General features: G+C 30.6%; 6 protein-coding genes across 10 annotated transcripts; 5 read left to right on the top strand and 1 right to left on the bottom strand.

Moving 5' to 3' along the window:
• The first annotated feature begins 5,918 nt into the window (after positions 1–5,918).
• Positions 5,919–13,708, top strand: LOC110626038. Of its 2 annotated transcripts, none has more exons than XM_021771769.2 (15): positions 5,919–6,457; positions 6,534–6,617; positions 6,747–6,817; positions 7,112–7,191; positions 7,362–7,497; positions 7,667–7,825; positions 7,905–8,339; positions 8,592–9,261; positions 9,343–9,423; positions 11,377–11,441; positions 11,522–11,571; positions 11,740–11,854; positions 11,986–12,144; positions 12,428–12,500; positions 13,034–13,708. In XM_021771769.2, exons 1-15 carry the CDS (start codon positions 6,040–6,042, stop codon positions 13,282–13,284), a joined length of 2,847 nt encoding a protein of 948 aa, XP_021627461.1. In that variant the 5' UTR covers positions 5,919–6,039; the 3' UTR covers positions 13,285–13,708. The 2 variants fall into 2 exon arrangements, with proteins under 2 accessions (XP_021627461.1, XP_021627463.1); XM_021771771.2 differs by having other exon boundaries at positions 5,920–6,457; positions 12,428–12,485.
• A 1,907-nt stretch (positions 13,709–15,615) lies between these two features.
• Positions 15,616–16,513, top strand: LOC122725134 (thioredoxin H-type-like). The gene is made up of 2 exons (XM_043961894.1): positions 15,616–15,680; positions 16,249–16,513. The coding sequence occupies exons 1-2, from the start codon at positions 15,616–15,618 to the stop codon at positions 16,511–16,513; spliced, it is 330 nt and encodes a 109-aa protein (XP_043817829.1).
• An 18,459-nt stretch (positions 16,514–34,972) lies between these two features.
• Positions 34,973–47,209, top strand: LOC110626690 (proline-rich receptor-like protein kinase PERK15). Of its 4 annotated transcripts, XM_043962188.1 has the most exons (15): positions 34,973–35,144; positions 35,271–35,615; positions 35,708–35,791; positions 35,921–35,991; positions 36,434–36,504; positions 36,757–36,889; positions 37,068–37,223; positions 37,358–37,430; positions 37,956–38,315; positions 38,403–38,486; positions 38,627–38,697; positions 45,960–46,039; positions 46,200–46,332; positions 46,516–46,674; positions 46,757–47,209. In XM_043962188.1, the coding sequence occupies exons 1-15, from the start codon at positions 35,093–35,095 to the stop codon at positions 47,138–47,140; spliced, it is 2,256 nt and encodes a 751-aa protein (XP_043818123.1). In that variant the 5' UTR covers positions 34,973–35,092; the 3' UTR covers positions 47,141–47,209. The 4 variants fall into 4 exon arrangements, with proteins under 4 accessions (XP_043818123.1, XP_043818125.1, XP_043818124.1 ...); XM_043962190.1 differs by lacking the exon at positions 46,516–46,674; XM_043962189.1 differs by lacking the exon at positions 36,757–36,889 and having other exon boundaries at positions 34,975–35,144; positions 36,427–36,504.
• A 5,631-nt stretch (positions 47,210–52,840) lies between these two features.
• On the bottom strand, positions 52,841–53,805 carry LOC110626691. The gene is made up of 3 exons (XM_021772737.1): positions 53,611–53,805; positions 53,382–53,508; positions 52,841–53,277 (listed from the first exon to the last, which is right to left on the bottom strand). The coding sequence occupies exons 1-3, from the start codon at positions 53,803–53,805 to the stop codon at positions 52,841–52,843; spliced, it is 759 nt and encodes a 252-aa protein (XP_021628429.1).
• Positions 53,806–57,410: 3,605 nt separating this feature from the next.
• On the top strand, positions 57,411–59,632 carry LOC122725135 (proline-rich receptor-like protein kinase PERK15). The gene is made up of 7 exons (XM_043961896.1): positions 57,411–57,801; positions 57,877–57,954; positions 58,089–58,159; positions 58,705–58,784; positions 58,947–59,085; positions 59,243–59,395; positions 59,504–59,632. Exons 1-7 carry the CDS (start codon positions 57,411–57,413, stop codon positions 59,630–59,632), a joined length of 1,041 nt encoding a protein of 346 aa, XP_043817831.1.
• Positions 59,633–61,360: 1,728 nt separating this feature from the next.
• Positions 61,361–62,146, top strand: LOC122725067 (thioredoxin H1-like). Its single transcript, XM_043961546.1, has 2 exons — positions 61,361–61,718; positions 61,827–62,146. Exons 1-2 carry the CDS (start codon positions 61,361–61,363, stop codon positions 62,012–62,014), a joined length of 546 nt encoding a protein of 181 aa, XP_043817481.1. The 3' UTR covers positions 62,015–62,146.
• Positions 62,147–72,089: the final 9,943 nt, after the last annotated feature.

Raw genomic sequence — 72,089 nt, forward strand, 5'->3', positions numbered from 1 at the left:
AGCAATATGCAGCTTAACGTGTGTGCACGCGCAATACAATTTCAGCTCGTGTAATGTATGTGTGGCCGAAATGCACTTAGACCTTTTTTATTTTGATATTTTAGTATTTTATTGGATTTATTTTAAGTTAAATAGACTTAATTTAGGTGGCTAAATTCGTGCAGCTCATAAGGAGAAAGAGTACTCCTAGTCCAACTAGGAAAATAATCCTTATTGTAATTCTTGTTGAGAAAGATTTGATTGTTTGACCAAGAATCATTTCTATATTAAAATTAATCCTTTTACCACAAGGATTATGGTCTTAGAAGACTATAAAAACCCTTCTAAGTAGTAGCCACGAATTTCAAGACTTATTTTGTGCATAATATTTTTTTTTGTTAATAAAATTCTAGTGAAAATTTTGTTTAGCTTTGTGTTGCATCAAGAATTGGTATTTTATCGAGATTAGTAATTTCGTGGTGATTCCATTATTATTTTTTTGTTCGATTACCTAGGCTCTTATTTATTCATTATTCAAAGGTGGAGTAGAACGCTTAGAAATTAACTTTACCGTGTGACTTGATATTATGGTGTATTGAGATTTTCAAGACTTGATATTTAGAGCATTTGATGTAACTTGAACCCTTATTATATTTTGAACTTATATATTAATTTTCTTTATTAATGCAAATGTTTATTATTATGCTTTTGAGTTCTATTGTATTGTTTAAATGATTTGATTTATAATTAGTACAGGAGGAAATATTGTGAATCGGGTTAAAATAATAAATATCTTGGGAGATTTTAGTTTTAATGGGACCAATATAGTTAAACCCCTTGAAATTTGAAATTAATTATAATTTATATTTAATGAATTAATTAAGATTTATGACACTATTGAAAAATAGTGTTTAGATTTAATTAGTATTTTTAATACAATTTAGAAAATAGTATTAAATAGATTAGAGTTATATTTTTTTACATTAATAATTAAATTAATTATTAAATAAAAGTGTTTTTGATATTGGGTTGAGTGAAATCAATGCTCTAAATATCTATTTTATTGAGTTCTTAATTCTTTTATACATAGATATTTTTTTATTTTATTTTTAGGTTTATTTTAGTTTATAAGATTTTGAATTAATTAAGTTAATTCTCACTCTTATTAATAAAATTAGTATAAGTCTTTAATATTTAATTTCAATTCCCATAGAGACAATAATCGCTCGTCACTTTATTACTTGAATCGTAATTAATGTTATCGACGTATAATTCGCATTGATAAAATAATTAAATTTAAATATTACATTTTAAATAATAAAAAAATAAAAAATAATCTCATTAATTTTATAAATTATATATTTTTAAATCTCGTAAACTAAAAAAATTAACTTTAAAATAAAAATTATAACTTTAATTTTAATTTTTCAGAAATTAAAAAAATTAAAATAATTTCTACATGTTACTTTAAATTTTTTAGAAATTTAACTAATTTTAATTTTATAAAAATTAAAAAATAAAATATATTTTGCACATCATTTTAAACTCTTTTTTAGACATATGACTATTTTTAAATTTTGCACAAATTAAAAAATTAAAAAAATCTCTTCATATTAATTTAATTTTTTTCAAGATTAATTTTAATTTTACAAAAATTAAAAAAATAATTTATGTATATTATTTTAACTTTATTTCAGAAATCTTACTAATTTTAATTTTTTAGAAATTTAAAAATTATTATATCTGAAATAATTGCAGAAAAATAAAATAACGTGTCTGCAAAATATACTATAAATGCAAAAATATGATTAATTTTAATTTTTTAAAAAATAAAAATAAAAATAATTGAATTGATATATTACATTCTTAATAATAATAAAAATATAAAAAATTTAATTAGTATTATATTCAAACCAAATACAAAAATTAAGAAAGAGAATATAAAATTAAAATTAGGATGTATAATGGAATATAAAATAATTATTTATTAATTAATCAACAAAAAATTATATAAAATATCTAAATCAATCCAAACCGATTATTAACCAATAAAAAAAATTATATAAAATATCAATTCAATATAATCATTTAACCAAACTTATTAATTTAGATTGGATTGGATTTTATGGATTCGACCTGAAGACCTATCCTTCTTAATGATGTTCTTGATTAATGATTTTAACCTTTATATGTAATGGAATAACAATTAGTTATACATTGAACAGTCATCTATTAGCTGTATTAATTAGACAAATAGCAACAAATAATTTTTAAATTAATTAATTAATTAATGAAAATCATCATTGATTCTGAAATTAAAGATTCAAATTAATTATTCATTGACACTCCGAGATTTAGTCCGGTGAAAAGTGCATCTTAGTAAACTTGAGAGGTTTAAGGTTTTACTCCCCCAATCCCTATTTTCAAAAAAAAAAAATAATTATCCATTGATAGAGTCATTATCATGAGTGTAGACATTCATATATTGTATGATTATGTATGAGAGATCGAGCTTATCTTCTCCATTGTCTTAAAAAATAATTTATTAAAAAACAGCAACTTGTTAATTTATATAACTTTTATTAATTAAAAAATATTCATCCTAAATAAATCAAGTGTAGTTAATAAATTCTCCTCTTTATGCTTATTCCTTTTTGGAGAACGTATTAGCTGGATTTTTCTTTTGACATTATTCAAATAAAATCATTAACTTAAAAAAAATTATTTCTTTATTAACTTTTTAATTATACTATATTAAATGCATTAACTTTTATTAAATATTAAAAAATATTTTAAATATTTACTTAAAAAAATAATATTTAATAAGAGATTATTTTAAAAATAAAATAAATTAAATAGAATTATAATAATAAATTTATATGTTATTATAGTTTAAAAAAGAAAAGTGAATAATAATTTTAAAATAATATAAAAAATAAATAAAAATTATAAGATGGAGAGAATATATTATTTTAAAAAAAAATTATTTTATAGTTTATATGATACAAAATTAATCTCTCATTTTTTTTAAAATACATTAAAATAATTTTAAAATTTTGAAAAATTTACTAATTAAATATTTCATTAATTTTAATGGTTAAATATTTTATTATTTAGTACATGTGATATAAAAAAATTTATTAATTAATTATATATTTTAAATATATTTTTTAAAATTAAAGTATTAATTAATGATTTTTTTTTCAATAAAAAAATTAAATAATAAGTTTTCTTTTTTAAACAGAGAATTCAGGTGTGAAACGCTAAAGTTTCCCTCTTCCTGCGATCTCTTCACACTATTATATTATTGCAAGGAACTCTGTCCGTGAGTCACCTACTTATAGTCCTAACTATAAAATAAATACTTATATTTTGATGTAGATCTAGCTTAATTTTGTATTATTTCATTGCTAGTTGGAAAATAATAATAAAAAAAAAAAGAAATCATCTTTGATGATCATGTGCGGTGAATATGCTGATTCTGTAGCTAATTAAACAACATGGAAACTGTAAATATAAGCTTAATTATTATTTATGCTTTTAATGGTGTCAGTCCCAATTTTGACTCTTCCGATAAAGTGGAGGCCATGAGGTTTAACGTTTTTGTTGGATTTTCTGAATTTATTAAAATTAATTTCTACAAAAACATTTTTGAAAAACACAATCTATTTAAAAAAAATTACCAATTTCCATAAAAATTAACTAAAAATAAAGTTTTACCTTTTAAGTTCTTAATTTATTCTATATATTAATAAATAAAGTAAAATATATAATTCAATTTACTGTTTATAAAATTAATATTTTTTAGTTACAGAATTTATAATTTCATTATTACCATATTATTTATTTACTTTTTTTAATTTGATATTATAATTTACATATTTATTTATAATTTGTCTAATAATTTTCCCTCTGTGGTCCCTGTGTGACTCGATGCTACTGCCTTTCCTCTTCCTTAGACCTAATTTCTTTTTTTCTTTTTCCCATAGAAGACGATATGCGTCAATTGACTATCGATGAAAAAGAAGACGTTATTGTCCCTATTAAGAATTCCAAAGATATTTCGATCGTCACTTATGATTTCTGTATGATAGGGATGTTTTTCACATACAATCCAATCGATTTTCAGAATATGCAGACCTCTTTTATAGATTTATGACATCCATTAGAGGGTATTTATTATGGAATTAGAGACAAAAAGATATCTGTTTCAGTTTTTTAATAATGTTGATTTTGAAAATATAGTGAATGGGGTCCTTGGTTGTACAATCGATTCCTACTTGGTTGTACAATCGATATAAGGTAATGAAAATCCTCTCCATATCCCTCTAACTCATTCTGATTTTTGGGTTCTGATTAAAGACCTCATTTCTGATTACTGATAAGCTTGATGAGGAGATTGCAGTCCGAATAAATGATGATACTAAAAAAGGCCAAGAAACACTAAACATAATGTTGTTACATATTTTTCTTCCTCTCAACAGGATGCCTCTAACAACACCCCTGCGAATGTTAATTTGACAGGCAACAGTGAAGCGGCTCATCCCGTCAAAGGTCGGGATAGCCGAAAGCAATGATTGTCCTGTGTTGGAACTGCCGAGGACTCGGCAATCCTCGAACAGTTAATGCATTGAAGGATTTGGTTATTAGTTACAAGCCGAACATTTTATTTTTGATGGAAACAAAAACTCTTAGTTATCGTATGAAATTTTTTCGTAATGTTTTACATTTTGATGGTTGCTTCTCAGTCAATAAACAAGGATTAGGAGGAGACATTTCGTTAATGTGGAAGAATCATGTGTTTGTTTTTGTGGTTGGCTCTTCTCCAAATTTTATTAATTTGCTTGTTTCAGAAAGTAATATTTAATGGAGGTTTACTGGTTATTATGGGTTTCCGAAATCGCAACGACGACGTCAGTTTTGAAATCTTATTCGAGTTTTATCTTGTAGAAACTCTCTTCCGTGGCTTTATTCGGGAGATTTTAATAATTTATGCTCGAGAGATAAGAAAAAAGGGGAGTATCTTTGTTAAATTATCTTATACAGGGGTTTGATTTTGAATAATTGTAAATTTTTGTTAGACTCTAAAACTGATATTTCTGTTAGATGGGTTCGTCGTAATACTACTCTAACTGCTCATACTTTGACTACAGAATCTATTAGATATAATAATATCTCTATTTAGAATAATATCCCTCTTTGTTTAATAAAATTTTATTAATACAATAAGTAGTTTTGTTTTAAAAAAAAAGTTTGACATTTATTAAGAATTATCATAACCTTTGTTATTAAAGGACAAGCATTTTATTATACCTTATTATATTATTGATTTATATAATTTAATATTTTTTTATATAATTATTTTTTCTAAAATAAACTGATAATATTGAGAAATTAATATGGTATAGAATGTGATTGGGCGTAATTGAATCAGAAATTTAATTAAAATCTTGCTTTCTTTTTTCTTTTAAGTCAAATAATATTGAGACATTAAGTTGATGGAGATATAAATATGGCTCATGCTTTAGAAATGTTTAATATTTCTTGTTAGGTAATGGATTTTTTCAATCTAATGTTTTCATATATCATGTTCTTTTTTTTTTTGAAGAATCATATATCATGTTCTTTATCGTGTATCCATTTTTGTGTGAAACTTACTTTTCCATATAATATATATTAATTACTCTTGATTTCTGACATTAATTTTAGATTAATGCAAGTTGCACTTTTTTTATAAAAGAAAGATAATTTGACCTTGGTCAATTGTTGAAAGTCTTCGTCTTATTTATATATAAAATTATTGGGATCTAGGTCTTTTTTTATGTTCCTTTATTTTATTGGTCTATATATTATAAATTGTTAATTCAATATTTTTTTTTTTTATTTGATGGGATGATCGTCACCTAACGATTCCAACTCCATAAAAAGGGCAATGATTTCAACACTCCAATGTCTTTCACACATGTAATTGACTCTCTCTCTCTATATATTATATCTTGAAGGAAACCTCTGTCCAAGATATCTTCAACTCCATAAGTCTCAGCGACTGTGCAACTTCTGATGGCTTCTCGCCGGGAAAGGAAAAGGAATGAAAGTAGAGGTACTAATAGTTTTACAGATCTGAGGGGATCTAGGTCGTCGCCCGAGTTGAATAGAAGTACAAGTATTGGGCCGAGACAATATTCATATCAACAACTAGCAAAGGCCACCAATCATTTCTCCAGTAACAATCTTCTTGGCGAGGGTGGCTTTGGACAAGTTTACATGGGATCAGTAGGTGGTCAATCCCTTGCTATTAAAAAACTCAAAAATCATCGAGATCTACAGTCTCAAGGAAAACTGCAGGATGAGATTATACTTGTTAGCACCGTCCGTCACAAAAATCTTGTTGAACTGGTTGGTTACTGCGTTGAAGGGGCCGATAAATTGCTTGTTTTAAAGTATTTTCCTAATAAGTCTTTGGGTTCTCAATTACATGGTGAGTCTCCTTCTTCCTCTTTGAATTTTCATAACTATTATGAATATTAATATAAATAAAAATTGGTTTTTTGTAGAAAGCGAAGAGAATTTAGACTGGGAGACGAGGATGGATATCGCTAAAGGCTCTGCAAGAGGACTGGAATATTTGCATGAACATTGTGAGTATATAATTAACTATATTCATAGCTAATAATTGCCAACCTCTTTAGCTCTTGAGGTTCTATCTATTGTTCTTTGTTCGGTTAATAATTTATTTTGTCTTAAATTTTTTTATTTTTTTATATTAGGTGATCCTCCTATTATACATTTGGATATTAAATCAGATAATATCCTTCTTGACCATGATTTTAAACCAAAGGTAAGATATTTTGATAATAATTTTTTATATTGAAGCCATCATAACCTCAAAAAATATTGTTGGATGTGAAAGTTTTATTTTTAAAAAATATTGAAATATTATGTGAAACTCCAATAATTTTGCTATTGTATTTAAATAATAATTGAACCTTAATAGGTTAATTAGTTCTTATGATTCAATAAACTTCACATATTAGCAAAACACCATCCATTTTTATTTCTTCTAACTTTATTTTTTTTATATACATATAGCATAATAAATTAATTAATCTACTTAAAACATTTCGTTAACTAGGTGGCTGACTTTGGACTTGCACGCATTTTTTCGGAGGCTGCTACTCACATATCCGAATCAGCAATTATGGGAACTAAAGCGTAAGATAATTTATACATGTCTGAGTTTTTTAATGTCATTATTATATTCTACTTCTAAAATAATTAAAATAAAATAAAATACATATGAAAACAGAAGGAAACTAGTGCTTCTTTAGATTTTAATTTCTTGAATCATGACATGAATTTTGATTGAGCTTACTAAATTGCAGCTATATAGATCCATATGCAATAAAAACTGGACAGTACTCTGTAAAATCAGATATTTACTCATTTGGCGTTATGCTTCTGGAATTAATTACCGGAAGAAGACCCATAGAAGAAGACGGCTTTGATGTTGTTGAATGGGTAAGCGTATGCAAATAGTGTACTTTAAAAATTTATGATATGTAATTGTATAACTAAAATATAGTAAAAGCTATTTAAGATCCAAAACTCACCATTCACATGCATTTGAAATTCCCAATTGATGTAAGTCCGACTTAATAAATAGACATAATTATATTTTTATTGATAGGCAAAATTTGAAATTAAAAGTGCTCTGCGGGATGAAGAATTTGAAGAATTTGTAGATTCTACATTGCAAATGTTTGACCATGGAGAAATGTATCGAATATTGTTCTGCATTGATGTTTGTATAAATAACCGTCCAAAGTTTCGTCCATCAATGAAGAAGGTAAAAAAAAAAATTGTTCATATATTATGTTAATAATTGATAATATATTCAATAATTTCATTCTTGCTATGCCATATAGATACTTCTAGCTCTTGAAGGAATTTTGCCTTTAGACGAATTATGCAAGGAGAAGGGTGATAACAAATTGCCACGGTACCCTACTTTATATAAAGATCCATCTCCTATGAAAGCCAATAATAGTACTAAAATGTGGAGATCTACCGATGAAGCTTCATCTAGCGAGAGATTTCAAGTTCGAAATCGGAGTACATCTAATAAAATGTGGAGATCTGCTGATGAAGCTTTAATGAGGAGATCTGCTGATGAAGCTTTAATGAGGAGATCTGCTGATGAAGCTTTAATGAGGAGATCTACTGAAGCAATTAATCGTTTAGCTGAAGGTGTTAAACGTCTTGATCTTTCTAATGATGATGAAGAAGAAGATGATGAAGAAGAGGTTTCAGATGAAGAGGAGGAAGAAGAACTTGAAGAGAATGAGGACGTTAATGACAATGTAAGTCACTCAATTCTTGTTAATTCAGTTGGATATTGCATTGGAAAACTAAATGTATCAATTATTTTATTAATAAGCACATCTTAGACTCTATTTGCTATTAGGGCATGGTCAATTTAGTAACTTTTGTGTTTTTAAATATCTGGTAGTGGAAATTAATTAAGGGAAATAGCTCAGTAACTTTTATATTCTTGTAAATCTACATATAGTGTTTTGACTATATTCTAAACATTACTTTAAAAATTTTTGTAGGACCTTAGTCATAAGTCAAAAATGGCTGATGGAGGAGAGGTGATTGCCTGCCACACCGTTCGGGCATGGACCGAGCAGATGGAAAAGGCACAGAAGGGAAAACAACTGACTGTGGTGGATTTCAGTGCTGCCTGGTGCCCGCCTTCTCGTTACATGAGTTCAGTTCTGGCAGAGATGGCCAAGAAGATGCCCAATGTCACATTCTTGGTGGTGGATGTTGATGAATTGACTTCTGTTTCTGAGGAATGGAAAATTGAGGCAATGCCAACTTTTTTGTTCTTCAAACAAGGAAAAGTAGTTGACAAGATTGTGGGTGCCAATACAGAGGAGCTGCAGTCGACCATTGCAAAGCATGCTGTCGACGACACTCCAACGATATTTACTTATCAACAAATTGAATGGGCAACTCGAGGTTTCTCCAAATTTCTCGGTGAGGGTAATCTGGGTTCAGTTTTTAAGGGATTCCTGGATGGCAAAGACTTTGCAGTGAGGAAACTTGAAGATCTTTCAGATGAAGAGGAGCAAGAAAAACTTGAGCAGAGTATTAAGACCATTGGCAGTGTGAGTCACCCAAATCTTGTTCAGCAGTTTGGGCACTGCATTCAAGGATCCAATATATATCTTGTTCTAGAGTTTTTTCCCAGCAACTCCTTGAAATCCCTTTTACATGGTGAGTCATTTTTCTTTATTTATGCATAAATTAATGCCCAACGTGATGTTAAGGTCTTGTGATTAAGAAATTTTATTACAGGAAAAACAACACTGGAATGGTCAAAAAGAATGAAAATCGCAATAGATTCTGCAAAAGCATTGGAATATCTCCATGATAATTGTGAGTGTATATAATGTCTATGATATTCATTTATATCTTGGTTTTATATAGGTCTTATTTATATGTTTTGAAAAGTATTGAATTCTTTTAATAGAAATGGATTCATTTTTATCCATAAAATCCTTGTTTGGAATCATTAATTTGAAAAAAATATAAAAAAATAATTTTTTTTGTTTAAATTTTTATATTTAGAAAAATCAATAATGTAAAAAAAATTATTTTGAACTAAAAGTAAAATGTTGCTAACATTGTTAAAATTTTACAAGAAATGATTTCATGTAAAGTTATTTACATCAAAATTACTTAATTAGCTCTTTAAATTTTTTTTTATCTTTTATTTGTTTGTTTGAATTTTAAATTTATTTCTTATTTTTTAATTAATAACTACTCTTTTAAAAAATTATTTTAATTTAATATTGACTATTAATATTTAATATATTTATAATTAATATTAAGAAATTTATTATATTATTTTATTAATTTAAAAATCTCATTATTTTTAATGGTAAAAATTATGTAAAATTCAGATTTTAAATGTTATAAAAATATTAATAATCACATGCGATAAAAATGATCGTTAAAAATGATAGTTATTTATAAAAATAAATATTTATATTTAGTTTAAAAATAATAAGAATGATAAAAATTAAATCAATTTAAATTTATTATTAATTTATCTAATATAAAAGACTTGAATTAAATTTTGTTATATTTAATTGATTCTAAATAAATGAATTTTTTTTGGAATATAAATGAATTGAGTTCTATTAATAAAATTCAATTCTTTTATTAGAAAAATGCATATTAAAAAGATAAAAAAATTATTTATTTAGAATCAATTTAAATATAATAAAATTCAATTGAATTCTTTTATATATAGTAAAGAAATAAATAATAAATTAGTTTTATTTATTTATCATTTTTAATATTTTTAAAAATATAAATGTTTATTCTTATAAATAATAATATTTTTATTATATTGATTGAAAATCATTATTAATATTTTTATAATATTTAAAATTTGAGTTTTACATATTTTTTACCATTAAAAATTACAAATTAAGATTTTTAATTAATAAAATAATATAATAAATTTCTTAATGTTAATTATAAATGCATCAAATATTAATAGTCAACATTAAATTAAATTAATTTTTTAAAAAGTAATTATTAATTAAAAATTAAAAATAAATTAGAAAATAAAAAATAAAATAACAATCATTTTTATCATATTTAAAATTTGAATTTTTACATATTTTTTAGCATTAAAATTATAAATTAAGATTTTTTAATTAATAAAATAATATAATAAATTTCTTAATGTTAATTATAAAAGCATCAAAGTCAACATTAAATTAAATTAATTTTTAAAAAGTAAATTAAAAATAAAAATAAATTAAAAAATAAAAAATAAAATAACAATCATTTTTATCATATTTAAAATTTGAATTTTACATATTTTTTTAGCATTAAAAATTATAAATTAATATTTTTTAATAAATAAAATAATATAATAAATTTATTAATGTTAATTATAAATGCATCGAATATTAATAGTCAATATTAAATTACATTAATTTTTTAAAAAATAATTATTAATTAAAAAACAAAAAATAAAAAAAAGAAAAAAAAATCTTAATGGTTAACTAAGTAATTTCAATATAAATAGCCTTAAGTGAAATCATTTCTTATAAAATTTTAACAATATTTTTTTAATATTTATTTTTAATTAGAAATTAATTCTCACAAAAATTCAATTCTCACAAAAATTTAAAGAATTGAATTTCTATATTATTAGTTTTACTAAACACAAAAATTTAGAAAAAAAAATTATATCTTTTAAATTTTTTTAAAATTAGCCATTTCAAATAATAGTATAAAGTTTTTATTTTCTTTAGATTTTATGCTATTAATTTATTTTCAAATAAAGTTTTTCATTTTTTATATATACAGGTGATATTATACATGGAAATATCATGACAAATAATATTCTTGTTGATAAGAATTTCCAGTCAAAGGTAAAATAGTTTTGTTTATACTAAAGCTAAATGTCAAAATTTATTAGGTACAACAATTAATCTACTAATTTTGGTTTCAGGTTGCAAATTTTGGACTTATCAAGCATTATAGATCTGAGAGAACTGATGTGTAAGAAAATTCTTTTTTCCCCTTTTCTTCCTAATATTTACAATGCAACCATGGTATATTTTTGAATTAGTTAAAAATAAACTAAAAGCAGAATCTAAACGTTGTTTATGAGGCTTCTCTATTGAAAATTTTTATTTTCTAATTTCTTATTTCAATTCTATATTATAGGTATGCAGATCCTGATGATAGAAAATGTAGCTTTGAAGAATCAGATGTTTATGCTTTTGGTGTTGTACTTTTGGAACTGATTACCGGCAAAAATACTAAAGATATTGTTGATTGGGTATGCAGTTATCATTAATTAAGTGATATATAATAGTTAATAGAGGATAAAGGCAATAATTTTTTTTATGTGAAATGTATGAATTTATTTAAAAGAATAACTGATACAATTTTTTTTTTATAAATATTCAGGCAAACACTCTAATGAAACCAGCTTTATATGGAGAATATACCGTTCTTGTTGATTCTAAATTGCAAGGTGATTATAATAAAAAAGAAGTACAACAGATGATTCATTGTGCTGCAGCTTGTTTATATAAATCTCTAAAGTCTTGCCCAAAAATGAAAAAGGTACCAATTCAATTCTAGCATTATGTTTTTAATTTATTAACGCATTTTAAGAAAAGTTATTAGGTACTAGTATTGTATATACAATAATTTTATTATAACCATTGATTATAGTGATTTTTAAATAGATTTATTATAGTCCATCTGTTAACATCTAACTGTTATATTATATAATAAAATTTTCACATCCTAAACTCTATTTGCTATTAAATTATGTGAAAGCATTCAAAGAATGAGAGCTTATATCATTGACGTCTAACCTTTTTATTCCTTTGCTATGTTATAGATAGTTGGAGTTCTTGAAGGAAGTATTCCTTTAAAAGATATATGGAATGTGAATGACGGTAAATTCTTATCCGGTACATTTCTTATTGATACTAAATTCATTTTATTTATGTAAAAAAAGAATGATTCCTGAATTTTAATCAAATACCATTTATTTCAATAGTATATATATAGTATTTTTATTAAGAATAAGCAAATTTATTAAATTTGGATAGATTTAATTTACACCAAAAAAATTAATTTAAGGAAGGTGGGTGTCTAAAATCCTTTATCGAATTTATATATTTAAAAAATGCGATGAAATAAAAAAAATATTTTTTTTTTCAATTTTATGTAATGCAATTACGTGAATTATAAAAAAAACTTTATTATTATGATTTTTTATAACTTTCCTCAAAATTTTCAAAATAAACATACTTCACGAATTTTTATATTTTGAAATGTTGCACCATTAATTGTTTTATAATTTTTATTATGAAATATATGTTTTTAATATATAATTTGGGATGTGATTCCATGGACGTACGTATGATATTTGCTCATGTTCTCCACTTTAATTTCTTACGATGAACTTATTGGTGATTTGCGCTTTTCTTTCATGATACAGAATTTATGACATACAATCACCTGCCTACAATGTCGAACTCTGCTATAATTCCAAATCCTGCAAATGTGATTATGCCCTATCCTCAAGTACTCACCTGGAAGTCTACAGTTCAGAACCCGCAAATGCTTCCTAATTATCCCATGATGGTAACCAATAATGGTTTTCCGGTTAACATTCCGGCAAATCCATCCACTAGCAATGGCATGCCCACCACCACTTTTACTTATCGGTACTATTATACTTATAAGTAATATTATTTAAGTATATTAATAAGTTGATGAACTACAGGAAATGATTAATTTTCCCTCGGAGATTTCAACATGAAATTACAGTATTGTGATTTAAGCGTTATTTTGATTGTTTTGTGCTTTCCCTTGTATTTAGAAGGGTGTTTTCATCAGCAGTTTGGTGTATGTCTTGCTTAATTTGGATACTTTATTGCTTGTTGAAAAAAAAAAAAAAAAAAAAAAAAAAAAAAAGAAAAAAAAAAAAAAGAAAATGATAGAAGATGTCACCTTTCGCCCCAAATTGTTTGGGTAGTCTGCCTCATACGGAATTCATATATGCCCTTCGCGAAGCTAATTCAACTGCTGATTCCTTAGCTAAGCAAGGTGTTTCTCGCGATGGTGATTTTGTAGATTTTCTTTTATTATGTTCTCTTCTTTTTTTTTTCTTGCTTTGTAAGGACGGTTTCGTGGCTCCTTGGTTTTGGGTGTACTGGGTTTGCCTTTAATTTGGCATGGGTTAGTTCTGAGCCCCTCTCCTTCCCTCTTTCCCTTTTCAGTAATAAATTTTTTGCTTATAAAAAAAAAAAAAAAAGAAAAGAAAAAGATGTCACCTTTCGCCATATGTTTAGGGAGATAAATTCATTTCTTATTCTAGCTAATTAGAAAAGGAGCCAGTAGGGAGGATATCCTGAGCCGCCGATGCCTACCTATTAACCATCAAAATCTTGTTATCTAATTTAGTTGGTTAATGGCATAAAACTTGATTTTAGAGTGCCAGACCACCTCTTCCCTTCGTATATATAATGCCTTTCTAATGAAAAAAAGATTTATATAAAATACTTTGTTATGAATTGTAATTTGTTATTAATTTGATAAAATAAAAAATAAAAAATTAGTAAAAATATAATCTGTTGATAAATTTGTTACTAGTTAATATATATATATATATATATATATATATTATTGATTTTGTTATTGTATTTTATATTTAATATTAATTTTAGTATTTTAAATTATATTAATTTTATGAAAAAAATTATAATAAAATTAAATGAGGAAATAAAAAAAAAGAGAAAAAAATGGAAGGGAATGAAAAAAAAAGAGAAAAAGAAGAGAAATTAAGGGAAAAAGAAAACGGAAGAAAATTATGATGGAAAAATGTAGTGAAAATGAGGAAAAAGGAAAAATCAAAGCTAATAAGAAAAATAAAGAGAAGGAAGAAGAGTAAAAAAGAAAGAAAATGAGAGAAAGATGAAGAAAAAAATTGAAGAAAAAGAGAATAGAAAAGAGAGAAAATAGAAGAATATGAAAGAAAAAGTGAGGATATGAGAGAATAGTTAAAAGAAAAAATGAGAAAAAAAGGAAAGGAAAATAATAGAAAATGCAAGATAAAATAAAAGAAAATAGAGGAAAAAGAAAAAGAAAAGTAGATATGAGAAAAAAAGTAAAAGAAATGAGAGAAAAAGAAGGATAATGAAAAAAAATAGAAGAGAAAATAGGAATGAGGACGAGAAAAAAAATTAAATGAATGAAATAATAAAAGGATGTAAGGCGTGTGCATATATAAATATGTAAATTAGTAATGGATTAGATTTATTATTAAATTAAAAAGAAAAAATATGAAATTTTAAAAATAAAAATAATGTTACTAATTAAATTAAAAAGGAAACGCGAACGTTAAAAAGAAATTATTATTTAAAATTTAATTCGTTATTAATTTAATAACTAAAAAATTTATAACTAATTTATTAATTTACTAATTTAGTAATTTAATAGCAGATTTAACTGAATTTAACAAAAAAAAACATATTTATGACTAATCCGTTATTAAATCAATTTATTATTATTAATAAATTTTAAAAATTATTACTTTAAAATAATTTTATTTTTTATAATTTAATAATCAAGTTAATAACAAATTTAGTAATCCATTATCAATTGTAACAAATTTACTAATCCGTTATTAAAATCTATCATTATTTCACCTTATTTTTGTACTGACATGCTCAGCAAGGTAAAAAGAAAACACAAAATCTTCTAAATAGAGGCAACCAGCCTTGGCTATGCAATCGAAAAAAGAATTGACTTCTCTAAGACTGAATAAAAGAGAGAGGATTTATTCAGTTGTTAGTGTTTCGTTTTTGTTTTTATTTTTATTATTTATTAGAAAATATTTTTAAAATTAAAAAATAAAAAATACAAATATTAATTTTCTGGTTATAAATCCTATGAACCATTATATAATGGTTTAATTATATCTGCATTTTTTTTTTCATTCTTACTACATGAAGTTTGGATTATATTTATCAACCATATTGACCGTTTGATATTGATAAGATCTGGTATCATACTGTCATGGTATCAGTTACTAATGAAGGCACTCTTACATCATCTAAGAGGGCAATTGGTTGCCTGAAAGGGTGCTCTTACGTCGCCTAAGTGGATAAATAATTGCTTGAAAGGGTACTCTTACGCTGCCTAAGTGGGCAAGTGGCTGCTTGAAAGAGCGTTCTTACGTCGCCTAAGTGGGCAGGTGGTTGCTTGAAAGAGAGCTCTTACGTCGCCTAAGTGGGTAGGTCGTAAGAGTGTCCTTTTAGGCAACCAATTGCTTACTTAGGCGATGTAAGAATACCTTTTCAGGCAATATAAAAATGCATTTTCAGACAACCACTTGCCTATTTAGACGATGTAAAAGCGTCTCTAAGCGATGTAAAAGCGCTCTTTCAAATAATCACTTAAAAAATATTAGCATAGTGGAAAATCAATTTATTTAGAATTTTGTGTTAGTTATTGTAAATCCTTTTCACTTTTCATCCTCAATGGGTGTTTTACTCTCTCTGCTCAATTTTGTCACATTCTCGTTGCAATTGTGCTAAATCGGATATAATTATTAAAATAAAATTAAATTTTTAAATATTGTAATTAACTAGTATCTCAGACAACTTCACTTGATTTTATGTATAACTCTTTCTTCACAAGCCCACACAGTGGAGGCTTGACGGAGCAGTTCGAGAAGGCAAAGAGGGGAAAGCAACTGATTGTGGTGGATTTGAGTGCTTCCTGGTGCCTACCTTCTCGTTCCATGAGTCCAATTCTGGCAGCGTTGGTGAAGGAGATGCCATATGTCACATTCTTGATGGTGGTTGTTGATGAATTGCGTTCTGTTGCTATGGATTGTGCAGTTGAGGCAATGCCAACCTTTTTGTTCTTGAAACGAGGAGTATTACTCGACAAGGTTGTTGGTGCAATGTAGAGCAACTGATCTTTACCATTGCAAGGCATGCTGGTGGGCACGGGATTTTAGGTCAGTGCAAAAAGATACGCATAATATATATATATATATATACATATATATACATATATATACATATATATGTATATTTTATAAGAACTTAGCATGTGGATAAACTTAGCTAAAATACTATATAATAAAAATAATTATGTTATTATATATATACGTTTATTAAATTTTTCAAAATAAACATACTTGACGAATTTTTATATTTTGAAAATGCTGCACCATTATTTTATTATTAAATCTATGTTTTTAATACTTAATTAATCAATTTGGGATGTGGTTCAATGGATGATTTTTGCCAACATTCTCCACTTTAATTTTTTTTTTTTTTTGATAAACTTATCGGTGATTTAATTACCCTTGTCTTTCATGATACAGAATCAATGACATGTAACCTGCCTACGATGTCGAACTCTGCTATAATTCCAAATGCTGCAAATCCGCAATGGACAATCCCAACTAATTATCCACAACCTCAAGTGCTCATTGGGACGTCTTCATTTCACAACCCGCAAATGCTTCCTAATTATCCATAATGGTGACTAATAATGGTTTTCCGGTTAACATTCCGGCAACACCATCCTCTAGCATTGACATGCCTGATCAAGCATAATTTAGCCACATTTTTTATATCTTTATTATTGTTTATTTACACATTTTTTAGCTTAACTTATGGCTTTTACCTTGTTTTTACAGAAAAGAAAGAAATTGAAAAAATGGAGAAAAAGTGCAGAAAATGACAGAAAAAGTGATTGGGTCAGTGACTTGCCCAAATCACTGCCCTGATCAAGCTTGAGCAGAAACCTGAACTACCTCACAGGAGACTGATTGGGTCAATGACTTGGCCAGATCACTCGCAGAAACAGAAGCCTGGAGCCAAACACGCAGAGAAGTGATTGGGCCAGTAACTTGCCCATATCACTCGCAGAAACTGGCCAAATCACTCGCAGAGACAAACTGGACAGACTCACAGAAAGCGATCGGGGCAGATAGGCCAAGCGATCTGCCCAAATCACTGCCCCTATCACTTTGACAGCAGAAAATACAGCAGAAGCGGGAAAAGTGCAGAAAGTCAGATTTTAATTTGGAGAAGTCCAAATCCATCTCAAACACCACCAGATCAGTCCCAAGAGCCACGCCCTTCACTTAGAGAGTTCCATTCTCAATCAAACACAAAATCCAAGGAGGAATCAAAGACTACAAAGAAGACCAAATCAACTTGGGATTTCAAAACCCTAGGAAGATGGAATTCTTCAGCTATAAAAGGGCAGCCTCCAAACCAGCAAGGGGCATCTTCTGATCAGCTACTCAGCATCTTCTCCCCTCGCCTGAAACCCTGCAGCTTCTTTCTTTTTCCTTTCTTTTCATCTTTTGTTCATTTAGTCCACCATGAGTGGCTAATTTCCTTTCTTTTCTAGTTGAACTTGAGGAAATTCAGTTTTGTGATGAATTGGGAGATTTAAAACTCCATTGTTAAACTCTTATTTACTTTCAATATTTATGCAATTTGAGCTTTCCATAATTATTACTTTGCTTTTAGAATCAATAAGGGCCCATTGCTTTTAAATTGCTTAAGTAATATTGTTTGAATGATTTAGGTCCGTAATTGTTTAGGTTGTTCAAATACACATTTAATTAAATTGCATAATCTAAACTTTACCACGCGGTTGGCAAGGATAGAATTGGGTTTCTCTAAGTCTTAATGCAGTCAACAGTTGTTCGATGCTACAATGCCCCAAGGACATTCCTTGGCAACTTGTTGATTAGTGTTTGATTAGCGAACGTTTCCTAATCAAACTAGAACTAAAGAGGAATTTGGTTGTGAGAAGCGTCTTCCATAACCAAAACCAATTTATTGAAATAAAATAGGAGTCCTGAACAATCAATGATCAATTCTGAACAAACTGAATAGACTCATACTTCAACTAGAATCCTTTTCCCATTGAAATTCTCATCTCTTTAAATTATTGCTTTCTTTTACTTTCTAGATTTAATTCATCAAAACAAAACCCCCTCTTTTATTTATTTGTCATTTATTTGCCTTAGTCATAATTAGGAAAATCTTTGGTATCAATTCCCTGTGGTTCGACCCTATTGCCACTATCTGCAAGTTAATTGTTGATTGTTAAATAGGTTTATTTTTGACGGCTTCGACAACCGCTTATCAAAAATTGGCGCCGTTGCCGGAAAATTGATTTAAACTAACGTATTTTCCCTTTATGACCAGGTCTGGCCGTAAAGACACTCTTCTTTACAACCCTGAAATTGAAAAAACTGCCAAGAGCTTAAGGAAGCAAGCTAACTTGAGGAACCAAGCCTCAAAAGCAACTTCATCAGCAACGCCATCTCACAGATCACCTATTGCCCCTACTGCAGAAATTTCTACACCAGCAGAAACTTCCATCACCGCACCAGCTACTGCTGTATTTACACCAGAAACTGAATTTCTGGCTATGGCAGAAAATCCAGCAATGGCACAACAACCTGCTGTCCGTGAAGAAGCTGAAATTCAAGCTAGGAACCTGCCTGTCCCTGTCCACGCACCACAGCCACAGCCACGGGAAAGAACTCTCGGAGAGCTAGTTGAACCAGCAGGAGACCTAGCACCCTTGTGCATTGATTACCCCCCATTAACAGCACCTTTTGAGCTTAAGACAGGTCTGATCCATCTCCTTCCCAAATTCAGAGGCCTAGAAAATGAAGACCCTCACAAGCATTTGAAGGCATTCCATGTTGTGTGCTCAACCATGAGACCCCAAGGTATTCCCGAAGATGATATCAAACTTAGAGCCTTCCCTTTTTCCCTTGATGACTATGCCAAGGAATGGCTATTCTACTTACCACCCGGATCCATCACATCATGGGCTGGTATGGTGAGAGCATTCTTGAGAAAATTCTTTCCTACCTCAAAAGCTATAGGCATCCGTCGAGAGATAAGTGGCATAAGGCAAAAGCACTCTGAAGGCTTGTATGAGTACTGGGAGAGGTTCAAAAAGTTGTGCACAAGCTGCCCCCAGCATGATATTTCTGATCAATCTCTCATTGAGTATTTTTATGGAGGTCTGCTACCCTCAGAGAGAAAATTTATTGATGCAGCTTGTGGAGGATCAATTGAAAAAAAATCACCTCGAGAGATGAGGGAATTAATTTCCACCATGGCTGCAGCTTCTCAGCAATTTGGAGACCAAGAGCAGCCACCAAGAAGAGTGAATGAGGTGAGTACATCCGAATTGGCATCTCAAATTTCTGATCTCACCAATGATGTTCGTAGCCTTGTTGTGGGTCAAACCCAATAAGTTCAGCAAATTCAACAGCCCAAGACATGTGGAATATGTGCCAACAACCACCCAACTGATCTATGTCCTTCCCTTCAAGAAGAGGACCAGCAAGTCAATGTTGTTGGAGGTTTCAATGGGCAAAGAAGGTATGATCCCTATGCAAATACTTATAATCCAGGTTGGAGGGACCATCCAAATTTCAGTTATGCAAGGGAAAATCAATATCCAAGCTACCAGCAAAGGAATCAAGCTCAAGCTGCACCTCAGAACTCCAAAGCACCTCTTGAAGAGATTGTGCAGAATTTAGCAAATACTGTACAAAGTCTTGAGAAACAAGTAAGTCAAATGGCCTCTTCAATGAGCAAATATGAGTCTCAAAGGAAGCTACCCTCCCAAACTGAGATAAATCCAAGACAAAATGCTAGTGCCATCACATTGAGGAGTGGAAAGGAGTTGCAAGACAATAGGGCTGATAAATTGCAAAAACAGGCCATGGAGGAAAGTCTGCCAGAAAGTGATAAGGGCAGTTTCTGCGATCGATCTGCCCCGATCACTGGTCCAATCGCCAAACAGACTGATCTACCCAAAGCACCAGAGGAGGCAGAGAGTGATCTGCTCAAATCAACAGATCAAGCAGAGTCAAGCCAAAAACAGAACCAACAACCTGTGGAGAAATTCAAGGTACCTCCTCCCTTTCCAAAGAGATTTGCAAGGTCCCAAAAAGAAAAAGAGGAGAAAGAAATACTTGAGACATTTCGCAAGGTGGAAATCAACATTCCCCTACTTGATGCTGTGAAGCAAATTCCAAGGTATGCCAAGTTTCTCAAAGAGCTATGCACCAACCGAAGGAAACTTGCTGAGCATGAAAAAGTAAGTGTGGGGGAGTGTGTTTCAGTGGTCATTCAAAGAAAGCTTCCAGTCAAATGCAAGGATAGAGGGATGTTCGCTGTTTCATGCAAGATAGGCAATGTGGGGATAAAGAAAGCCATGTGTGACCTTGGAGCTTCAATCAATGTCATGCCCCTCTCCATTTTTAATTTACTGAATGCAGGTACACTCAAAGGCACCAGCATTGTGATCCAATTGGCTGACAGGTCTGTTGTCTACCCCAAAGGAGTGTTAGAGGATGTGTTGGTGCAAGTGGACCAACTAGTCTTCCCAGCTGATTTTTATGTCATTGACATGGAGGAAGACAAGAGCAATACCACCTCTGACATCCTACTTGGAAGGTCATTCTTGAGCACAGCAAGAACCAAAATTGATGTGCATGATGGCACATTAACCATGGAGTTTGAAGGGGAGATAATCAAATTCAATGTTTATGAAGCCATGAAATTCCCTAAAGATGTTTCTCCTGTTTATGGCCTTGATATCATTGATGACTTAAGCCAAGAAGTCTTTGATTTTGATCTTGAAGACTCACTCAATGCTGATTTGTGCAAATATGAAGAGGTGGACAGCAACAGCACAGAGACAGACCAGACAGTGATTTGGGCAGTTTCTGCGAGTGATCTGCCCAAATCAACAGGAGATCTGACCCAATCAACCAGCAGACAGCAGGCAGAGACACAGACAGCCAACTGTACCAGAGCTGAAGCCCCTACCAGATCACCTCAAATATGCCTACTTGGGGGCTGGAAATACACTCCCAATAATCATTTCCAACCAGCTCAGCGAAGAAGAAGAGGAAAAGCTCCTTGATGTGTTAAGGAAGCACAAGAAAGCAATTGGGTGGACCTTAGAGGACATAAAGGGTATCTCACCCTCAACATGCATGCATCGGATACTTATGGAGGATGAGTGCAAACCTGTTCGTGAGGCACAGAGGAGGCTGAATCCACCAATGATGGAGGTTGTGAAGAAGGAAATAGTGAAACTCTTAGATATTGGGGTCATCTACCCCATTTCTGACAGTAAATGGGTGAGTCCCATCCATGTAGTGCCAAAGAAGACTGGGATTACCATTGTCCCTAATTCTGAAGGAGAGCTAGTATCCACTCGTGTACAAAATGGGTGGAGAGTTTGCATGGATTACAGGAAGCTCAACACAGCCACAAGGAAGGACCACTTTCCCTTACCCTTCATGGACCAAATGCTTGAAAGACTTGCTGGAAAGAGCCATTACTGCCTCCTTGATGGATATTCAGGTTTTTATCAAATCCCTGTTGCACCTGAAGATCAAGAAAAGACCACCTTCACATGTCCATTTGGCACCTTCGCGTTTAGGAGGATGCCCTTCGGTCTTTGCAATGCACCAGCCACCTTCCAAAGGTGCATGATGAGCATTTTTTCTGACTATGTGGAGAAGATTATTGAAGTTTTCATGGACGATTTCACGGTGTATGGCAACTCATTCCATGAATGCCTAGCCAACTTGGAGAAAATACTTCAAAGGTGTTTGGAGACTAATATGGTTCTCAACTATGAGAAATGCCACTTCATGGTCAGCCATGACTTAATTTTAGGCCATATTGTTTCAGCAAAAGGGATTGAGGTGGACAAAGCTAAAATTGACACCATCAAAAATCTGCCCTACCCAACCAGCATTAGGGAGATTAGATCATTCCTTGGACATGCTGGTTTTTACAGGAGGTTCATCAAGGATTTCTCCAAGATAACTCAGCCTTTGTGCAGGTTGTTACAGCAGGATGTGCCATTTAACTTTGATGACAGCTGCAAAACAGCTTTTGATTTGATCAAATCACTGCTGATTTCTGCCCTAATCATCCAGCCCCCTGACTGGACCCTTCCATTTGAAATCATGTGTGATGCCAGCAACTTTGCTGTAGGTGCAGTGCTGGGACAGCATGTAAGTAACTCTCCTCATGTCATTCACTATGCCTCACGCACTTTAGATACAACACAATGCAATTATTCTACCACAGAAAAAGAGTTGCTGGCTGTTGTGTTTGCGTTGGAGAAGTTTCAGTCCTATCTACTTGGAACAAAGGTGATCATCTACTCGGACCATGCTGCATTGAGGTATTTAATCAAGAAAAAGAGTCCAAACCGAGGCTGGTGCGATGGATATTGCTGTTATAAGAGTTTGACCTGGAAATCCGTGACAAGAAGGGAAAGGAGAACCTCGTGGCTGACCACCTCAGCAGGATACTTTCAGAAATGGAGCCATGCCCCATCAATGAGACATTCCCTAATGAGCACCTCTTTGCTGTCCAAGAAGAAGAACCATGGTATGCTGATATTGTAAATTTCCTTGCCATAGGAGATTTACCTACTGATTTGCCTAAACACATGAAAGACAAGATCAAGAAAGAGGCAAGGTATTATGCGTGGGATGAGCCTTACCTATGGAAGCATTGTGCAGACCAAGTGATCCGAAGATGCGTCCCCAACCATGAAATCTCTTCTGTCCTAACTTTCTGCCACTCTTACAGCTGTGGAGGTCACTTTGGGCCACGCAAGACAGCCTTGAAGATCCTTGAAAGTGGGTTATTTTGGCCTAACATATTCAGAGACTCTTATTTATTTTGTAGGTCATGTGCAAGATGCCAACAAACGGGAAATATTGGCAACCGAAGTGAAATGCCACAAGCACCCATCATGGTATGTGAAATCTTTGACATATGGGGCATTGACTTCATGGGGCCATTCCCACCTTCCTTTGGCAACACCTACATACTTCTAGCTGTGGACTATGTGTCCAAGTGGATTGAGGCCAAAGCAACAAGGGCTGATGATGCAAAAATAGTGTGTGATTTTGTAAAATCCCACATTTTCTCAAGATTTGGTCTGCCCAAAGCCATAATCAGTGACCGAGGCACCCAGTTTTGCAACAAGGTAGTAGAAACTCTCCTCAAGAAGCACCATGTCATCCATAGAACCTCTACTGCCTATCATCCTCAAACAAATGGGCTGGCCGAAGTATCAAATAGGGAGATCAAGTCCATATTGGAGAAAACAGTCTGCCCAAATCGCAAGGACTGGAGTGTGCGCCTCAATGATGCCTTATGGGCATATAGAACAGCATATAAAACTCCAATTGGGATGTCTCCATATAGGCTGATTTATGGGAAAGCTTGCCATCTACCTGTGGAACTTGAACATAAAGCCTATTGGGCTGTGAAGAGCTGCAATCTTGATGAAAAAGAAGCTGGAGCCAACAGAAAATTGCAACTTCAAGAGCTTGAAGAGATCCGGCATGATGCATATGAAGCTTCATGGGATTACAAAGCAAAGACTAAAGCCTTCCATGACAAGAATATCTCCATAAAACACTTCCAGGTTGGTGATAAAGTCTTGCTTTTTGATTCCAGGTTCAAAGTATTCCCTGGGAAGCTTCGGTCTAGGTGGATTGGGCCATTCTTGGTTGAGCATGTCTATCCACATGGAGCTGTTGACATCCGGAGTCCACAAACAAGCAAAATTTTCAAAGTCAATGGACATCGTTTGAAGAAATTTTATGAAGGCTTTACTGTTCATCTTGTAGAGGAGGTTCCCTTGGACCCCCTTCCTTAAACTGCTGAGAAAGACACTGATGTCCAGCCCAAGACAGAAAACAGGGCGCTACTGGGAGGCAGCCCAGATGTAGTGATCTACCCAAATCACTAGGGCGATTTGCCCAAATCACTAGGCAGATCACCTGACTGAAGCATAGTAACAAGTGATTGGAGCAGTGATTTGCCCACATCGACAGGCCATATTGATAGGGCTCATCTCAGACAAAAAAAAAAAAAAAAAAATCGAGCAGTTGCACCAAAGAAGTGATTTACACAGGTGATTTGACCAAGTCACCAGACCACTAACACACCATCAGATGAGGCGTGAACAGTACCAGCCAAGCAACCTCAAGGAAGAAAGTGATTGGGCCAGTGATTTACTCAAATCACTGCCCAAATCATCCTGTCAAGAAATCCAGAGGGCCAGCAATTAATGATCAGGGCAGTTCAACTACCCAAATCACTTTAAGTAAATTTTCCTTATATATTTTTATTTCCACGCGATCTTACTATTTTCACCTCACTCTTCGCTTTCTTCTTCTCCGACGCTCTATCTCACCGATAACCACCACCGGCGACCTCAAGACCACCATGGTTAGGATCAAAATGAAGGCTACCGACGGACCATTCATGTGGAATAAACTAGGGCTACCGAGACCCAGCCCTTCTGACAGCGATGAAGAAGCAGGGGACACATCTCCACCAGCCACCACCAGCGCCGAAACACCACCGGCTACTGGAACAACATCCGAGCGACCCATCTCACCGAAAGTCTAGGCGTATCGCCGGCGAAACAAAGCGACGAGGATCGCCCCACCATACACCTCCCCAACAGACCCGATAGCAATCCCTGAAGGCGAAACGCCACCGAAAGCCACCACTTCCACCGGCCAGGGGCAGAAACGGCCAAGAACGCCGTCACCAACTCCACTGCCACACCTAGAGCAGGAAACAGAGACAACCATTGCTACACATCCTGCGGGTCATGAAGCTAGTAGGGTGCCAAGTGATACGACCCGCGATTTGCCCAGTGAGACGCCCAGAGATGTGCCCAGTAACATACCCAGCGATACGCCCAGCGATTTGCCCAGTGATCTGCCTGGCAATTTGCCCAAACCACCCTGCCCAGATCACATCACTCAAGCTCTAACATTCAACAAAGCTTCTGAGCGCACCAGGCTGGACCAAATATCCTCTCTGCCATATCACCCAGGTAAGTATGTACATCATGGCACCCTTGGCGCATTGCGACTCCATACCCAGGTACACAATTTCATCTCTGCTATTGGTTGGGAAAAATTTTTCTCCCTGCGCATGCCCTCTTTTCTGGAACTCACACACGAGTTCTACACCACATTTTATTTTGACAAAACGGCCATGCACAATCTGCACACACCAGGGACAGTGGGGTTCAGGCTATTGGGACAGCGATTTCGCTTGTCCTTGCAGGAATTTGGCATAGCCATGGGCTGTGAATGCCCTGAGTCTACTTGGGACTTCCCTGCTACATTTAATCCAAGTGCTGCATATCAGGAACTATGTGATAATCCCCCAGATGCATAGTCACCCACCAGGTCCAAGGACCTCTACCTCAGAAACCCCAGCCTTAAGTATATTCATAGGTTCTTAGCCTATACATTTTCGGGGAGGAAGGATGCTTCAAACATCCTGACCAGAACTGAGCTGTACATACTATGGTGCATGCACACACACAGGAAGATCCATCTTGGATATTGGGTTGCCACCCAATTAGCCAGCATCATTCAGTATCACAGGCCCCTGATTTTAGGCCATCTGATCACTGCCATTGCAGTGAATCTCAAGTTGTTACACCCTGCACACACTGACCTTTCCCCCACCCACAAACCAACCCCCTTGGACCTACGCACATTAGATGATATGGGGTTGATTTGCAAAGTAGGGGATATGTTTTCCATTACACCTGCAGGTCCCATCACACCACGCCATGAGCGTATTTTCAGCAGGAGAATAGCCAACCAGCTCACCAAAACTCAGCAGGCAGCCCCCACAGATGCCCTAGCAGAGGAAACAATGGGAAACATAGGACAGGAACCAGCCAATGAAGTACCTCCAGCAGCTCCCCAGCAGGATGCACCTCCGCCACCTGAAGACGCAGCCCCCAACCAGACAGTCGAGGCTCGTCTCAGTAGACTTGAGGATGGAATGCACAGGATGGAGCACCTGCTGAACCTGCTAGTAGACCATTTTCTACCTCAACACCGTGACAGACAGTGATTGGACCAATGATTGGCCCAGATCACTGGCCAAATCACCCCCAGGCTAGGAAGTCCTTTTCCCTTTTCTCTTTAATTTCTATATATATGTTTAACCATTGAGGACAATGTTTGGAATGGGTGTGGGGGTATTTACTGTTAGGTTATCTTTTTGCATTGATTACATTGTTTTTTGTTTTCTTTTTGTTTCTTTTTGCATTGTTCTTACCCCTTTTTGCACACACTAGAATTATTTTTCACACTTTCTGCACACACACATAGAATTTTGTCTTAGCTTTTGCTATACTCAACATAGATAACAAGGTTAAAAGAGCTTCCCTATCTCATGACCCCATTGATTTGCCACCCCTTTAAGCCTAAATTGAATCATTCACATTATGTTACCTTCACTTAGGGAGTTTTTCTCTTGAATTGAATCCTTAAATTTGCTAAGGTCAAGGGAAATAAAAATACAAATACATGCAAACACAATGTTAGTGTAACTCCCTATGAGCTGATTTGCCCAAACTATTATGAAAAACCAGCACAAGCACAAATCATAAACCTGTTCCAATGGTCTAAGACTATGAACTGAGCCTAATAGCCACCTGGAGAAGTGACTGACTGAGTAACCGGGGGTGTATCACCCATGTACACAATCACGTAAAAAGGTCAGTAACTATTTCAAGCAAATAAGTTTCGATGTCTAGACTATGAACAGAGCTAGTAGCCACTTGAACAAGTGACTAACTGAGTAACCGGGGGTGTATCACCCATGTACACAATCGCGTAAAAAGGTTAGTGACTTTTTCAGGCAAGGATAAGAATAAGTGCTGCTGAAAATAAAAATAAAAATAAAAATAAAAATAAAAAAGGAGAAAGAGAGAAGGTGGCAAGTCACTCCTAGGGGTTGCATTAAACCTAACATAAAAGAATAAGCATGATGGAGTAAAAAACCTTTCTCTTGACCACGGTAGGTGAAAGGAAACAAGGAAAGGAGAGGATGACCTTAGTGCATGTACACTATACTGTGATACTTCAGCTTAGGAGTCTAGGGGGGCTGATTAAGTGGTACTTAGGCTCAAAAGAAAAAGGAGCTTGATTGACTAAGTTATTTGTTGCTTGAGGACAAGCAAAAAGCTAGGTGTGGGGGTATTTGATCAAGCATAATTTAGCCACATTTTTGATATCTTTATTATTGTTTATTTACACATTTTTTAGCTTAACTTATGGCTTTTACCTTGTTTTTACAAAAAAGGAAGAAATTGGAAAAATGGAGAAAAAGTGCAGAAAATGACAGAAAAAGTGATTGGGTCAGTGACTTGCCCAAATCACTGCCCTGATCAAGCTTGAGCAGAAACCTGAACTACCTCACAGGAGACTGATTGGGTCAATGACTTGGCCAGATCACCCGCAGAAACAGAAGCCTAGAGCCAAACACGCAGAGAAGTGATTGGGCCAGTAACTTGCCCATATCACTCGCAGAAACTGGCCAAATCACTCGCAGAGACAAACTGGACAAACTCACAGAAAGCGATCGGGGCAGATAGGCCAAGCGATCTGCCCAAATCACTGCCCCTATCACTTTGACAGCAGAAAATACAGCAGAAGCGGGAAAAGTACAGAAAGTCAGATTTTAATTTGGAGAAGTCCAAATCCATCTCAAACACCACCAGATCAGTCCCAAGAGCCACGCCCTTCACTTAGAGAGTTCCATTCTCAATCAAACACAAAATCCAAGGAGGAATCAAAGACTACAAAGAAGACCAAATCAACTTGGGATTTCAAAACCCTAGGAAGATGGAATTCTTCAGCTATAAAAGGGCAGCCTCCAAACCAGCAAGGGGCATCTTCTGATCAGCTACTCAGCATCTTCTCCCCTCGCTTGAAACCCTGCAGCTTCTTTCTTTTTCCTTTCTTTTCATCTTTTGTTCATTTAGTCCACCATGAGTGGCTAATTTCCTTTCTTTTCTAGTTGAACTTGAGGAAATTCAGTTTTGTGATGAATTGGGAGATTTAAAACTCCATTGTTAAACTCTTATTTACTTTCAATATTTATGCAATTTGAGCTTTCCATAATTATTACTTTGCTTTTAGAATCAATAAGGGCCCATTGCTTTTAAATTGCTTAAGTAATATTGTTTGAATGATTTAGGTCCGTAATTGCTTAGGTTGTTCAAATACACATTTAATCAAATTGCATAATCTAAACTTGACCACGCGGTTGGCAAGGATAGAATTGGGTTTCTCTAAGTTTTAATACAGTCAACAGTTGTTCGATACTACAATGCCCCAAGGACGTTACTTGGCAACTTGTTGATTAGTGTTTGATTAGCAAACGTTTCCTAATCAAACTAGAACTAAGGAGGAATTTGGTTGTGAGAAGCGTCTTCCATAACCAAAACCAATTTATTGAAATAAAATAGGAGTCCTGAACAATCAATGATCAATTCTGAACAAACTGAATAGACTCATACTTCAACTAGAATCCTTTTCCCATTGAAATTCTCATCTCTTTAAATTATTGCTTTCTTTTACTTTCTAGATTTAATTCATCAAAACAAAACCCCCTCTTTTATTTATTTGTCATTTATTTGCCTTAGTCATAATTAGGAAAATCTTTGGTGTCAATTCCCTGTGGTTCGACCATATTGCCACTATCTGCAAGTTAATTGTTGATTGTTAAATAGGTTTATTTTTTACGGTTTCGACAACCGCTTATTAATGCCCATCACCACCACCACCAACACTTTTACTTATCACCGCTATTATCCTTATTCTTAAGTAATATTATTTAAATGTATTACTAAGTGGATGAACTAAAGGAATGATTTGGCCTCAGAGATTTCAGTATGAAATTATCAGTACTGTTAATTTAAGCGTTTTTATTTTGGTTTGTGCTTCCTCTTGCATTTACAAGGGTCTTTTTCATCAACAGTTTGGTGTATGTCTTGCTTAGTTTGGATATTCTATTACCTATTGAAAAGCCAAAAGAAACAAAAAAAAAAAAAAGATTATGGTAGAAGATGTCTCCTTTCATCATATGTTTGAATTCATTCCTGATTCTAGCTAATTAGAAAAGGAGCCAGCAGGAAGGATATCCTGAGCCAATAGACTGACTCCCTTTGTACGCCTGCCTACTAACCATCAAAACATTGCTATCTAATTTGGTTGGTCAAAGTGCATAGCACTTGATTCCAGAGTGTCGAATTCGAATCCCACCAACCTCTCCCTTTGAGTGTAATGCCCTTTTTAAACACTACAATATTTTTTTTAAATCAGTAACGAATTCTTTTTGTTACTAATCAATAAAAATCCGTTATAACACTCTTAATAACATATTAGAGTTTGTTACAATAATTTTGTTTACTTATTCAATAGAAACGGCCAATGAATTTAGTAATCCGTAATGAATTAGTAATGAAATTTAATAATTGATTTTAAATTCGTTACTAATTTTAAATTATATTAATTTTAGTATTTTAAATTATATTAAGTTTATGAAAAAAAATATTATAAACTAAATGATAAAATTTTTTAAAAAAAGTGAAAAAATTTGAGAGAACAGAAAAAATGAGAAAAAAAAAGAAAATTGAGGAAGAAAGGAAAATGGAAGAAAATTATGATAAAAAATAAAAGGAAAAGAGGGAAATTAAAGTAAATGAGGAAAAAGGAAAGAGAAAATGAGTAAAAGAGGAAAGAAAATGGAAGAAAATGAAAGACATATAAAAAATTGAAGAAAAAGAAAAAAGAAGAGAAAATGAGAAAAATAGAAAAAAGAAGAAAATAAAAAAATGGGAAAGTATGAGAAAATGAATTAAAGGGAAAAATTTGAGAGAAAAAGGAAGAGAAAATGATAGAAAATAGAAGAGAAAATGAATGGATAAAAATAGAGGAAAAAAGAAAAAAATGAGGGAAAATGAAGAAAATGAAAAAAAAAAGCATAACGAAGGAAAATGAAAGAAAAAAAAATGAGAGAAAAGAGAAGTGAATATAAGAAAGAAATTAAATGAATAAAAAAATAAAAAGATATATGATTTGTGGGTATATTAATATGCGAATTAGTAATATATTTAATAACGGGCTCAATTCGTGAATGGATTTAGCAATAAATTATTAAATCTGTTATAAAATTAAAAAGAAAAAATAAAGAATTTTAAAAATAAAAATTAGCGACGAATTATTAAATTTGTTATAAAATTTAAAAAAATAAAAATATTGTATTTTTTTTTAAATTTAGTAACAAATTTTGAAATAACAAAAATAATCAGTTTCTAATTAAAAGGAAAACACAGGAATCCAAAAAAGAAAATGCGCTAATTTTCTAAAATTTGATAACATATTTAATCTGTTACTAAATTTATTAAGTATCATATATAAATTCATTATTAAATCTATCATTAATTTATTAAATTTATTAATTTACTAATTTAATATTAGATTTAATAAAAAATTTTATGTAATTCGTTACTACATTTTTAAATTATTAGTAATGAATTTTAAAATTCGTTATTAAAATTGAAATGATTTTATTTTCTATGATTTATTATTGGATTTATTAATCTATTATTAATTAGTGATGAAATTTAATCCGTTACTAAAATCTGTTCAAACTGATATTTATAGTTTAAAATTCGTCGCTAATATTATAACAATGGATTTTCAACAGAATATTCCATCAAAAATTTTAGCGACAAAATTAGTCTGTCGCAAATTTAGTTGAAAAAACATAACACATCCATATACAATTTCGTTGCAAATCCATTGAAAAATATGTTCAATGATATTTATCTCAAATACATTCAAAAAATTGACATTTTATATTCGTCACAAATCTATCACCGATTAATATAACTAGTAAAAAGATTTTTCATTTTTATTTTGATATTCCTTATATTATCTAGATAATTCACAACTAAAAAAAATATTACCATAAGTTGAACCTTTTTATAAAATATTATTATCTATGTTCATCATAGACATACAAAAAATACTTAATAATATTTAAAAAAAGCGGAACATAAACAATAAAATCAATTTTTTGAAGCATCTAATAAAGAAATGGAGTTTGAAGCGGTGGGATGTGGCGAAATTTCTTTAATTCCTCAATGTGATTGATCTCCTCTTCCTTTGATTCCTCAATGTGTTTGATCTCTTCTAGTTTTGATGTAATTTCCCATCTATTGCTCCTGTAAGTGGTTCCAAGAATATTTCTGCATTTTGTAAGAAAATACTTACTAGTAATTTGGTTAAAAAAAGAAAGGAGCATTTATATATTAACAATTCACATATCAAAAGGATTTCTCTCCTAGTCTTTTACTGCATGTCACAAAAGAGATTCAAAATTTATCCAAGACTATCAAACAATTTATTTCACTTGAATTGTACCCTAGAAACTCATGCCCATAAACTTAAAATGGTTCAACTATTTATAAACATTGATAATAATAATATCCAGGCATTAATAATGTCAACCAATTCTTATGAACCAATAACACTTGCACTTAAGTAGAAGGAAAACAAAAAAGAAAAAGAAAAAGAAATTAAAATAATTATTGACACTCAAAACCCATATGTTATCCCCTCCTCTCTCCCTCCCTTAAAAAATTAAACTATTTTTCTTTTTATATAAAAATTTACAAAGCAAACTAATTTTAACATTACACCACAGTCACCTTTATAATAATAATAATAATAATAATAATAATAATTTACTAGCCAAATTTAAGAAAAGAGAAAAAAATAAATCAACTATTTGAATATTGCTTGTATACATCTATCTTTCAATCAAAATAAAAGGAAAGATTACTAACTTATCTATTCATCAGTTCTCTCCTGTTGTCTCGTACTTGAACAAACCATGTAAAATTCTTGCAGATGGCAATGTGGGTCTTTATTCTGCAGCCCATGGAATTTTGGTAACATGTAAATCATACCTATTCGCAATTCCAGGGATGCGTTCAGCACTGAATATGTGAGCAGAGAGGTTCTCGAAATGGCCTATTTCTGCAACTTATTGCTTTCCTCAACTGTTTTGCAATCTTTTCTATTTCTGGATCAAACTAGATTCTACTATTTTCAAACTTGGTCATACAAATAAAAAGAGAGAATAAAAAAATTTCTATTAGAAAAATTGATTTGAAGAGAGACTAAGAAAGAAATAAAATAATGCGATGGAATGATGAAATAAACAATTAATATAATAAGCTCAGTTGGAGGTAATCAAAGTTAAGAGGTTTAATAGTTTATCATTGATTTAAAAGATGATTCATTTAATTTCCATTATTTGGTTATATTATTCAAACAAGCGAATTCCATCAATTCTTGTTTAAGATTAAATTAATTTGCGAATCGCTAAATTAATTCCTAATTAATTAAAAACCCCATCAAGCATTAAATTAATTAATTGTTTTAAGAAAAGAAGAATTCAAACTTGATTAACAATTGCAAACGAATTATTTAAATCAAATCAATCAGTTTCTTAACATAAATAGATATGCTAATTGCTAATTATATTAACTCAATTAAATAATTACGTATTTACTTGAGTTAATTAGTGTCTATTTAGGATATTCAATAGGCCTCTTGAATCCCTTAAAAAACAACAATGGAGGTAGTATTTTTTGAAAACAGAAATTAAGATGAACAAAAAATAAGATCATATCTCACAATTTGATAAAAACATAAACTAAATTAACCTTCAACTGAAAAAATGTACTTAGCCACTAAGGGTCTCAATAAAAATGCAAAAAATAAAAAAGAAGAAAAGAAAAGAGGAGAAGGGTTCAGCTAGATAGGAACCAAAAGGAAGAGAATTGGGAGAAGAGGAGACGTGTGGAGAGATAGATGATTTTCTACTTCTAAAACGGCCTTTATATAGACTTTATATAGACTTTTCTCAATAAAAAAATAAAAAAAATATTATTCGAAATTAAAAAGAAGTAAAATAAATGTACTAATCCTACTATGTTATCCTAATCCTAATCTTATCTTAATTATCGTCATCTAAAACAATTTGAATTCTGTACAGTTGTCAAAACAAAAATCCTACAATATGTCGAGTTTAGGTCACTGTCTTGGGCAAGACGGTACATTCCAGACTAAAACAGCTCTTAAATAGTCTCTGTTAGTCTCTGCACATTTTAAGCTCTAAACCTATCCAAAATTAAAATCCATGTGTAAATTTAATTGTTTATATCAAAATTATAACAAAATCATAGAAATTAATCCTGAAAAAGTGGTGAGTTTTGCAATTTATCATAGTTCAAGATGTTTCTCTATAAATTTATCGTCTTTATCATAGTACTTAACACCAACTTAATTATAATATCTTAAATAAATGGATAATTTTTCCCAATGATTTGCATCTGATGTTGGACATTGGGAAAAGGATATTGTATCAATGGGAGATTGAACTCGTAGCTCGATTATTGGCTTCCATTAATACAATTAGACCATAGACAGAGAAATCATCGCCTCATTTAGGAAGCTTTCCTGTTAGTTATGACAAAGCCTGAACGAATTAAATCAATAAACCTTTTGTTAGTATCTAAATTAAGGAATGAATAATTAGAAAACCATAATCATATGGATTAGATTCTGACCTTCCAGATTATTGACTTTGGGAAAAGGGTTAATACTAATTAAATTCAAAGGCCATGATTGTTCATAGAGTCATTAGCATAAGTGTATCCATTCATATGTCTAGGTGGAAATCACGTTAACCTTGTGCCTTAATAAACAATAAACAAGTTGTTCTCTTTATAAGACTTTTATATTTTTTTTTTTATTTTCATAATTTTATGTTTTCCACTACATGAAATTAATCAATTATATTTTTTTTATAATTTTTTTTATTAAAATTAAGAAAAAATTTAACATGACAAATATCAGTAAACTGAAATTCAGAAAACACAAAAACTCCATACCTATGTGTTTGCAAGCTAGTTTAAAAAAAAAAAAAAAAAAAAAAAAAAACCATTGATAAAGATGAATAGGTTCTTTAAAATTAAAAAGCATTGTTGATATTTGCCAGGAGGCTTAGATGATTTTTTTTTTAAAACAAATTTTAACAAGTAGAAAATAAATGTTTTGACGGGACTCATTATTTTTAATACATTATAATAATTAATTTATTAGTTTTATTGGATAGCCTGCATAAATCACTAATATGTCATAAAATTACTCCGTTTACAGTATGAACATGAAATTCCCAAACTCATTTTGTAAGAAATCCCCATTAATTATATATTTTAAGAAAAGAAATTAGATTGAACAGAGGCTTATGGATTGAAACTTAGAATAAATTTATAATATGCATTACACAAAATGACATTAACTGGAGGGCACATGCTGCGAATTCTACGCTCAACGTCAACGTTAATGTTTTTTTCTTTTTAAAAAAAAAAGGGGAAACGAAGGTCTGCACGCTAAAGTTACCTACTGTCTTCCTTCATCCTTCCTGCATCTCCCTCTCTATCTCTGACCATTCACATTCACAGAACTGTATTATATATATACTTGCAAGAAACCTCTCTTTGTGGTTTCATAAGTCTGCAACTTCTGATGGCCTCTCGCCTGGGGATGAACAGGGCAGATCGCCGGATTGAAACTACAGGTATTAATTTATTATTATTATTTTTTAAATGCTGAAACTGTTGTAGCAAATAATAATAGTTCCATGGAGATTTCATTTCATCTAACTAATTGAGGCATGCTGTTTATTGATTGTTACTAAGCACAGATCAGAATGAATCTGGCTCATCTCCTGAGAAGACTATTGGGCCAAAGTCATATTCATACGGTGAACTAGCAAGGGTAACGGGTCATTTCTCGCTCAATAACCTAATTGGTCGAGGTGGTTTTGGTCATGTTTTTAAGGCATCCTTAGATGGTGAGATCCGTGCTATTAAGAGACTTGATTTTCCGGATGTACAATCCGAAGGAGGTTTGGAGAGGGAGATTATGGTAGTCAAAAGTGTCAGTCACAAAAACCTCGTTGAACTGGTTGGTTACTGCATTGATGGAGCCAATAGATTGCTTATTTTAAAGTATTTTCCAAATGGGTCCTTGAGATCTAAATTACATGGTGAGTCCCATGTATCCTTTCTTTTGCTTTTATGTTGGTATAACTAATCAATATAACATGATTAATCTTAAAAATTACAAATGGTATTGTAGGAAGTGGGGATGTTTTGGACTGGAAAAAAAGAATGAAGATCGCTACAGGTTCTGCAAAAGGATTGGAATATTTACATGAACACTGTGAGTATATACTGCTATATATTTTTATCTGGCAGGATTTTAGCTTTTGAGTGTGAATTTATTTATTTATTTTTGTTTGTATTGATAATTTATTTTATCTCAAAGATTTATATTCTATATTTTTTTCAGGTAAACCTAAAATTATTCATTTAGATATCAAACCAGATAATATTCTTCTGGATGAAGATTTTGAACCTAAGGTGAGATAATTTTATAATAAATAAACATTTTATTTATATCAACACCTATGTATAGTAGAACTTTGATTATTGAATACCGAAATTTTATTTTTGACATTAATAAATTATGTGAATCATTAATTATATAATTTAATTGTTGTAATTAATTAATAAATCTCGGTTCTAATTGTTTTTTTTTTTTGCCATATATTTTTGGCTTTTTTAATAAAATGTCTTGCTTATAAAAAAATTAATAAATCAACTTTAGTAGGTTTTTTGATTTAATATTTTCTTAATAAACTTTTTGAAGTACGGAAATTAGTGTAATTTGTCAAATAAAAAGGTAAAAGGAGTATATTCGTGGAATTAAGTGTGAAGTTTCAACTTTAAATTAATATATACATTATATATAAATAGCATAATAAATTTATTAATTAACTTAAATAATTTGTTTAGATAACAGATTTTGGACTTACTCAATTTTTTACCGACGGTGCTACTCACATCCAAATCATCAGTTATGGGAACCCATGTGTAAGATATAATCTCCTCTTTTATCATTTAATTGCATCGCTGTTATTGTCATAATCTCCTCTTTTATCATTTAATTGCATCGCTGTTATTGTCTTTCTTTTTTCAGCGCCATTATTATCTACTCTTAGAATAGTTTAAAAATAAAATAAAAATAAAAAATTAGTGAAAAAAATCAATTGAAATGAATTTTTATGAAATTTTTTATTCCAAATGAAGAGAATATGACTTTTAATTGTGATAATTTTATTGCAGTTATGAAGATCCCCTGACAACAAAATTAGGAAAATATTCTGATAAGTCCGATATTTATTCTTTTGGTGTTACACTTTTAGAGTTAATTACTGGAAGAAAGCCTATAGATAATGGCATTGACATTGTTACTTGGGTACGACTCTATTTGCATTAATAAAAAATGTACTATAAAAAAATTTTATTTTATTTCATTGATTTATAGTCCTTTAATTAAAAAAAAATTAAATTTAAATCTCAATTGGAGCTATTAAATTTCAATCCCATGCATTTATGATCTATTAATAAATAATTTTTTAATCAATATCTTGTAGGCAAATCCTCTAATTCAAAACGCTTTAGAGGGAAGATATGCGAATTTTATAGATCCCAAATTACAATCCTTTGACAATGAAGAAATGTATCGAACCATTTCTTGTGTTAATTCTTGCCTAAATCAATCTTTAAATTTTCGTCCAACAATGGAGAAGGTAAAATTTATTAATATAATTAATTTATTTTAGTATATTTCAAAACGTTATATGTATATATTTTCAATTTATTTTGTAGAAGCATTGAGAATTACATAGTTGACTTATAACCATTTTGTTGCTATGTCATATAGATACGTTTTGTTCTTGAAGGAAAATTGCCTCCAGAGAAATTATGCGATTACGAATTGCAACGGAGTACTAGAGGTCCATATTCTTTTATGTTAATTTACCATACATGCATATTTGATCTAATTGATGCCTTAAATTTTCATTTAATTTGTGTCATATCTTAATATTTGAAACAAATGTTGATTTTCAACTGCAAAAATATTAGTTTTTTAATTTGAAATTTAGAATAAAGTAGGTTTTAACGAAAATTGATAACTTATTAATTAAATATAATTTTTTATCTTATAATTATTCAAACAAACTGTGAAAAGAATGAAAAATTACCTTAAAGTTTTAAAACGTAAATCTAAAAGTTGATACATAATTAGCTGAAAAAATTGAGTTGGAACAAATATATGTGGTTTTTTCCTCTATTTTCTTCTATAGTTACAGATTATTTATAAAAAATATATATATATATATATATATATATATATATATATATATATATATATATATATATATATATATATATATATATATATCTGACCTTTACGTCAAGCTCACAAGATCTGTATATATATAGTTAGAATGAAAGTAGAGGTACTAATAGTTTTACAGATCCGAAAGGATCTAGGTCATCGCCTGAGTTGAATAGAAGTATAATTCTTGGGCCGAGGCAATATTCATATCAACAACTAGCAAAGGCGACCAATTATTTTTCTAGTAACGATCTCATTGGCGAGGGTGGCTTTGGACAAGTTTATAGGGGATTACTAGATGGTGAATCCCTTGCTATCAAGAAACTCAAAAATCATCCAGATTTACAGTCGCAAGAAAACCTGAAGAATGAGATTATGGTTGTTAGCAGCATCCGCCACAGAAATCTTGTTGAACTGCTTGGTTACTGCATCGAAGGGGCTAATAGATTGCTTGTTTTTAACTATTTTCCCAATAAGTCTTTGAGCTCTCAATTACATGGTGAGTTTCATCCTTTCCCTTTATATATATATATATTTTTTCATAACCGTTATAAAAATTAATATAAATAAAAATTGGTTTTTGTAGAAAGCGATCTGGCTTTGGACTGGGAGACGAGAATAAATATCGCCAAAGGCTCTGCAAAAGGCCTAGAATATTTACATGAACACTGTGAGTATATAATTAACTATATTCATAGCTAATAATTGCCAAGCTTTTTAGCTCTTGAGGTTCTATATGTCTATTGTTCTTTCTTTGAGTTAATATATAATTTATTTCATCTTAAAATTTTTTTATTTTCTTTATATTAGGTGAGCTTCCTATCCTACATTTAGATATCAAGTCAAACAACATTCTTCTTGATGATGATTTTAAACCAAAGGTAAAATATTTTTATAATTATTGGACCCGTAATACAGTGGAATATCAAATATTGTTGGATGTCAAAATTTTATTTTTAAGAGAGCCACTGAGTTTGCCTCTCTTAATGATAAATGACTATTTAGACTCCGTCAGGAATTTTAAACAATATCATTTGGCTAAGACAAAATAAGAGAAAAGATAAGTTAGAAGACAAAAAGTCTTATTGAAATTCCTCAAAGATTGAAAAGTAAGTTTCTAATAACTAAGAGATACTATTTATAATAGAAACAAAATCCTAATATGCAAAATTATGAAAATACTCAAAAATATCCAAAAAATAATTAAAATACAAAATTGCCCCCCCAAAAGATGGAATTTTCATATCGAATTTTGTGACAGGCCTATGACCTTTGTCACACTTTTGAAAGTCGTGCGTTTCGAAATTCATTTTTCCAAAAGCTGTCGTGAGTCTCTATCGGACGTCGGCATCAAAAGTTAGGCCCGGTCCAAGTCTACCGTAAAGTCCAAGGCTAGTTGCTCCATGTCATTCCCTTCCACTTGTAAAGAACTTGACCTCGAGTTGTCATCAGCAGTGTATTACTGAAATAGATCTGCCACATTAAATATTTTGGAAATTTTTCATCTCATGTGGGAGGTCAAGAACATAGACATTATCATTGATCTTCCTAGTGATCCGGAATGGACCAATCTTCTTGGCGTCAAGCTTTTTATGTCCTCCACCACGCTCCTTGCATAAATACACCATAACTTGGTCACCGACATTGAAGAACTTGAAATGCCTATGTTTATCAGCTGTAGCTTTATATTTGTCATTGACTTCTGTAAGGCATTATTGTTGTAACAGCCCGGAAATCCGGACCGCTACCGGCGCTAGGATCCAGATCGGCGTAAGGCCGCCGGGAACCGTAGCAAGCCTGACATATAACCTGTAAACCTGTTTAATCCCATACATGATCAACAACATACATAAAAATTTTGAACTTTTTCTTTTTCATCATGAACCAAACTCAACCTATGCATGCATTAACATAGACATTAACATTAACCCCACCTTGGAGTCCTCATCAATGCTCCAATGGAGTGACATAGTCATGCATTAAGTTTGGTTAAACCATAACATCATAATATAAAGATCATGTATATGAAAAGGGGATTAACAACATTCTATGGTCAAGCACAATTCTAAACCTCAATCTCATTATTACATAACATAACTATAAAATACTTTTACATTACATATCAATTCATCATGTCCACATCTAACTATTACAAGGAACTGACTTCTACATCTGCGGACCTCCTGGTCTACCCTGTACCTGCACACCTGGGGTTAGGGGAGAGGGGTGAGCTACTAGAGCCCAGCGAGCAGAATAATAAAAACATATATTAAAATTTCATGCTTTCATGGAATGCAACACATCACAAACAAGTCACATCAAGGATGTTGTTGTCCCCAATAGTCCTCTACATGGTCCAACTGTGCCGGGACGTAGAATGGGTCAACCGGACTTTCCCTTAAACATAACATATCATAACATGGTCCAACTGTGCCGGGACGTAGAATGGGTCAACCGGACTTCCATACCATACCATATCATATCACATCGTATCGTCTCGAGGACTACGGATCACCCAACAACCATCCGCATCAACATCAATTTATGCAATGCAACATATTCGTGAATTCTAATGCAAACAACCTAGATTATCGCATGGCATTCATGATGCATGGACATGCTCAAAATTTAGATTCATTTGCTTTAAAACCAAAAGAGTTATATTCCACTCACCTCTGGCTAGCTCTGACGAGACTCTGTAGCAGCTGACTCACTATTGGGGTCCTCGGTTCCTCGGGTTCGAACCTACACAGGTGGACTCAAATGAGGGACCAAACATACTTGAACATGACTCTAAGATACTCCCCAAAAACCCCCTAAAACACCTCAAAACAAACATGGAAAAATATGCAAGAAATGGTTGGACAGGACACTTTCGGCGGCAGGTTCGGCGGCCGAAAGTCCCTCCAGAGCCGAAAGTCAGGCAGGTTCGGCTGCACCTTCGGCGGCCGAAACTCCCAGACAGAGACGAAACTAATGCATGTTCGGGGGCACCTTCGGCGGCCGAAACTCCCAGACAGAGGCGAAAGTCCTCTTTCGGGGGCAAGCTTCGGCAGCCGAAAGCTGCCTCCACAAGCGGGTTCGCCGGCCGAAAATCCCTTTGGCGGCCGAACCTGAGTTTCTCCAAAGTGGCATAAACTCAGCTCCAACATGCACAAACGCCTCCCAAACCTCACAATCATGCATAAACCTATTCTACAACATGCATTCACAAGCATACAAGCTTCTAGGGGCTCCAAACTATCCTAAACCCCATCTACAACACCTCAAACATACACATCCAACATACATTGTTCATATAAACAACATTAAACCCATAAACTCCACATAAACCTACACATGCATTTCTACCCCATAAACTTGCATAAAACTTATTTAAAACATAATATAAGCTAGAGATCGACTCTTACCTCTTGGAGATTGAGGGTAGAGGCGATCTAACTTGGAGTTGGGAGAGATCCGCTCTTTGGTCTCCAAGTTTCCAAAACTTGCTGTTTTTGCTCAAATCTCTTCAAATCAACAAAAAGCTTGTTAAAACATGAAAGATCGAAGGAAAAACATTAAAAACGAACCATAGGAGAGCATGAACTCACCGTGGCCGAAAATGGGGAGAAAACTCGCCCGTTTCGGCCATGGAGCTCTTATATAGGGGCTGCCAGACCACCTTTCGGCAGCCGAACGTGCCCCCACATCTCATGCAAGTTCGGCGGCCGAACATGAGGTTCGGCGGCCGAACCTGGTTCGTTCAAACAAGGCTTTCGGAGGCCAAAAGCGCTCCCAAAACCAACTCATGTTCGGCGGCCGAACCTGGCAAATGCCTCCTTGGTCTTTTCCTTTAAAAACTCAATTTCCTTTTTATTTAAAATCATTAAATACATGAAAACATTTTATGAAAACATGATTTTACCCTTCTAGAGATTTCTGACATCCAAATTCCACCGGACGGTAGGAATTCCGATGCTGGAATCTAGCCGGGTATTACAATTGTATCTGTTTAAAAACATTCACGTGCTGCTTTGCCAAATTGCTTGTTGCAATACTGTTGTGAGAACCTGTAGGAAGGCCAATAAGATCAACTGTATGCGCTGGGACTTTCCTGTACACAACAGCAAATGGTGACATTTTTGTGGAGCTGTGGACAGCACTGTTGCAAGCAAATTCTGCTTGGGCAAGAGCAAGATCCCAATCAGTTTTGTTACTACTGCAGATGCAGCGCAGAAGATTGCCAAGCGTGCAGTTCACCACTTCAGTTTGTCCATCAGTTTGGAGATGGGAAGCACTGTTGTATCGAAGTTCAGTTCCAAAACGTTTCCATAAGTCATTCAGAAGTGAGCTAGAAACTTCACATCTCTGTCAAAAGTAATGGTCTTGGGCCATGTAAGCGAACAACCTCCTAGAAAAATAGTTTTGCCACATGAGAAGCATCATTAGTTTTCTTGCAATGAATGAAATGCGCCATTTTGGAGAACTTGTCAACAAAAAAAAAAAAGGAATCAGATCCACGTTGAGTATGTGGAAGACCAAGAATAAAATCCATAGACAAGTCCTCCCAAGGATGTGCTGGAATAGGCAGTGGAGTGTATAAGCCTGTATTCTGCGAATGTCCCTTCTGAGTTTGACAAACTGGACACTTCTGGACCATACGACCTGTATCTCTTTTTAATTGTGGCCAGTAAAAACGCTCTTCTAACCCAACAATAGTCTTGTCACGCCCCAAATGACCACTCAAACCTCCTCCATGGACCTCCCGAATTAGGTTTTCCCGCAAAGAAGATCGAGGAATGCATAATCTATTCTCTTTAAAAAGAAAGTCATCATGTATCAAGAACCCATCAGCAGGCTGGTGAGTCTGGACTTTAGCCATAATCAACAAAGTCATCATCTGTAGCATACAAATCATTCAGGAATTCAAAACCTACAACCTCCTGATTAACTGTAATCAACAGAGCAACCCTCCTACTCAAAGCATCTGCCACATTATTACTATGACCAGCCTTATGTTTGATGACATAATGAAAGGCTCTAAAGTAAGCTGCCCATCGAGTATGCATCTTATTCACATGTTTTTTGGTATTAAAATGGATCAAAAATTGATAATCTGTGTGAATAATAAACTCTCGCCCCATTAGATAATGCTCCCAAGTTTTAAAACAACCACAAATTTGCATAAGAAAGGATGCAAAACCTGGTTCATGAGTCGCATAAAAGTGCTAGGTGCATTTGTCAAACCAAAAGGCATAACCAGACACTCATACAAGTCTTCCTTAGTCTTGAAGGCAGTCTTCCATTCGTCTTCCATTCATCTCCCTCCTTGATCCGAACTTGGTGATAGCCACTTTTAAGGTCGATTTTAGAAAATACTTTAGATCCGGATAGTTGATCCAACATGTCATCCAATCGTGGAATATGAAATTGATACTGAACTATAATTTTGTTGATTGCCCTGCTATCCACGCACATTCTCCAAGTCCCATCTTTCTTTAAAACTAATAGGGCAGGTACTCAGCAGGGGCTAATGCTCTCTCGATTATGCCCCTTCTTTAGCAATTCTTCAACCTGTTCTTGAAGGATTTCACTCTTCTTTGAACTCATCTTGTAATGAGGTAGATTCGGTAATTTTGATCCAGGAATGAGATCAATATGATGTTGGATATTCCGTAGAGGTGCAAGCTTGGATGATTCCTCCACTATCTTAGGAAACTCCTTCAATAGCTCTTTGACAGGTGGTGGTAAAGATGGTGCATCCTCCATTGCACCTTTTGCTCTCACCAATAAAGGTAGTGTGCCTCCAAATTTCTCAATTGCGCCTAACAGCCTCTGCACTCCTGTGGAAACAACAACAACATTCTTCCCTTCCACTTTAAAATGTTTCGCAGAACCGGAAGGCAAAATAGTAATCTTCTTTTGATTTCACGTGAACATGTATGAATTCTCCTTTTCCTTATGTAAAACATCAACATTGAACTGCCAAGGGCGATCTAGCAAAATTCCACGGCAATCCATATCCACAACATCACAATTAACAGGTTCAGTATAAGATTTACCAATTAAGATAGGCACACTGCAAATTCTGTTGAACTCAATTGTTGGACCTTCCTTAATCCATCCGACTTTGTATGGTGAAGGGTGCGGCTGTGTAGGCAACTGCAATTTCTCTATCAATTGCTTAGCTATCAGATTCTCACAACTACAATTATCTATAATTAGCCTGCAAATTGCCTCTCCTACTCGACACTTTGCTTGGAAAATCTTCCTCCTTTGTGTCCCATCCTCCTGTTTTGTTGAGCATAAGATTGCCTCTCCTACTCGACACTTTGCTTGGAAAATCTTCCTCCTTTGTGTCCCATCCTCCTGTTTTGTTGAGCATAAGATTTTCTTCACCACATAGGTGACCTCTCCATCTTTAGAATCAACAATAGATCCGTCATCGTCATCCACTTCCTCGTCAGTTTCAGTCACCTGCTCAACTACATTAACCTGTCGGCGATCAGTATTGACTCCTCTACGTTCTAGACAATTATTTGATCAATGACTAGTTTGCCAGCAGCGGTAACATATGTCTCCCATTGGCTTTTGATAAGGATTGGTTTTGCCTCCTTTGTCTGCTATAGTGGTGACTGCCTTTCCTTTACTATCTCTCCTTTCTTCCATAGTATTCTGAGGATTGCCAGAATTTACAACTTTAGAAGGCTGTCCGCTATAATTGCCTCTATATTGCTGAGTCCCTGTCGAATCAGAATTTCTGTAATTAAAATTTCGGTTGTACTGCTGTCGTGGCTGCGAATCAACACGCTCTTTTTCCCTTTTTGCCATCTCAATGGCATCTGCCAAGGTGAAAATCGCAGCTACTCCCATCATACAACGAATTTTATGATTCAGGCCCCTCTGATAATGAGCAACTTGCTGGGCTTCGTTTTCACAATTTTCACACCTCACCTGCAACCTTAAAAACTCTTCGGTATATTCATCCACCCTTCGGTTCCTGTACACAGTCATGATACCGGTTATACAAAACCTGAGCGTGATCGCTGGACAAGAATCATTGTTCAATCATCTGCTTCATCAACATCCAGTTTTGTAAGGGTTCCAGCCTCCTCCGATAGCGTTCATTTTGGATCGAACTCCACCAGACTGCTGTATCCCCTTTTAACTTATAGGCCATAATCGGAACCTTGCGATCCTCTTCCACGTTCATAACTTGGAAAAAACGTTCAACCTCTGCCAGCCAATCAAGAACAGATTCCACATCCAACGAACCATAAAAGTTTTGAAGGTCTATCTCAATCTTGTAACCTTTCTAATAATTTTGATGGAGATTTGCAGGCACAGAATTGGCGACCACAGGATTGGCGACTGGTTGGGGGTGTGCGACGGCGGCGGGTTGGTGGATTCCCTGCTGCAGGGTCAGCTGTCTGATTATCTCCCTCAATTCTGCCAAAGATGCCTCAATCGTAGCAAGTCGCGCCTCTTGGTTATCTACTATGGTCGAACTTTGCTCTGATACCAATCTGATAAAGGACTATTTAGACTCCGTCAAGAGTTTTAACCAATATCGTTTAGCTAAGACGAAATAAAAGAAAAGATAGGCTAGAAGACAAAAAAGTCTTATTGAAATTCCTCAAAGATTGAAAAGTGAGTTTCTAATAGCCAAGAGAGGCTATTTATAATAGAAACAAAATCCTAAAATGCAAAATTATGAAAATACCTAAAATATTTAAAAAAATAATTAAAATACAAAATTGACCCCCTAAACGATAGAACTTCCATATCGAACATCGTGCGTCTTGAAATTTCCTTTCCGAAAAATTATTTTGGGTCTCTATCGGACATTGGCAGTAAAAGTTAGGGTTGGTCCAAGTCTGCCGTAAAGTTCAAACCTAGTTGCTCCATGTCACTTAAAGTGTAAGTGAAAGATATATCCACCATCTTTTTGATGAATATTCTTGAAGTACACATGACACTGTAATTTGTTAGAATAAGAGTAAAAGAAGTATATTTATGAAATTTGGTGTGGAAATAACTACACTTTTTTTTGTGTATATATATATATATATATATATATATATATAGCATAATAAATTTATTTATCTACTCTGTTTTGAAAATAAATTTATTAATCTACTTAAATCATTTCATTAATTAGGTGGCTGACTTTGGACTTGCACGCTTTTTTTCGGAAGCTGCTACTCATATTTCCGAATCCGCAATTATGAGAAACAAAGCGTAAGATAATTTATACATGTCTGAGTTTTTCAGTGTCATTATTATGTTCTACTTCTAGAATAATTAAAATAAAATAAAATACATAAGAAAACTAGTGCTTCTTTAGATTCTAATTTCTTGAATCTTGACATAAATTTTGATTGAGCTTACTAAATTGCAGCTATGTAGATTCATATGCACTAAAAATTGGACAGTACTCTATAAAATCAGATGTTTACTCATTTGGTGTTATGCTTCTAGAATTAATTACCGGAAGAAGACCCGAAGAAGACGGCTTTGATGTTGTTAAATGGGTAAGCGAATGCAAATAGTGTACTTACAAAATTTATGATATGTAATAGTATAACTAAAATATAATAAAAGCTATTTAAGACTATTCACATATAACTATTGATATTAATACATTTAAAATTTTCAATTTACGTAAACCTGACTTAATAAATATACATAATTATATTTTATCAAACACCTTACAGGCAAAATATAAAATTAAGAGCGCTTTGCGGGATGAAAATTTTGAAGAATTTGTAGATCCTATATTGCAAATGTTTAACGATGAAGAAATGTATCGAATGTTGTTCTGCATTAATGTTTGTATAAATAACCCTCCAAAGTTTCGCCCGTCAATGAAGAAGGTAAATAAAAAATTCTTTTATATATATATTATATTATAATTGATAATATATTCAATAATTTCAATTTTGCTATGCCATATAGATACTTCTAGCTCTTGAAGGAATTTTGCCTCTAGACGAATTATGCAATGAGAAGGGTGATAACAAATTGCCACGGTACCCTACTTTATATAAAGATCCATCTCCTCCATCTCCTATGAAAGCTAATAATGGTACTAAAATGTGGAGATCTATGGATGAAGCTTCATCTAGGGAGAGATTTCAAGTTCGAAATCAGAGTACATCTAATAAAATGTGGATATCTGCTGAAGCAACTAATCGTTTAGCTGAAGGTGTTAAACGTCTTGACTTTTTTGACCTTTTTGATGAGGATGAGGAAGAAGAAGAGGATTCAGATGAAGAGGAGGCAATACCAGAATATTTGGTCTTCAGACGAGGAAAAGCAGTTGACAAGAAATCTTACTAAAATTGTTAAAATTTTACATGAAATTATTTCATTTAAGGTTATTTAGATCAAAATTACTTAATTAGTCCTTTGGCAACTCTTTTTTTTATCTATAATTTTTTTGTTTGTTTGAATTTTAAATTTATTTGTTATTTTTTAATTAATAATTGCTCTGAAATTATTTTAATTTAATAGTAACTATTAATATTTAATATATTTATAATTAATATTAAAAATTTTATTATATTATTTTGTTAATTTAAAAAAATCTCTATATTTTTAATGGTAAAATTTAGATTTTAAATGTTATAAAAATATTAATAATGACTTTTCATGAAAAATATTATTATTTATAAAAATAAATATTTATGTTTAATTTAAAAATAATAAGAATGATGAAAATTAAATCAATTTAAATTTATTATTAATTTTTCTAATATAAAAGAGTTGAATTAAATTTTATTATATTTAAATTGATTCTCAAATAAATAATTTTTTTTTTCAATATAAATGAATTGAATTCTATTAATAAAATTCAATTCTTTTCTTAAAAAAATACATATAAAAAAATCAAAAAAAAATATTTATTTAGAATCAATTTAAATATAATAAAATTCAATTAAACTCTTTTACATTAAACAAATAAATAATAAATTTAATTTAATTTAATTTATTTATCATTTTTATGATTTTTAAAATATAAATATTTATTTTTATAAATAACAGTCATTTTTATTATATTGATTGAAAATCATTATTAATATTTTTATAATATTTAAAATTTAAATTTTACATATTTTTTACTATTGAAAATTATAAATTAATATTTTTTAATTAATAAAATAATATAATAAATTTCTTAATGTTAATTATAAATGCACCGAATATTAATAGTAAATATTAAATTAAATTAATTTTTTAAAAAATAATTATTAATTAAAAATAAAAAATAAAATAACAATCATTTTTATTATATTGATTGAAAATCATTATTAATAGTTTATAATATTTAAATTTTGAATTTTACATATTTTTTACCATTAAAAATTATAAATTAAGATTTTTTAATTAATAAAATAATATAATAAATTTTTTAATGTTAATTATAACTGCATCGAATATTAATAGTCAATGTTAAATTAAATTAATTTTTTAAGGAGTAATTATTAATTAAAAAATAAAATATAAAAAAAAAATCTCAATGGATAATTAAGTAATTTCGATGTAAATAGTAGCGAAATCATTTCTTGTCAAATTCTAATAATTATTTTTTTAAATTTACTTTTAATTAAAATTAATTCTCACAAAAATTTAAAAAATTGAATTCCAATACTATTAGTTTTGCTAAACACAAAAATTAAAAAAAAAAGAATTTATTTCTTTTAAATTCTTTTAAAATTAGCCATTCTATATAATAATATAAAATTTTCATTTTTCTTTAGATTTTATGCTATTAATTTATTTTCAAATAAAGTTTTCTATTTTTTACATATACAGGTAATATTATACATGGAGATATCAGGACAAATAATATTCTTATTGATAAGAATTTTCGGCCAAAGGTAAAATAGTTTTGTTTATACTAAAGCTAAATGCCAAAATTTATTAGGTTTGAATGAAATTATAAATATGCCACAATAGTTAATCTACTAATTTTGGTTTTAGGTTGCAAATTTTGGACTTATTATGTATTACAGATATGAGAGAACTGATGTGTAAGAAAAAAAATTTTCCCTTTTCTTCCTAATATTTACAATGCAATCATGGTATATTTTTGAATTAGTTAAAAATAAACTAAAAGCAGAAACTAAACCTTGTTTATGAGGCTTCTTTATTGAAGACTTCTATTTTCTAATTTCTTATCTCAATTCTACGTTATAGGTATGCAAATCCAGAAGATAATGAATGTAGATTTGAAGAATCAGACGTTTATGTTTTTAGTGTTGTACTTTTAGAACTGATTACTAAAAAAAATACTGAAGATAATCACACTGATATTGTTCATTGGGTATGCAGTTATCATTAATTAAGTGATCTATAATAGTTAATAAAGGATAGAGGCAAGCACTCCGAGGCTTAGCCTGGTGGAAAGTGCATCCTAGTAGACTTGAGAGGTCTAAGGTTCTACTCCCCCAACCCCTACTTCAAAAAATAAAAAATAAAGGATAGAGGCAATAAATGAGAGAGATATCAATTCAATTCTAGCGTTATGTTATTAATTTATTAACATATTTAAAGAAAAGTTATTACGTTCCAGCATTATATATACAATAATTTTATTATAACCATTGATCATAGTGATTTTTAAGTAGATTTGTTATAGTTCATATCGTTAATATCTAACTGTTATATTATATAATAAAATTTTCACATCCTAGACTATGTTTGCTATTAAATTCTGTCAATGCATTCAAGGAATGAGAGCTTATATCATTGACATCTAACCTTTTTATTCTCTTTTTATTCCTTTGCTATGTTATAGATAGTTGGAGTTCTCGAAGGAAGTATTCCTTTGAAAGATATATGGAATGAGAATGACAATCGATTCCTACCCGGTACATTTCTTATTGATACTAAATTCCTTTTATTTATGCGAAAAAAAGGATGATTCTTAAATTTTAATCAAATACCACTTATTTCAAAAAGTATATGTAAAATAATTTTATTAATAACAAGCAGATTTGTTAAATTTGGTTCATGCCACCAAAAAATTAATTTAAATAGATGATTGCCTAAAACCCTTTATAAGAACATATTACTCTATTCCAAACCGATGTGAATTCAATAGATTTAAATAAAATTAGTGAATGTATTAATAAATATTAATACTTTCTAATTTTATAAAGATAGAATTTATCTTTATTTATTATAAATTATAATCTATTATACTAACTTTTAGCCATTGAATAAATATTAAAATTTAATTAAATTCAAAAACACTTCGTAGAAAGATGAGCCATATAATTTCGATTACATAATAAAGCCATCAAATATTAACGAAGGGTATTATAAAAATTAAGCAAACTTTATTATTTTTCTTAGATTTGTGACTTGTAACTCGAGTAGGATATTTTTTCCCAATGAAAAAGTATTTATCAATAAGCAAAGATTTAAATAGAGTAACTATTTTATTTATACTTTTATTTTAAAATTAAATAGATCTGAAAATTTTAATACTAAAAAAAATATAATGGAGAGATTATTTTTTTATTTACTCAATTAAAAAAATAAACAACATAAAATTAGGGGTTTTGCTTTTATTATTTGAAAATGACTATTACACCTGATTATGTTTTTTTTAAAAAAAAAAAATTATAAAAATAAAAATAGACATAATTTTATGAACAAAGAGAATGAATTTTTATCATCATTAGAAAGCATTGTCTTTCTAGAGGATCATGTATCAGCCGAGGGATTCTAATGGCTTTATCAACTACAGGAACAGGAAAAGGAGGCGGCTCATTGTCAGTCATAAAGAAAACCGTGAATCTGAGTTTGATTATGAGCATAACTTTTTCATATAATTTCAGTTATTTGGATATGAAATATCAGATTGAGTTGAAAACTTTAATTTTATTGTTCTGTATTCTTTTTTTCTTCAGGAAATCAAAGAAAACATCTCCACTTTACCGGGTGATATTGCATGATGACGACTACCATACTGTGGACTTTGTTATACAAAAACTGATGAAGTTTATCCCTGGAATGACCCGTGAAAATGCAGATAACATAGCGAGAGATGTACATTACAAGGGCTCGGCAGATGTGATTGTTTGTGCTCAGGCTGATGCTGAAGGCTATTGCATGCAGCTGAAGGGTACTGGGCTTGGGAGTACAATAGAACCTGCGAGTGGTTGGCGCTGAAGACGGACAACTTGTACGAGAATCTCCTCATGGTTCCTAGTAAAGTTATCTTGATCAGAGTATTAGATAGTGCTTGTGTGTTGGCAATGTCAGTGTTCGTATGAATCTTGTCATCCATGTGCAAACGCGAATAAAGGTATAGTAGGTGGTCATTTTTTAATAAAAGAAAACTGATTGCCTTCATAGCTATTTATATAAAAAAGAAGCAACATTGATAACTGTTAAAAGAAATTTACCTGCTCTTTATGAAAACGCCCTTAGTTACTCATAATTAGACAAATTCTTTTTTTTTTTTTTTTAAAGATTAAAGATAATATTGCATTCAAACCAAAGGGCACTAGGCCCAAATATAACTCTAACACAGACAAAACCTTTTAAAATCAAGACAAAAAGCCTAGCAAGCTACAACAAAGCAAAAACCCAGGTTCAAGGTCTAACTCGAGCAGAAAGCCCAAGGCCCAAGAAACTAAAAAATCCTAGCTTGTAGAGAAATTTCTCTGTCTGAAACCTCTGTTAGTTTACTTTGCAAACTGCAAGTAATTCACGTAACTTCAAGAATGATGCTAAAGTCAAGGGCTTCATAAACATATTTGTAACTTGTTCCTCGCTTATGTAATAAACAAGATTGATTTTTTTTCTTTGACAAGATCACATAAAAAGTGATACTTCATATCAATATGCTTACTCCTTCCATGTAGAACTGGATTTTTGGAAAGATTAATTGCTAAAGTATTGTTACAGTAAATAGGCATAGGACCTTTTTGCTTGAATTGAAGTTCTTCAAGAATACTTCTCAACCAAATAGCTTGACAAGCACATGATGCTGCAGTTACATACTCCGCCTAGGTAGTTGATAAGGTAATAATTGGTTGCTTCTTCGAGGACCATGAAATAACTCCAGAACCCAACATAAACATATATCCAGATGTACTCTTTTTATCATCTGGATCTTCCGCATAATGGTATTGAATAAGCAATAAGCTTTCGAGTTATCACTAATACCCAGAAAAATGCCTTTTTAACCTTTGTCATCTAACTTCTTTCTCATTGCATCCGAAACATGTGCATATGCAATGCATCCAAAAATGCAAAAATAAGTAACATGTGGCTTATGTCCACTCCAAGCTTCATGAGGTGTCATATATTGATTAGAACTAGTAGGTCTTCTATTCAATATATGAGTACTCCAAAGAACTGCTTTTGCATAAAATTCTTTCGGTAAGCCGCTTCTCTTCAAGATGCTACGTAACATGTCAAGGATTGTACAATTCTTCCTCTCACCACACCATTTTCTTGTGGTATGTAGGCTACTGTGAGTTGTCTTTTGATTCTCATATTTTCACAAAATTCCACAAATTCTTAGTAAGTGTATTCTCCACCCCGATCAGTTCATAACCTTTTAATTTTGCAACCAGCTTCCTCTTCCACAAGCACTTTGAACTTTTTAAATGTTTCATATTTTTCTTGCAAAAAATAAATCTATATGTTTCTGCTATAATCATCGATAGAACTGATGAAATAACATTTACCTCCAATGGATTTGGGATTAATGGGATCACAGATATCAGAATGCACTAATTCCAACACCTTTGCTATCCAGGACTTGTTTATTAGAAAAGGTTCACGGTGTTGCTTGCTAACAACACACTCTTCACAAATTCCAGTTGGAGAATTGAACTTTGGTAGTCCAAGCACCATCTCCCTCTGTTGTAAGGACTTCAAGCCTCCAAAATTTAAATGTCCATAACGAAAATGCCACCTCCAAGCCTCATCATTAATCTTAGCGGAAAAGCAAGATTGTGTGGAATTGTAAAGATGTAAAGGATAGACGATTTGTTGACTTACAAATTTGAGCAATCAGTCCCAGTGAGCATCTCGTATTTCACAAATGTCACCTTTGAAATGAATTTTATATCCCTTTTCTAAGAGTTGTCCAGCACTCAATAAGTTTGTTTGTAAAGCAGGAGCATAAAAAACATTACCAATAGTATGAATAGAGTTGGCTTTGGTCACAACTTGTACCTTTCCTTTCCCCATGACAAAGATAATGAAATCATCTCCAAATCTCACAGTGTCTTGATAAGTTTCATACAACTCTGAAAATGCCATCTTGCTCCTGCACATGTGATTGCTACAACCAGTGTCAAGATACCATAATTTAATAGATGCCTTATTTTTAGAAGTACAAGCCATCAAGAGCGTAACCTCCTCTTTAGCCTTTGACTCTATATCTTCCCTGGTCTCTGTAAAATTTGATTTTCCACCATAGTTTTTGTTTAAATTGGTGCGACACTCTGAGAGATAATGACCGTATCGATGACAACAAAAACACTCCACATGTGATTTGTCACACTTTTCTCTTTCCCGTGAGAATCGCCTGCTTTGTTATGAGAATCACCTGCTTTGTTATGAGAATCACCAGCTTTGTTCTTCTCCTTTTTGTTGTTCACGTTCTTCCCTTTCCATTTGCCTTTCTCATAATCACCAGATTTTGGAAGTGTTATTGCCTTCAATGCTACCTCTTCCTTCTCTTATTGGTTCAATTTCTGCTCATGAACTAACAGAGAACTCTATAGCTCGTCAATTGAGAGAGTATCAATATCTTTAGATTCTTCGATATAGCAAACAACATAGTTGAATTTAGCTATCATCGAGCGCAGTATTTTCTCAATGATGGTAACATCTGCTAGCGTTTTGCCATGAATTCGCATTTTGTTTGCAATAGCCATCATAGCGTCTTGCCCAAATTTGCCGCCTTGCATACATAGAGTTTCAAACTCAACTCGGAGTGCTTGGAGTTGTGCTCGTTTCGCCTTCGCCATCCCTTGATACTTCTTCTTCATGAAATACCATATTTGTTTAGAAGTATCCTTGCAAAGAATTTCTTACAGTATTGAGCGATCAATAGCTTGGAATAGATAATTCTTTGCTTTAAGATCTTTCAACCTTAGACTGTCCAACGATGTCTTTTCTGCCTTCGACAGAATCGTATCTACTCTCGGCTCTTGCATGCCATTGCTAACTACTAGCCAATACTCCTTGGACCTAAGAAAGTTTTCCATCAACATACTCCAATGATCATAATGACCATAGAAGCACGAAATAGCGGGCTGAATAAAATTTTCAGAAGACAGTATTCCTTACAACACAACTGGATTGTATGCACTCACCTTCTGTGTTTGCACTCAACTCTATCACTCAATCGTATGCACTTAACTCTTTCACTCAATCAAATGCCAACCTAGCTTTGATACCAAATTTTAACTTATAATAAAAAGCAGAATAAATACTTTGTTCACCTCATCATTCAACCAGTACATCAGCCTCTTTAAATAGAGAGAAATAGATAACAAATAATTAACACTATTTATTCTGTGCTTACTATTATATATATATTATTCCTGTGTTATATATCTTAACGATGTGGGATTGAAATCTCAACCAAGCAATGAGCGTCATAGTATGAGCCAAATTTGATATAAAAAAAATTGTGAATCTGTGCTGAGATAAGGTTTAAATATAAATAGCCTTTCCATCGATTTAAATCAAAATCAATATAATTAATCAAGTAAATTAAATATGTTTTAAAAAATAAAACAAATGTGTAATTATCAAATATATGTAAGGTATATGTGGAAAGCTAAATTGTTTTTCCTCTTCCCACCTTTATTTTTACTATGATCTAAATTTATTATAATTATAAGAAAATTTCTGTAAAATAAAATAATTAGAAAAGTTATTTAAAAATTATAAATTACATTTAAAGAAACGTGGTTTCATAAAATTAAAATCAATTTTTACAAACAAATTTTTGAAAAACAAAATATTTTTAGAAAAGTTGATCAATTCCCATAAAATTAATTAAAAATAAAAATTTTACCAAATATATTTAGAAAAGGTGACCAATTTCCATAAAAATTGATTAAAAATAAAAATTTACCTATTTAAGTTCTTTATTCTATATATTAATAAATAAAGTAAAATGTAATTCAATTTATTATTTATAAAATTAACATTTTTAGTAGCAGAATTAGAAATTTGGACTTGATCAATTGTGGGAAAGTCTTCATCTTATCAGTGAAGTGGACTTCATATATAACATCGTCAATACGTGCTGACCAGTTCAAATCATTTGCCCATCGTCGTCGTTTGACATTAATAATTTTATAAAAAAATAAATTTAAATAACTTCTTATAAAATTATTTATGATTTTATTTTTATATTTAATAAAAATTTTTAAAATTAAAAAATTTTCAACTTTTTATTTTAAATAAAAATTTCATAAAAAAAAATTCAATTGAATTAAATTTTTATAAAATTTTTAATTCTAATATTTTATTAAAATTCAAAGTATTGTAGTCTAGGTCTTTTTTATTATTATTATTATTTTATTCTATTGGACATGCTTACTTTCTCTTCGTCTCCCCCTGCTCTTTCTTTTCACTTTCGCTTTCCTTCGTCTTAGATTCTCTTCTCCACTCGGTTATTTATTTCAAAAGAATATTTTATATTTTTAACATTTAAGTCAATAAAAAAATAGTTAAAGAAAAATATTTTTGTTATTAAAATAAAAATATATTATTTTTTATGTTTTGAAAATTTTATGAAAATATTAATATATAAAATTATTAATATATTTTAATTTTTAAATCAAAACTAAATAATAAAAATAAATTATTTATTATAAAATATTTTATTTGATTGATATTTTTTAAATATAAATTATTTTCTACAAATAAATAAAATCTAAATTATTAAAATAAATATTAATAATAATATACGAAATGATTTATAATTATAATATTTGGAGAGAGATAAAGACATAGAGAGATGAATGGAAATGATGGAGAGAGACCGAAAGAAAAAGAAGCATGCAGGCTGTTATTTTTCTTGATTATAATTTTAAAAACATCACAATCCAAGAAAATTCTAAGTTCATTGCTATTATTTTTCTTTTTTTAGCATTCTTAAACTTTTTATATTTTTTCTTTTTAACCATCTTTCATCTAAAATTATATTAATTTAATGTCTAGTTAGTTAGTTCTTTCGTTAATTTTAACCGTTAAATATTATTAAAAAAATTTAAAGTACCCCTAATATAGAAGGACTAATTAGTATATTTTTTAAAAATCTAAAGTATCAATTAATAAATTTTTTAAAATCATAAAAATTATTTAATAAAATATTTAACGGTTAAAATTAATAGAGAGACTAATTAATAAAATTTTTAAAATGTTAAAAATATTTTAATATATTAATATATCTTTTAAAATTAAAAAATTAACTAATAAATTTTTTCGTGCCATAGAAATCAAATAATAACTTTAAAGCCCCTATTCTTACATTGGAAATTAGATCGTGACTTGATTCAAAAAACTTTTTAAAAAAATTATTATAAAGAGTATTAAGTTTTCATTAATAAATTTAATTTTTAAAAAAATTAATTGCAAATTTTAAAAATAAAACTAAGCATAGTAAAATTTTGAAAATAAAAGTTAATTAAATTTTACTTTTGTTTTTCTATTTTATATGTTCTAGTTTTAAAAGTTTTAATAAATGAAAATATATGTTACAGTTATTCCATGTATTATAGAATATAATTAAACTCATTTAGATCAAAATTTATATATAAATAGGTATGAATTTTTTTATATAATGAAATTTGGCCATTAAATAGTAACAAGGAATTTTCTTTTTTCTTTTTTGGAAAAAATCCCAGTCAATAGTATAAAATTATTAAAAATTTAATAATATTATCAATTTAATTAGAAATTTGGACTTGATCAATTGTGGAAAGTCTTCATCTTATCTGTGAAGTGGACTTCATATATAACATCGTCAATACGTGCTGACCACTTCAAATCATTTACCCATCGTCGTCGTTTCACATTAATAATTTTATAAAAAAATAAATTTAAATAACTTCTTATAAAATTATTTATGATTTTATTTTTATATTTAATAAAAAATTTTAAAATTAAAAAATTTTGAACTTTTTATTTTAAATAAAAATTTTATAAAAAAAAATTCAATTGAATTAAATTTTTATAAAATTCTTAATTTTAATATTTTATTAGAATTCAAAATCTTTTAGTCTAGGTCTTTTTTTTATTATTATTATTTTGTTCTATTTTATTGGAAAATGTTAATTCTAAAAGGCTGAATAATCTACTATTGGACATACTTCCATCTCATTGGATAGATAGTTACCTAACGATTCCAGCTTCATAATGAGGGGAGATATTTTCTCATAGGACATGACTTCAAAGCTCAATATCTTTCACACTTGTAAGATTTCTCTCTCTGCATTTATATAAATCTTGCAGGATACCTATGTTTGAGGTATTGTAGCAGACTTTTGTTTTAGCAGTCTCTCTGCATTCAATATCTTTCACAAGTCTAGCTCTAGCGACTGTGCAACTTGTGATGGCTCGTAGCTGGGAGAAGGAGAGTAGAGGTACTTTGTTTTCTAAGCCATCGCCTGAACTGAATCCAAGTAAAAGTATTGGGCCGAGGAAATATTCATATCAACAACTAGCAAACGCCACCAATAATTTCTCTAATAGTCATCTTCTCGGCGAGGGTGGTTTTGGACAAGTTTATAAAGGATTGCTAGATGGTGAAAACTATGCTATCAAGAAACTTAAAAATTTTCCGGACTTACAGTCTGAAGGAAAACTGCAGGATGAGATAATGGTTGTTAGCAGCGTCCGCCACAAAAATCTTGTTGAACTGCTTGGTTACTGCAATGAAGGGGCCGATAAATTGCTTGTTTTCAAATATTTTCACAATAAGTCCTTACGCTCTCAGTTACATAGTGAGTCTCATCTTCCCTCTTTGTATTTTCATAATCGTTATGAAGATTAATATAAACTAAAAAGTAGTTTTGTAGAAAGCAATTTGGACTGGCAAAAGAGAATGAATATCGCCAAAGGAACTGCAAGAGGACTGGAATATTTACATGAACATTGTAAGTATATAACTGTATCTAATTTGCTAATCTTAATTTTTAATTATCACTCAAGTGCTCAATCTATTTTAAATATTTTTTTTTTGAGTTAATAATTTATTTCCTCTCAAACTTTTTTATTTTTTTTATATTAGGTGATACTCGGATCATACATTTAGATATCAAATCAGATAATATTCTTCTCGATGAAGAATTTAAACCAAAGGTAAAATAATTTTGATTATAAATATATATATTATAAATTTTTATTTATTTATAATTAAAGCTTTTCTCAAAAATTATTGAAAAGTTATATAAATGGGAGGAATTTGATAGTTGTATTTTAATAATAATTGAGTTTGATTTTTTTTTTTTTATGCTTTAACATTTTTAAAAGGTAATATAATAATTTATAAGAAGTTCGTTTTAGTTTTTATTTGTTAATTTGTTGTATTATTTCTTCTTTATTTAATAATGATTTAAACATTAATTCTTAAATAAAGATTATCAATAATTATTTTCTTTATTTAAGAAATATTATAATTAGACAGAAAAAGTTAGTAAAATTATAGGACTTCTAGTTTCATGATTGGTAACAATATTTTCATTTAATATTTTATAGCAAGTTAATGACTAACGTCCTCCTTCATGGGTTTTTCTCAACCGTTAACCTTTGAAAGAAGTAAGAAATAGAGCAATTAATGCAATATATTTATAAAAATAGATATGCCATAATAAATTTATTAATCTTCTTAAATATTATTTTTTCAGCTGGCAGATTTTGGACTTGCCCGATTTTTTTCAAATGCTGCTACTCACATCTCTGAATCAAAAACTATCGGAACTAGAGTGTATGATAAATTTTACATGTCTAATTTGTAGTGCGATTATTTTATTTTATTTTTAAAATAATTAAAATAAAATAAAAACACATGAAATCAGATGGAAATTAGTGTTTTTTTAGATTTTAATTTTTTGAATCTTAACATGAATTTTTATTTTGTTTATTGCAGCTATGTAGATCCATTTGCAATAGAAACGAGACAGTATTCTGATAAATCAGATGTCTATTCAGTTGGTGTTATACTTTTAGAATTAGTTACTGGAAGAATGCCTATAGAAAATGCCCATGGCATTGATATTGTGAAATGGGTATGTAATACACATGTAGTGTACTCTAAAAATTTATGATACTTAGAAGTGAAATAAGTATTCACATACAACTTTTATTTGATATTAATGCATTTGAAATTCATGTTTAGTGTAAACTCAACTTGATAAAAATATTTTTTTATTAAATATCTTGCAGGCAAAATCTCGAATTAAAAAAGCTTTGAACAGAGAATTTGCAGCTTTTGTAGATTTTACATTGAGGTTTGATCATACAGAAATGTATCGAATGATTTTTTGTGCAAATGCTTGTATAAGTAATCCTCCAAATTTGCGTCCATCAATAAAAAAGGTAAAAAATTTTTTTTTTTGAAATTCAAAGAATGTAAAAGATTTATTCATATATTATGTTAATAATTGATAATATATACAATAATTTCATTATTGCTATGCCATATAGATATTTCAAGTTCTCGAAGGAATTTTATCTCCAGATGAATTATCATCACAAAAAGGTCTAGATTACGGTGTAAGTAATTCAATTCTTGTTAATTCAATTGGATATTACATGAAAAAGCTATATGTATAAATCATTTTATTAAGAAGTTGATTTTTCGGTTTTAAAAAATATATTAAAATATTATTAATAATTAATCTTTCGGTTAATTTTAGTGTTAAATATTTTACTATTTAGTTCCTATAATTTGCAATATTAGTTGATCTCTCAAATTTTAAAAGTTTATTAATTAGTTCTTTTATATCAGTAATTTTAAATTTTTTTATAATATTTGAGAGTTAAAAGTGACAGAATTAATTAATCAATTTTTTAAAATATTAAAAATATTTTTATATATTTTTATATTTTTTAAAATAGAAAAATTAACTGTTAAATTTCTTTGTAACGTAGAAATTAAATAATAAATTTTTCTTTTATTAGTTAATTAATACTTGAACTATTGAAAAAATTATCTAAATGATTATGGTAATTTATATTTATATTTTAAATTTTAGATAATAAAAAGCATATTTTTTTAATTTGACACAATTATAGTAAAAAGTACTAAATTAAATCTAAAAAAAATTAATAATTAATTACAATATAATTTCTAAAATTTTATGTTATTAATAAAATATATAGTCTTTTAATTTAAATTTGATGTTGAATTAAATATATTATATTGAATAAATGTTTATTTTAAATAAATTATAATATATAAAATATCACATATAAATAATTAATATATATTAAAATATTTCATTAAATATTTATACGCAATATTATAAATTATATGCATATTTTTTTACTTCTTATCAAGAATATTTTAAATAAAATAAAATATTATATATTTTAATATAATTTCTATTAAACTTATTTTTATATAAAATTGAATTTACATAGCTAGGTGATGTCTTTAACTTTGTTATAGATATCATACAGGCAACAGATTTTCTTGAACGACACACTGCTCTGCATGGACATGGAAATCAGAGTACTAAATATAAAGGTTCATTCCTTATCCAACTGTAATGAATCTTTTTTAATTGTTAATTCATTTTCTTTATTTATAGAAGAAAAAAAAAGAATGGTTACAGAATTTTAATTAAATAGTCACTTAATAATTCAGTGATACAAGTTTGACTATCTAAGAATAAGATCCAAGTAAAAATATTTAAGGTGTATTTAATATTAATTATAACAGTACTGTGAAACTAATCTAAATAATTTAGATTAATTATTTTGATACATATGAAAAATGAGTTTAAAAATTATTTAGTTTAATTTATTTGTATCGATATATTTAATGTAAAATTAGAGATTTTTTAAAAAAAATTTGATTTAGTTTAATTTTCAAGTTTTGAATTAAAATCATATCAAACAATTTTCTCTCCATCATTCATTTTCTTACATTTAACTAAACTCTTGTTAGTTGAAAAAAAATTAAAATTATAAAACTAGTTTTCTATTTATTTACCATTAATATAGCTAGACCAATTATTTTATTTTTTTTCTAATTTTATAAAAATTTAAATTTATTATGCTTTTAATAATGATACTATTTCTTTTATTACATAAATATTCAAGGCACGTAAATTATTTATTTATTTATTAATGTATTATCAATAGTTATATGTTTGTTAAATATTATAAATTTATTAAATAATTATATTTTTAAGTCATATCATACTATATGATAAAATTATTTTTAAAAAATTATATATAAATTTAATTGAATTCCACGTAATTATTAAATAAAATTAAACTAAACATCATAATAAAGAATTTTAATGTGAACTTTTCTCAACAAAAGCAGAAAAAATGGCTGAAGAGGGAAAGGTGTTCGCCAGCCACACATTTGAGGCTTGGACGGAGCAGTTTGAGAAGGCAAATAGGGGAAAGCAACTGATTGTGCTGGATTTCAGTGCTGCCTGGTGCCCACATTCTCGTTCCATGAGTCCAATGCTGGCAGAGTTGGCGAAGAAGATGCCAAATGTCACATTCTTGATGGTGGATGCTAATGAATTGTGTGCTGTTGCTATGGAATGGGCAGTTAAGGTAGTGCCAACCTTTTTTTTCTTGAAGCAAGGACAATTACTCGACCAGTTTGTTGGTGCCAACGTAAAGCAACTGATCTCTACCATTGAAAGGCACGCTGGTGGCGCACACGGGATTTTAGGTCAGTGCAAAAAGATTTTAGGTCAATGGATGATTTTTGCTAACATTTTCCTTTTGTTTTTTTATAAACTTATCGGTGATTTAATTACCCTTGTCTTTCATGATACAGAATCAATGACATGTAACCTGCCTACGATGTCGAACTCTGCTATAATTCCAAATGCTGCAAATCCGCAATGGACAATCCCAACTAATTATCCACAACCTCAAGTGCTCATTGGGACGTCTTCATTTCACAACCCGCAAATGCTTCCTAATTATTCCATACTGGGGACTAACAATGGTTTTCCGGTTTAACATTCCGGCAACACCATCTACTAGCATTGACATGCCCACCACCACCACCAACAGTTCTACTTATCATTGCTATTATCCTCATTATTAAGTAATATTACTTAAATGCATTACTAAGTGGATGAACTAAAGGAATGATTTGGCCTCAGATATTTCAGTATGAAATTATCAGTACTGTTAATTTAAGAGTTTTTATTTTGGTTTGTGCTTCCTCTTGCATTTACAAGGGTCTTTTTCATCAACAGTTGGTGTATGTCTTGCTTAGTTTGGATATTCTATTACCTATTGAAAAGCCAAAAGAAAAAAAAAAAAAAAAAGATTATGTGGTAGAAGATGTCTCCTTTCATCATATGTTTAGGGATATGAATTCATTCCTGATTCTAGCTAATTAGAAAAGGAGCCAGCAGGAAGGATATCCTGAGCCAATAGACTGACTCACTTTGTACGCCTGCCTACTAACCATCAAAACATTGCTATCCAATTTGGTTGGTCAAAGTGCATAGCACTTGATTCCAGAGTGTCGAATTCGAATCCCACTAACCTCTCCCCTTGAGTGTAATGCCCTTCTTAAACACTACAATATTTTTTTTAAAATTAGTAAAAATTTTTTTTTATTACTGATTAATAAAAATCTGTTATAAATTTCGTTTACTTAATCAATAGTAACGGCTAACCGATTTAGTAATCCGTAATGAATTAATAATGAAATTTAATAATTGATTTCAAATCCATTACTAATTTTAAATTATATTAAGTTTATGAAAAAAATTATTATAAACTAAATGATAAACATTTTTAAAAAAAGGTGAAAAAAATTGAGAGAATAAAAAAAATGAGAAAGAAAAAGAAAATTGAGGAAAAAAGGAAAATGGAAGAAAATTATGATAGAAAAATAAAAGGAAAACAGGAAAATTAAAGCAAATGAGGAAAAAGGAAAGAGAAAATGAGTAAAAGAGGAAAGAAAAGGGAAGAAAATGAGAGAAATACAAAAAAATGAAGAAAAAGAAAAAAGAAGTGAAAATGAGAAAAAAATAGAAAAAAAAGAAGAAAATGAAAAAATGGAAAAGTATGAGAAAATGAATTAAAGGAAAAAATGAGAGAAAAGGGAAGGGAAAATGATAGAAAATAAAAGAGAAAATGAATGGGTAAAAATAGAGGAAACGAAAAAAAAAAGAAGAAAATATGAGACAAAATGAAAAAAATAATAAAAAAAAGCATAATGAAATGAAAATGGAAGAAAAAAATGAGTAAAAAGAGGAGTGAAGATAAGAAAGAAATTGAATAGATAAAATAATAAAAAGAGATATGACGTGTGAGTATATAAATATGTAAATTAGTAATATATTTAATAACGGATTGAATTCGTTCACAGATTTAGTAATAAATTATTAAATCTGTTATAAAATTAAAAAGAAAAAATAAAAAATTTTAAAATAAAAATACTGTATTTTTCTTTAAAATTTAATAATAGATTTCGAAATAATAAAAATAATGGGTTTCTAATTAAAAGGCAAACACAAGAATCCAAAAAAGAAAAGGGAGCATTTTTTTTGAAAATTTAGTAACAGATTTAATCTGTTACTAAATTCATTAAGTAACACATATAAATTTTTTACTAAATTTATTATTAATTTATCAAATTTATTAATTTACTAATTTAGTGATAGATTTAATAAAAAATTTATGTAATTCGTTACTACATTTTTAAATCATTAGTAATAAATTTTAAAATTCGTTACTAAAATTAAAATAATTTTATTTTTTACGTTTTATTAATCCATTACTAATTAGTGATGGAATTCAATCCGTTACTAAAATTTGTTTAAATTGATTTTTGTAGTTCAAAATCCGTCGCTAATATTATAGCGATGGATTTCCGACGGACTATAATTCGTCGCTTAATGTCCTGTCGCTAGTTTTTTATGACAGATTTCCTGCGCCCGTCGTAATATTAGCGACGGATTTCTGATAGAACATTCCATCGATAATTTTGGCGACAAAATTAGTCTGTCGCATATTCTGTTGGAAAAACATAACACTTCCATTTACAATTTCGTCGCAAATCCATTGGAAAATATGTTCAATGATATTTATCACAAATCCATTCAAAAAATTGACATTTTCATATTCGTCACAAATCTATCACCAATTAATATAATCAGTAAAAAAATTTTTTATTTTTATTTTAATATTCCCTATATTATCTGGATAATTCACAATTAAGAAAAATATTATATACGTTAAACTTTTTTTATAAAACATTATTATCTATGTTCATCATAGACATGCAAAAAATACTTAATAATATTTTAAAAAAAGTAGTACATAAATAACACAATCAATTTTTTAAAGGATTTAATGAAAAATGGAGTTTGAAGCGGTGGGCTGTGGCGAAATTTCTTTAATTCCTCAATGTGATTGATTTCTTCCTTTAACTCCTCAATATATTTGGTTCTACGAATATTCCTGCGTTTTGTAATAAAATACTGGCTAATAATTTGGTTAAAAAAAGAAAGGAGCATTTATATATTAACAATTCACATATCAAAAGGATTTCTCTCCTAGTCTTTTACTGCATGTCACAAAAGAGATTCAAAATTTGTTCAAGACTATCAAACAATTTATTTCACTTGAATTGTACTCTAGAAACTCATGCCCATAAACTTAAAATGGTTCAACTATTTACAAACATTAATAATCATAATATCCAGGCATTAATAATGTCAACCAATTCTTATGAACCAATAACACTTGCACTTAAGTAGAAGGAAAACAAAAAGAATAAGAAAAAGAAATTAAAATAATTATTCACACTCAAAACCCATATGTTATCCCCACCTCTGTCCCTCTTTTAAAAAAATTAAACTATTTTTGTTTTTATATGAAAATTTACAAAGCAAACTAATTTTAACATTACACCAGAGTCACCTTTATTATTATTATTATAATAATAATAATAATAATAATAATAATAATAATAATAATAATTTACTAGCCAAATTTAAGAAAAAGAGAGAAAAATAAATCAACTATTTGAATATTGCATGTAAACATCTATCTTTCAATCAAAGTAAAAGAAAAGGCTACTAATCTGATCTGTTCATCAGTTATTTTTGCAGATGGCAATGTGGGTCTTCATTCTCCAGCCCATAGAATTTTAGTAACGTGTGAATAATACCTATTCGCAATTCTAGGGGTACATTTAGCACTGGGTATGTGATGCAAAGGGATTGCTCTTCGGCGGCCATCATTTCCCTTCTGCTGGAATTAACTGGGTGTTTGGGCAGGCTTGAAGGTGCTGAGTCCTCGATGTTCTCACGTGTAGGAGTTCGAACAGGCAGCTAAGAGGTTCCCGAAATGGCCTATTTCTGCAACTTGATTGCTTTCCTCAACCGTTTTGCAATCTTCTCTATTTTTGGATCAAACTGGACTAGTCATAAAAATAAAAACAAATCTGGTCATAAAAATAAAAATAAATTATTAGAGGTTCCCCGGCAACAACGCCAAAATTTAACGGGCATCAAATCTGTCAATTAAAATTGATTCTCCTTTTCTAATTAAATAGTTCTTGTAGATAGGATGAATGAGTGTCGATCCCTAAAGACCTTAAATTTATTTAAATTAAATACCTAGTAAAGAAAAAAAATAATTGTTTAAAATAAAAGAGAGAATAAGAAATTTTCTATTAAAAAAATTGATTTGAAGAGAGACCGAGAAAGAAATAAAATAATGCGATGGAATGATGAAGTAAACAATTAATATAACAAGCTCAGTTGAAGGTAATCAAAGTTAAGAGGTTTAATAGTTGATCATTAATTTAAAAGATGATTCATTTAATTTCTATTGTTTGGTTATATTATTCAAACAAACGAATCCCATTAATTTTTGTTTAAGATTAAATTAATTTGCGAATCGCTAAATTAATTCCTAATTAATTAACAACCCCATCAAGCGTGTAAATTTAATTAATTAATTGCTTTAAGAAGAGAAGAACCAAACTTGATTAACAATTGTAAGCAAATTATTTAAACCAAATCAATCAGTTTCTTAACGTAAATAGATATGCTAATTGCTACTTATATTGATCTAATTAGTATTTACTTGAGTTAATTAGCAATATATTGTCTATTTAGGATATTCAATAGGCCTCTTGAATCTCTAAAAAGATAACAATGGAGGTGGTATTTCTTAAAAATAGAAATTAAGATGAACAAAAAATAAGATCAGATTTCACAACTTGAAAAAAACCTTAACTAAATTAACCTTCAATTGAAAAAAGTATACTTACCACTAAGAGTCATAACAAAAATGTAAAAAATAAGAAGAAGAAAAGAGGAGAAGGTTCAACTAGATAGGAATCGAAAGAAAGAGAATTGGGAGAAGAGGAGACGTGTGGAGAGATAGATGATTTTCTACTTCTAAAACAACCTTTATAGAGGTTTTAACATTACACCACAGTCACCTTTATTATTATAATAATAATAATAATAATAATTTACTAGCCAAATTTAAGAAAAGAGAGAAAAATAAATCAACTATTTGAATATCGCTCATAAACATCTATATTTCAATCAAAGTAAAAGGAAAGGCTACTAACCTGATTTGTTCATCAATTATCTCCTGTGATCTCATATTTGAACAAACCACGTAAAATTTTTACAAATGGCAATGTGGGTCTTCATTCTCTAGCTCATGAAATTTTAGTAACATGTGAATCATACCTATTCGCAATTCTAGAGGTGCGTTCAGCATTGGACATGTGATACAAAGAGGTTGCTCTTCGGCAGCCATCGTTTCTCTTCTATTGGAATTAACTGGGCGTTCGGGCAGGCTTGAAGATGCTGAGTCCTTAGTGTTCTCACGTGTAGGAGCTGAGTCCTTGGTGTTCTCACGTGTAGGAGTTCGGACAGGCAGCAATTACTAGATGAGTATTACACCAAGAATTGACAAGCAGAAAGTCGTCTACTTGCAAAGTAGATGGGGTGATCAAGCGGCCCTTCTTGCGTCAACATACATCCAATGGCATAGAGTGGATGCGTCAGTATGAACATGAACTCCTTATTCCAAGAAGAAAACCGAAGTATTGGGGCTGACAATAAACACTCATCTGCATGCTTAAAGGCTGAATCCTGTTCCGGTCCCCAACCGTTATACCTTTCTTCTGCAATGATTCCATTCCCGAAATGGCCTATTTCTACAACTTGGTTGCTTTTCTCAACCTTTTGCAATCTTCTCTATTTTTGAATCAAACTAGATTCTACTAGATCTGGTCATAAAAATAAAAATAAATTATTAGAGATTTCCCGGCAATAGCGCCAAAATTTGATGGGCATCAATGAATTCTCCTTTTCTAATTAAATAGTTCTTGTAGATAGGATGAATGAGTGTTGATCTCACAGAAACCTTAAATTTATTTTAATTAAATATCTAGTGAAGAAAAAAATTGTTTAAAATAAAAGAGAGAATAAGAAAATTTCTATTAGAAAAATTGATTTGAAGAGAGACTAAGAAAGAAATAAAATAATGCGATGGAATGATGAAGTAAACAATTAATATAACAAGCTCAATTGAAGGTAATCAAAGTTAAGAGGTTTAATAGTTGATCATTGATTTAAAAGATGATTCATTTAATTTTTATTATTTGGTTATATTATTCAAACAAACGAATCCCATCAATTCTTGTTTAAGATTAAATTAATTTGCGAATCGTTAAATTAATTTCTAATTAATTAACAACCCCATCAAACGTGTAGATTTAATTAATTAATTGCTTTAAGAAGACAATAACTAAACTTGATTAATAATTGCAAGCGAATTATTTAAACCAAATCAATCAGATTCTTAACATAAATAGATATGCTAATTGCTACTTATATTAATCCAATTAAATAATTACGTATTTACTTGAGTTAATTAGCAATATGTTTGTCTATTTAGAATATTCAATAGACCTCTTGAATCTCTAAAAAGATAACAATGGAGGTGGTATTTCTCAAAAACAGAAATTAAGATGAACAAAAAATAAGATCAGATCTCACAACTTGAAAAAAACCTCAACCAAATTAACCTTCAACTGAAAAAGTGTACTTAGCCACTAAGGGTTATAACAAAAATATAAAACATAAGAAGAAGAAAAGAGGAGAAGGGTTCAGCTAGATAGGAACCGAAAGAAAGAGAATTGGGAGAAGAGGAGACGTGTGGAGAGAGAGATAATTTTCTACTTCTAAAAAAGCCTTTATATAGGTTTTTCCTAATAAAAAGATAAAAAAAAATTATTATTCGAAATTAAAAAGACGTAAAATAAATGTACTAATCTTACTATAATTGTTATTATAATTCTGATCTTATCTTATTTACAGTTATCTAAAACAATTTGAATTCTATACCGCTATCAAAATAAAAATCTTACAATTTGTCCATCGAGTTTAGGTCACTGCTTTGGGCAAGACTATACATTCCAGACTAAAACAGCTCTAAAATATCATCTATTAGTCTCTATACATTTTAAGCTCTAAACCTATCCAAAATCAAAATCCATATAAAAATTCAATTGTTTACATCAAAATCATAACAAAATCATGGAAATTAATATGGAAAAAGTGGTGAGTTTTGCAACTCATTATAGTTCAAGATGTTTCTCTATAAATTTATCGTCGTTATCATAGTACTTAACACCAACTTAATTATAATATGTTAAATAAATGGATCAAGCTTACTTTGCCCCAAAAGTTAGCTCATAAGGAGGAGTGTCCAAGTTTTATAAGGGTCATATTACCCCATATCAAACCAATGTAGTATTTAATATAACATAATGAGATTTAGTCGACTATTTTGTTAATGGTTCTCCCTAGGCTCTTCAGTTTTTACATTGAATCAATTTTATTTGTGTTAAGTTTGTAAATTGAAAAAAAAAAAAGAAAATAAAAGGTAATGATGCAGATGCATGAATGAAGCAAGTTGCACCCAATGGTAAGAAGGTAGCTCCTGCCTATAAAAGGGCAGGAGATGGAACTTAAAGGCACACCAAGGGCGAAGGGGAAGGCACAAACTCACAGAAAATTTCTCTTGGGTCCAGAGGTGTAGGAGAGTAGATTTAGGGGGACTTTTGGTATTTTTCCTTCGAGTTTAGAGGGTTATTTACTTTAGTGGGGTGACTTAAACACTGGATATATAAGAGTGAGATTTAATTTCGAGGTACGTTATATAAGGGAAACTAGAGGGTTATTGTTCCAGTAGAGTGGCTTAAACACTGGATAGAGATAGCAGAAGCCTTTGTATTTATGTGAGACAAATATACAAATATTGAGGAAAATATTGGATGGGAATTACTCAAGTGGTTATTATAATATTTGTATGTAATATTATTCTCACATAGTGGAAAATACATTTTATTACTATCTGTTATAATACTGCAAGTATATGGATTGCACAAATAATAAAATAATAGAGTAAAGTATCGTCCCACGGAGAATTAGCATTTGAGTACTAGGCTATGGTTGAAGCAATTGTTTGGACTAATCAATTTAATGCTAAAATTAACTAATTAAGCTAAAATGTGCAACAATTTAATTAAAATTATCAAAAGAGATGGCAATTAAACTAATTAATTTCTATACTAGCAAGAAGAAATAACTAGCAATTGAAAGGGATTAAACTAAGCAATGATAAATTAACTAGAAATTAACTAAAATCAACAATTAATTAAGATTAGAAATTAAATATGGGAAGGCGATTTCAGAGATTTAGGCTTCACACTCTAATTCATCTAGATTTTTCCCAATTTCTATCAATTCTTGAGTATTCTATTTCTTGAAGGAATTAATTCTAAAATCACCTTAATTTTCTTTCAAGATATCAAGATTATGCCTTAATTAAACCAATTCATACTTTCGTGGCTCTTGATTTAGTAAAAACCCATTAGGTCCTTTAATTAATTTTGAAATCCTCTCATACCCTTAATCAATTTCTTGAATCTAAGAATATAAGTTATAATCCTAGGTTTTCCTCCATTAATCTTCATCTTTCAATACATCAATTAATGATTAAAACACTACTTTGTTTGGCCAAACACAAAGCAAGAGATTAAGCACAAGAAAAAGAATCAAGATCAAATATCCAACTCAAAATTAGAAATTAGCACATACCCATTGATAGAAATTAGTTCAAATCTAAGATTAAAATGGAGTATTACATACTCAATCTTTGAAATCTAAAAATCTACTCACTATTCATAGTATTTACAAAGGAAATCTCAAAATAAAACAAAGAAAACATGGAATTAATAAAGGAAAAGAAAAACCCAGAATTAATAAAGGAAAAGAAAAACCCAAATGAAGAACTCTTCAAATGATGAAAATACATGCCCAAGGAGTCTCTATTGGTGAAGTTCCAGCAGCTCCCTTGTTCTCCCAAGGTGAAATGATGAAGAAGAAGGTGAAAATAGTGGGAAATGGGGGGAAGAAATGTAGGTGGCTGCTCTTCCCTTTATTTTTTGGATCTTCTCTCCCTTTTTTAAAGTAAAAAAGAACTATTTATATTATTTAAAATGTTGCCTTAACAAAAGTAAAAGACTATCATGTCATCACCATAAATTATTGATTTTCTGCACATTAAACTGAGTTGGCAGCTTAAATGACATAAACTGTGACACAAATAAGGGCGAAATATATATAAAATACTAATTTATAAAAGTTAATTAAAATTACTAAAAATATCAAATAAATAAATAAAAATACTTATTTACATGAGCAAAATGGATGCAAAATATGTTTAAAAAGCATATAAAAACTGAAGTTAACACTATCCGTGGATGTATGCTAATATTTAGCTAAATCACGTTATATTTATTTTTGGACCAATCGATAATTTTTCCCAACTATTTGCATCTGATGCTGGACATTGGGAAAATTGGACATGGATGTGGAATCTGCTGTGAAGAAGAATATATATATATATATATATACACACTCGCATACATACATGTATGGTTACGACAGTGGAAAAGGATATTGTTTCAATGTTAGATTGAACTCGTAGCTCGATTATTGGCTTCCATTAATACAATTAGACCATAGACAGATAGAAATCATCGCCTCATTTAGGAAGCTTTCCTGCTAGTTATGACAAAGCCTGAACGAATTAAATCAATAAACCTTTTGTTAGTATCTAAATTAAAGAATGAATAATTAGAAAACCATAGATTCTGACCTTCCAGATTATTGACTTTGGGAAAAGGGTTAATACTAATTAAATTCAAAGGCCATGATTGTTCATTGATAGAGTCATTAGCATAAGTGTATCCATTCATATGTCTAGGTGGAAATCACGTTAACCTTGTGCCTTAATAAACAAGTTGTTCTCTTTATAAGACTTCTATATTTTAATTTTTATTTTCATAATTTTACGTTGTCCACTACATGAAATTAATTGGTCAATTATATTTTTTTTATAAAATTTTTTTTTATTAAAATTAAGAAAAAACTTAACATGACAAATATCAGTAAACTCAAATCCAGAAAACACAAAAACTCCAAACTCCATACCTATGTGTTTGCATGCTAGTTTAAAAAAAAAAAAAAAAAAACCATTGATAAAGATGAATAGGTTCTTCAAAATTAAAAAGCATTGTTGATATTTGCCAGGAGGCTTAGATTATTTTTTTTTAAACAAATTTTAACAAGTAGAAAATAAATGTTTTGACAGGACTCATTATTTTTAATAAGTTATAATAATTAATTTATTATTTTTATTGGATAGCCTGCATAAAATCACTAATATGTTATAAAATTACTCCATTTACAGTATGAACATGAAATTTCCAAACTCATTTTGTAAGAAATCCCCATTAATTATATATTTTAAGAAAAGAAATTAGATCGAACAGAGGCTTATGGATTGAAACTTAGAATAAAGAGAAACTCATTAATAAATTTATAATATGCATTACACAAAATGACATTAACTGGAGGCCACATGCTGCGAATTCTACGCTCAACGTCAACGTTAATGTTTTTTTCTTTTTTTTAAAAAAAAGGGAAACGAAGGTCTGCACGCTAAAGTTACCTGCTGTCTTCCTTCA

Source organism: Manihot esculenta, chromosome 11, assembly GCF_001659605.2.
Source record: "Manihot esculenta cultivar AM560-2 chromosome 11, M.esculenta_v8, whole genome shotgun sequence".
Lineage (NCBI taxonomy): Eukaryota > Viridiplantae > Streptophyta > Magnoliopsida > Malpighiales > Euphorbiaceae > Manihot > Manihot esculenta.

Bases quoted from the DNA above. Each gene is read 5' to 3' on its own strand.
- LOC122725067 (XM_043961546.1), top strand. From the start codon at position 61,361: ATGGCTGAAGAGGGAAAGGTGTTCGCCAGCCACACATTTGAGGCTTGG. The intron at 61,719-61,826 runs GTCAGTGCAAAA...TTCATGATACAG, and splicing joins TGGCGCACACGGGATTTTAG to AATCAATGACATGTAACCTG.
- LOC110626038 (XM_021771769.2), top strand. From the start codon at position 6,040: ATGGCTTCTCGCCGGGAAAGGAAAAGGAATGAAAGTAGAGGTACTAAT. The intron at 6,818-7,111 runs GTAAGATATTTT...TTCGTTAACTAG, and splicing joins ACCATGATTTTAAACCAAAG to GTGGCTGACTTTGGACTTGC. The intron at 12,501-13,033 runs GTACATTTCTTA...TTCATGATACAG, and splicing joins TGACGGTAAATTCTTATCCG to AATTTATGACATACAATCAC.
- LOC122725134 (XM_043961894.1), top strand. From the start codon at position 15,616: ATGGTATCAGTTACTAATGAAGGCACTCTTACATCATCTAAGAGGGCA. The intron at 15,681-16,248 runs GTGCTCTTACGT...AAGCCCACACAG, and splicing joins GCAATTGGTTGCCTGAAAGG to TGGAGGCTTGACGGAGCAGT.
- LOC110626690 (XM_043962188.1), top strand. From the start codon at position 35,093: ATGGCCTCTCGCCTGGGGATGAACAGGGCAGATCGCCGGATTGAAACT. The intron at 37,431-37,955 runs GTCCATATTCTT...ATAGTTTTACAG, and splicing joins ATTGCAACGGAGTACTAGAG to ATCCGAAAGGATCTAGGTCA. The intron at 46,333-46,515 runs GTAAGCGAATGC...AACACCTTACAG, and splicing joins GCTTTGATGTTGTTAAATGG to GCAAAATATAAAATTAAGAG.
- LOC122725135 (XM_043961896.1), top strand. From the start codon at position 57,411: ATGGCTCGTAGCTGGGAGAAGGAGAGTAGAGGTACTTTGTTTTCTAAG. The intron at 57,802-57,876 runs GTGAGTCTCATC...GTAGTTTTGTAG, and splicing joins CTTACGCTCTCAGTTACATA to AAAGCAATTTGGACTGGCAA. The intron at 59,396-59,503 runs GTAAAAAATTTT...TATGCCATATAG, and splicing joins TGCGTCCATCAATAAAAAAG to ATATTTCAAGTTCTCGAAGG.
- LOC110626691 (XM_021772737.1), bottom strand. From the start codon at position 53,805: ATGGCGAAGGCGAAACGAGCACAACTCCAAGCACTCCGAGTTGAGTTT. The intron at 53,509-53,610 runs GTTTGCTATATC...CAATAAGAGAAG, and splicing joins TAGCTAAATTCAACTATGTT to GAAGAGGTAGCATTGAAGGC. The intron at 53,278-53,381 runs GTGATTCTCATA...ATTATCTCTCAG, and splicing joins TGATTCTCATAACAAAGCAG to AGTGTCGCACCAATTTAAAC.